Source organism: Tachysurus vachellii, chromosome 16 (assembly GCF_030014155.1).
Source record: "Tachysurus vachellii isolate PV-2020 chromosome 16, HZAU_Pvac_v1, whole genome shotgun sequence".
Classification (NCBI taxonomy): domain Eukaryota; kingdom Metazoa; phylum Chordata; class Actinopteri; order Siluriformes; family Bagridae; genus Tachysurus; species Tachysurus vachellii.
In genome coordinates, this window is record NC_083475.1 from 14,466,269 (window position 1) to 14,538,357 (window position 72,089).

Genomic DNA, 72,089 nt, shown 5'->3' on the forward strand with positions numbered 1-72,089 from the left:
GTAGAGGTAGGGCTGGGCAATATGACAAAATATCACATCATCATACTGAATCACAATTTATCCTTGATTCACAAACAGCCAGCAATCTAGTAGCATTTATTATAATTCATTTATAAAATAAATGAATAAATGTTTAACACTGAGCAGTAGTAAAAGAATAATTCAAGAGTTTAACATGTTAACATTTAAACATTGTTTAAACAAAGTACACAATTTACAGTACACCACATTAGCTGCTTCCAGTCGGGTTGTAAATAAATTTATTGAAAGTCGTATTATATCCAAGATATCTAAAAAAAAACATTTCAATGTTATAGTGTCATTTTGTCCGGCTCTAGGCAGAGGCTTATATTGTGCTTTAGGAGTATGGCAAATGCTGTTGCCTTTTCTTGAGACTTTGTTTGAAATGGAAAAATTACCCGATCACATTACCCTTGCTTACTTTCCTATGAATGTCTCATGCAACCAGATGGTAATAGTATACCAATAGGCTCCAGTTCACTTTGCACACCTGGCAGCCAGATGGTACCATAAACATGACTTCACCTACCACTGACTGATGAGTCAAACTGTAGAGGAACCTCCACAGTTCCTCCATTGTGACTTTTTTATTTGGTCCAATAACTTAACCCAGTGTCTTAGTGTTGAGTCTATGCATGTGGAGGACAAGGTGCGGATCCTGCAGCTAAATGTCAATGTCAGTATTTATTGTGCTTAAAATAAATTATTTTGTCTTACTGTATGTAATTTATTCTACATTGCCTGAAATTCAGATGATTTGTAAAATTTTGTAATGTCGACTCATAGGAGTTTGTATTCTTTACCTCTGAAATAAAAAATACCTCTGGATGCTCTAAATACATGAAATATTTTATAAAATTGTTTTGCAGATTTGCACATTTTCCTGTGTAAATAAACACTGAAAAGAACAGTCAGTCTTCTCTCTCATGTCTGAGCAGAATGCATTTTAAGATACTGTTTACCACAGTCACAGCACAGAAGTGTCAAAGTAATCAGGAATTATTCTTTTTTTTTTTCAATAAGTGATACGTTCAAACATCAAAATGCTATGAAAGTTCAAGGGCCAATTCATTCATTCATTCATTTTCTACCGCTTATCCGAACTACCTCGGGTCACGGGGAGCCTGTGCCTATCTCAGGCGTCATCGGGCATCAAGGCAGGATACACCCTGGATGGAGTGCCAACCCATCGCAGGGCACACACACACACTCATTCACTCACACAATCACACACTACGGACAATTTTCCAGAGATGCCAATCAACCTACCATGCATGTCTTTGGACTGGGGGAGGAAACCGGAGTACCCGGAGGAAACCCCCGAGGCACGGGGAGAACATGCAAACTCCACACACACAAGGTGGAGGCGGGAATCGAACCCCCAACCCTGGAGGTGTGAGGCGAACGTGCTAACCACTAAGCCACCGTGCCCCTCAAGGGCCAATTAAAAAAAAATTATATAAGAAGATGGCAAGTATTAGATGCGAAATCTAACAGGAATCTAACATAGTGCCAGTATAAAGCATAGCAGATACACACATAGTACATCTATAACATATTTTTCAAATTTAGACATGCTATAAATTATCATTCTCATTAGTTATGACAAGAGGAGCTTTAGAACTTTACTTTGGTCTGTATTTTCTCTCTTATTCTTACTATTTCTTGTTAGTACAGAATTTGTTGATAAATTATAGGCAAAGCTAAGCAATGAAATATAGGTATAATCACTGGCAGTAGGGGATAACTGATGCAGAGGCATGTGGGGGCAGAATCTGGATCAGGCTAGTTGCTATAATGACAGATCTTGTTTTAATGTTTGTGCATTAAAAATAGAGACTTTATTTTAATATTATACTTGAAGAGGCATGGGGCTGAACTGCTCATGCACTAATCTTTTAGAGTCTTCTGCTTCATGTCGGAAGTTAGTAGTTGAATTCGTTAGATGCCCACATGCTGACAGCAAAATACAAGAAAAGAAGGTTGTTGTGGTAAGAGCAAAATCAAAAGCTTCACCATCACAAACGTCAATGTTGTAACATAATTTCATTCATTCATTCATTCATTCATTCATTCACTCATAAATTCAAAGAAGTTGTAACCAAGACATGAAGCAAAAGAACAATAGAAACAGAAGCATGCATGCATTGGGACAGGGATCTTGCAGGACCCATGGGACACAACAAAAGTGCCGTAGGAGCTATTTTTAGTTTCTGAATAAAGCTTAAATGACAAAGAAAGACCATGTTCATTAACATGAGAGGGTCAATGGAGTTCATGAGGCATTGCATGACGCATTTCATTCATACTTCATCAGTATCTGCTATATCTTTGTCAGTTACAGACAATAATAACTGTGGGAGTGGTCAGAATTAAGAAAAAAAAGGAAAACCACACATTGCCAAGAAAGGGCATACAACTATAAAAAGGTACAAAACTGTACCATTTCTTGTTGCTGGGGTGGGGCACTCAAACAGCTTTTGTAGCATGTATCTTTTACCTAGAAAATAACCTACCGTGAACCTTCAAAGTTTAAAAGAAGAAGAAGCATTTATTTGTTACACATATATTAAAGCATAGCAAAATTCTTTCTTCACATATCCTAAAGGTCAGAGTACAGGGTCAGCCATGACACAACAACCCTGGAGCAGTGAGGCTGTGCAGTGACATCTAGGCAGTGCCTGAACCCTAACCTTCTGATCAACAACCAGGAGCTTTTACCCCTTGAGCCACCACTGCCTTTTATTTAAAACACATTACAGTCCAATTAGGGACCTTAAACCTTTTATTACTGTTACATTCTTACCTCAATATTGCAAACCTTTAGATGTCATTAAGTGTGCTCCAAAAAGCAGATTTAGTTATTTGTTAACATCAAGAAACCCTTAGATTAGCCTTCTAGAAAATGTGAGTCTAGATTACAGTTTCTTAGTGTAACCACTGCCTGTTTGTGACTATAAGTTGGTATGCTAAATTGGTTTCTTAATAAACAGCACCTATAAACATCTGCCTCCAGGTTATGACACCTAAAAATGTACCATCAGTGTAACTGGTTGCTCTGGCTCTGGAAAATTTAGACGTTCATTGACTGGATATTCTGTCCATACTGTCCATATGCAAATGATCTTTAGGTCAGAGCACTAAAAGGTTTGTAACACACTCACAAAGAAGAATTCCACAGAATAAAATGCCAAACGTCAAGGCATTGAATTGAACAAATGTAACCGAGTTTACACTGGTGTAAAAAGGTATTTTCCCTCATCTGAGCTTCCCCTATTTCTTAACTCAAAATATCAGACAAAGGAAATTTGAGTAAATACAAATCACATTGCCTTTTGAATGTAATACTTAGCTAGGTGTGCCGCCTTGTAACTGCAACCAAATATGTTTGGCAATCTGGGAAAATTTGTCATTGTGGCTGAGTTGTGGAGACCAGCCAAAAAAATTGAGCAAAATAGGTTTTTCTGGCCAAACTTACAGGATTCTTTTCAGCTACCTTGTCTTTGGTTTCCGCCTGCAAAGCTCGTACTGGGAAAGAAGCCAGTTTAACATACAGTACATAGTGATAAATGCAAGTAAAGCCAAAAGATGTCATTCTTCTACTTTCAGCTTTTCCCATCAGGGGTGAACACAGCGAATCATCTGTTTCCACCTAACTCTGTCCTCAGCATCCTCTACTCTCGCACCAATTAACTTCATGTCCTCTTTCAACACATCCATGTACAGTATCTCCTCTTTGGCCTTCCTCTTGACCTCTTAACTGGCAGCTCCAACATCCATCTACCAATATAACCATCTCCGTCCTCTGTACATGTCCGAACCATCTTAATCTAGCCTCTCTGACCTCGTCCCCAAAACAGCCAACCTGAGCTGTCCCTCTGATGTACTCGTTCCTAATCCTGTCCATCCTCGTCACTCCTAAAGAGAACTTCAACATCCTCATCTCTGCTACCTCCATCTCTGCCTCATGTCTTTTCCATATAGCATAGCTGGTCTCACTACTGTCTTGTAAACCTTTTCTTTGATTCTTGCTGACACTCTTCTGTCACTCAACACTCCTGACAATTTTCTCCACCCACTCCAACCCCCCTGCACTCTACTCTTCACCTCTTTTCCACACTCCCTGTCACACTGGACGGTTGACCCCAAATACTTAAATTCCTGCACCTTTTTGGCCTTAGCCCCCTGTAACTTTACTGTTCTACTTCCCTCCCTCTCTTTCTTACACATGTATTCTGTCTTACTATGACTGACCTTACTATGACTGACCTACTATGACCTTTCCAGGTGTGCCTCCACCTGCTCCCTACTGTTACTAAAGATCACAATGTCATCTGCAAACATCATTGTGGACAGAGAGTTCTGTCTGTCACCATAGCAAACAAGAAAGGACTCAAACTCGATCCTTGATGTAGCCCAACTTCCAACTTGATCTTCTCTGTCTGACCTACAGCACACCTCACGGCTGTCGTAGTCCTCTCATACATATTCTGAACAACTCTGCCGTACTTCTCTACCACTCCTAACATCCTCATTCAGTACCATAGCTCCACTCTCTGCACTCTGTCATACGCTTTCTCTAAATCAACAAAGACGCAGTACAGCTCCTTCTGACCATCTCTGTACTTCAAAAGCCAAAAGATGTCCACGCCCCTATATATAATGTGTTTATAAAATATCAACACACCCCTTGTAGGTTTTGTGATGTACAAAAATAAAAGATAAATCATGTCTGACCTTTGTCCATCTTTAATGTGCTATAGCAGCTACACAAATTCAAGTGATAATCAAATTGCATTTTAGTGGAAAAACAAAACAAAACAAAACAAAAACTTATAATAACTAGGTTGCATACAAAAGTGTGTACACTCTTTTATAATGATGGCATGCGACAGAGCTGGAGATGACCTATCAGATTCAAACTCATGTAAAAAAAAAAAAAAAAAGTAATTATCACACAGCTGTCACTATTCAATTCTGAATAACCACCAATCGAGATAAGATGTTTTTGTAATTTTTTATTTTTTATGCCACAACGCATGCAATTTTCCGAGGGCGGTGTGGACTTTGTATATTCACTGCAGTTGCATGCCACAGCAAATTAGACATCTAATTGGACAATTAGACAACCCTCTCTTACAAATGACAGCAGACACAGGCTTTAAGTGTTTATATGACTTACTGTAACAAGATTTGCCCAAAAGAACAGAACTGATTATCACCATGAAGAGACAACGATGCTCGTTTTTATATGCCACAAAAATAACGAACTAAATAGAAGTAAACAACTTTAATTCTGGCTTTTTTATGTTCACTGTGACCAAATGTAATCTGCTGTTCATGGATCGGTAACAGTTTAAAGTTTCAAGTTTGTTAAACCAACTTTCAGAAATAACCCCACTGCACATCCTGGTCTTTCCCCTTAAGAAATTGAAAGCCATAACATGCAATCAACCCACACAACACAGCAGGTGTTTATGCTTCAGTGCTGAGAGGAATTTCTCACATATTATACCCACTGACCCACTTAGTGAGATTTGAGCTTACAGACTTTTCAGATTCTTCTAGACTTTTGTTAAGGTACTGTATAGGACGAGGACGGAAGCTAAATCCTTAAAAACAATAATGTAACAGCTATAATTTGTACCAGGATGGTTATGTAGATGACCATCTGTAATATAAAACAGCTTAAATTACAGGTGCAGCAGGACAAAAATAGAGGTAATATTTGTCACGATGAAGTTTGACATTGGCTTTAATAAGTACAACTACAAGTTAGAAACTTCCTCAGCTTAAAGATAGAATGATGTTGAAAGAAAGAAAGAAAGAAAGAAAGAAAGAAAGAAAGAAAGAAAGAAAGAAAGAATTTTTGACAAATATTTGACAAATAGAGAGATACAAGTAGAAAGACAGAGTGAGAATGACACAGAAGATCGATGGCGTGAGACTGTTATACGTAGAAAGACAAATTGAGTGAGAGAGTGATACAGGTGGAGAGAGTGTGCAAGAAGAGGGGCTTCAGTCTTTGACTTGGAACAGGTGTGTTTGAGTTGTGAATCATCAACATACCAGCAATGTATGTGAACTGGAATTTATGGGATATTGAAGAATCTACTAAAGGTTGAATAATCTACTAAATATGTACATAAAATACACATAAATTATGAGACATGGGTCTCATTCATGTATTACTAAAGTGCAGGAATATTTTTACATTTATTTCAGAGGCAATCACAGCAAAAGCACTGTTTCAGAGCTCTGTAAGAATAGCAGTGCTGGAGTATCAGTGGCCCTTGCATGCTAACTAGCGTTAATATAAGCAAGGATTGACATGATTCAGTAAGAACTGGCCATTCAAACAATTTATACAAATAAGCTTTATACAGATTGTGTTTATATATCTGTCTAGGATATAATCATACTTATAATCATCTGATTTATCTCTATTACCAGGGAAAATGACTTTATATTTTAGTATGCACAAATAAAGAAAAAAAGATAAAAAAGGTAAAAAAAAAAAGGTAGCTCAACAACATTAATGTTCCGAAGACATCAAACAGTAATAGTGATCAGGTGACGATAAAAGTCTGTTACCTTTACTGCGCCTACATGCTGCTGGACATCGCAGACTGCAGAAATCAGCTCATTTCAGACATGTTTAGACAACATGCTGAGTTGTTGGCATTATCCTCTGAGTCCTGCATAAATAAAGACAGTAACCTAACTAAATTTGTTCAAACTGTTGCGCAGTTGTTGTCATATCTGTTTATGCCAAGTGTGTGTGTGTGCACATTGAAGGGCATTAAAGTGTATGTGCACATAAAAGGGCATTATGCTCTGTGTTAGGGTCTCAGAGTGCACTTCCTCTGTCCTTCTCTATTTTCTGATTTAGTTTAGTTAATAATCGTAAGTTAATAATAATCATCTCCTGTGAACTGGACCACCAACACTATTAGCCAATTTTTTAGCATGATGTTAATTATTTTTTGGCATGTTATCATTTTAACAATGCCCCTATTCCCCATCTGAATTATATTGTGCCTTTTTGGCTGATAGGCTGATAGATAGATAGATAGATAGATAGATAGATAGATAGATAGATAGATAGATAGATAGATAGATAGATAGATAGATAGATAGACACTTTAACAAAGCGGCCGATGATAAGTGATAAAATATGAGGGTGACCTTGAACATGGACATTCTAAATGAATCACTTTGGATCCAGAGTCATTCAGTGACAAGAACCTTGAGAATTTTGTCCCAAATAAAAAAAAGTGATTTAAATGATGTTTCCAGACATGGGGGAGTCACGAGAAGACTTCCAGCAGGCTGTTCTAGAGGTGAACGACCATGCTGAATGCTTCGATTCAAATATACAGTGGCCTCATGACAAAAGATGAGTCACAAGCTCAGTTCTTATTGCACATTGTTGAGCAGCATCAGCAGGCTTACACTAATTTTGTTACTTTTCTACCAGATGATACACTTGTCTCATTTCTCAACATGTTTGTCTCAATTTCTGTTGCACAAAATCACAAAATTGTGTTTCTGCATTTTTGTTAATACATCTGTTGTGTGCATGCGTTTTTTTTAGCTGAAAGTGCTTCCTTTTAGGTATTAGAATAAAAAGTTGTAGCTCTTATTTCCTTTATGAGGGGTTAATTGAGGTACTATCTCCTTATCTAATGGGCTTTTATCACAGATTCCTTACAAGAATTTCACTGTATTGTACTTTTATATGTGACAATAAAGGTTGGCTTCTACATCAAATATATTGAACCAGTTCAAATAAAAATGCCTTCTATATTGGTAGCCATCCTTGACTTGAAGAATATTATTATTTATACTTTTCTTTACTCACTACTGTATATAACAATTGTATATTTAGTCTTGGCTCCATGTTGGGACTGAAGAATTTATTTTATTCAATTAAATAAATAAATGTAGTTTGTGTTATTGAAACGTTATTGATATGTTTTGCATGTGTTTAGAATGGCAAATCATTTCCAGTTACTGATTTCTTTTTTTACAATCGACTCCATACAAATAATGCATGCACACATTTAAAACCAATAAAAGTTGTTAGCAAGTTTGCCCCACATCTCTGGAGTTTGTATGTTCTCCCCATGCTTTGGGGACTTCCTCCGGGTGTTCCGGTTGTGTGTATGTAAGTGTGTGTGTGTGTGTGGTTGTGCCCTGCATTGGATTGGCACCCTATTCCGGGCATCCCCCACCTTGTGCTTCGATTCCCCCGTAATAGACTGTAGACTTCCCATGACACTGTGTAGAATAAGCGCTAAAGAAAATGGATGGAGGAATGGATATTTTTCAAAATTATTATTTAAATATTTAATCCTTTGTTATCTTTCAATCTTTAACACTTTGATAATAATATAGCAGTTTGTCTAATAAGCCATACGTCAAAACCAACCCTTATTTTTTAACACTTTATTGATGTTTTTTAGCCATAAAACCATGAAAGCATAAGATGCAATTAAACAAATATTTAAATATTATCTCTCAGGGTAAGAGGCAGGCATACAGCAAGACTATTTTCTATTCTGTTAATGGTATCCTAAGTCTTTAACCAAGTAAACTAGTGTCAGTGTATTCACTCACTGAGACTTTAAAGCTTTTATTACATTTTCTTAAAGGTAAATGTAATGTAAGTGGTTGTTGCTATCCATAAAACTAAGGTCCACCCAGCACAATTGTCAAAAGAGATCTGTTCAGATCTGAGATCTGTCTCACTCTGGTGGAAATAATCTGAATTGAACTTTTCTGTACACAAGCGCATGCACAGACACACACACGTGCACACATGCACACTCACAGAAAATACATAGAATATGCTAGGTCTGTACACTGCAATGTATAATTTGTTTAACTGAAATGTATAATTTGACAAAATATATCATCTATAATTTAGAAAAATATAATCTGACAAAAAGACAAAACAATCGTCAAACCTTTGTTATAACATCTAACAGTTTAATTTGTACTTGTGTTCACATAAAACTTTGAATTGTTGTACCATAGTCTAGAATTCCTGAGGGAAATAAGAAAAACTCATACAATAAGAGGTCATCCTTGAATATGTGTAAAACTCAATCACTGTGCAAATGACTGATTCGTAGAAATATTCACAAGAAGATGTTCACATGAAAACAGGAAGGAGGGCTTTTAAAAAATACAAAGAAATTATACACGCTTATTAGAATTCCAACAGATTCTTCGTGAGATGGGGTTTGTGCAGGAGTTCCTGAAAGTCACTGAAGTCTGAAGTTCAACCACAAACGTCTCTATACTAAGCAACCACAAAGTCTATGAGAGTCTCAATTCTGGTGCAATTACAGGGCGCAAGCAAATGCATATGCAAACACACATGCACACACATACACAAACACACATAGCGGTGCGCAAGCACACGCACACACACTTACTCTCTCACTTTCAGGTGGGCACAGAGATGCCAACACAGATGCACACACACACACACACACACACACACACACACACACACACACACACACTAACAGACACACAAACATGCATACATAGAGACCTGCAAGCAGACACACACACAGACACACACACACTCACTCACAGGCATGCACAGGGATGCCAACACACACACACACACACACAAACACACACAGTATTTTAAAAGAATACATATCAAGTTTTGCTTTTAATACTGAGTCTTGAGACTTCATCACAACACATTGCTTCAATTTCTATTAAATTATATTACATTTTCTCAAAATGATTCTTCTATAAGACATTTTGTAAATGTTGATTAAGCTACTTTCAGAATCAACTTTCAAAGTATACTGCAACACTGCACTGAAACGTTTTGATTTGTCAAATGTCTTATCTAACACAAATTACAAGTGAGTCAGAATCCAGTAATCTCAACCCTCCTGTTTCTAGTACGGAAACTTAACCACAAAGCCATCTTTGCCCAACAACAGTATAGAGTATATGTTTCTGAAACAATTGTTTTTAGAAAACTATTTTATAAAATAAAAAATAAATAACAGCAATCATTACATTATTATTGTAAGTGACTCCTGAACCTATGCTTTATTCGTGACCTGATGTGGGTTTGGCCCCTGTAAAGGGCACGTTAACCTTGGGGAGTGAGTACACATCATTTTAACCGACTTCCAATGATGACTTAAATGCTTTCTCCTATACAGTCAAGTCCCAAATGAATCCCCCTCCAGCTCAAACTGCGCTACACATTGAGAAGCCTGACCACAGTAGAAACTTTTTGGAAACTCTCATCGGTGTTCTTACGCACACACTACAGTTAGACAGGAAACCCTTATGTCACTCAGTAGTGAGACACCTACAATGACTACAGCTGAATATTTTCCACTACAGCGGAGAGATGAGATGCGTTAAGAGAGGGAGATCATAGGAGAACTGTGCTTACAGGCTGGCTAGATGCCACGCACTGCCAATCACAGGAACAGAACCATTTAAGATTATTAATATATTGGTATAAAATAACTTTATGGGCTTACTGTAGTAGTTCATTTCTGCACATTCAATCATGGCAAAAATGTGTTAAAGCACGCATCTAAAGAACTTCCAGAAAGTGAATATGAGGAGGTCTCAACCTTCTTTGACCTTGACAATAAATCATCTTGATATTTCTTAAGCTTTACTGTGAATCTGAACTGACTGCACAAGACCTACACCTCTTTCACATTTTTTCTCTTTCACTCTATCTATCTATCTATCTATCTATCTATCTATCTATCTATCTATCTATCTATCTATCTATCTATCTATAACAACACTATTTTTAAATCAGGAGGAAATGCTATACATCATTGTGATTCCTAGGCACAAAGCATTACTCTGGAAATCCTGTAATAGTAATTCACAGTCAGAGCTGCGTCTGGAGTTTCCAGACGTATAATTCATGCACCATCTCACTTACATTTTATTCGCCAATATGAGAAAGGAGACTAAAAGTAGCCAGATAATACAACACATGATTAACACAGATTGTAGAATTAAAATAGCCATACAGGAAGTAACTGGGAGTAACAGGATTGTTCTCCATATTGTCCTTTTCCATAATGTTATATGGTACCATCAGCCTCAGACCTGCTTCCAGGACCATGGGGAGCAAGCCGAGTAATCCTAAACTGCAGTCCTGAGATAATAACTGCAAACATAGCTAGCCTTTTCTATCAGGTCTGTGCTGTGTTTAACTTCGCAGAACAAGTACAGTTATGCTGTGGCAATGGCATCTGACTCATCATTGCACAGACAGACAGCAGCAGAAACAGATGCAAAGATTACAGCCAAGAAACATCTATTTGTCTACTGCAAGCCAAATGCACCTGTTCAAAACGAGGCATTTTCTTGTACTCAGAAAGTTATTTTATTCTTACTATGCTTCTGTTACATTGGTGGGACAGATATTACAGCACCAGATAATTATTTGCTCTTGTTTACAGTTCTGGGCTGCATATCAGACCAGTAAACAGTTTGTTGGTACACAAGACATAATTACTGTTTAGACATACTTCTTAATGTGGATGCATGCTGTTTAAATGAGTATTACTCATCGCTCTTTCAATGGAATTTTCTTCCATTTCCATGACCTAGCTTCTTTTACAGAAAGAGTCATGACAGATTAACTGACATGACAGTTTACTAACCACATATTTATGACTACCTCAAAACAACTCTTTAATAACTTAAGGCTTAAAGAAAAAAATAAGTAGCAATCAGATTGCAGGATTACGATCTTCAAAACCCTGAAAGTTAGGCTGTGAGCAGAAAGACATAGAAAAGCTTCATGATCTAAACATGATCTATGTCTGATTCTTAGGATGTTGTTTATGTACTTTCATGCAAAATACAGAGATTCTTTTGAGAAACCAAGAGACCTTAACACATAAGAAACATCCAAGGCTTTGGACAACACACTGTCTGGGACTACGTTCCTCATTTCACATGTTTTTAAAATGCAAATGTGTGTATCTAGACCCACAAATATGTCCAGGCCACAATAACAAAAACCATAGTGTATTACATTGACTAGTCAACTCAAATGCTTCTCCAAAATATGATTCAATTTCTGTTCCAATATGTGCATATTCTCATTCATTATCAACACGAGACTTTTTAAATTGCTTTTCAAATAGTTAACTTTTATGTTAAATGGTATTACATATACTGTATGACTGCAAAGAAAATGTATATCTGTACCCTTTAATTCTTAACAAGTAATTATTAGTTTAAGGAAATTTTGAGGTTTAATTTGTTCCAAAGTCATGTCATATCACCACTAAGGCTACAGGCTCTGAACAGAACACACGTTTTGAACTTCGAACATAGAGAACAAACACAAACACAAATACTTCTTTTTTAAACAAGTCATGTTAAACATGTCACTTTGCTAATCAGACCAGAGAAGGTAAGTGAAATGACTGAAGTGAAAGAGGTCTATGAAGATTCTCGGTTTTCTGAGCTAACATGTGTGTTGTATGTGGTAGCCTAGTGGTTAAGGTGTTGGACTACTAATTTGAAGGTTGTGAGTTCAAACCCCAGGTACGCCATGCTGCCACTGCTGGGCCCCTGAACAAGGCCCTTAACACTCAGTTACATAAAATGAGATCAAATGTAAGTCTCTGTGGATAAAGGCATCTGCCAAATGTAGTAACGTAGCCCTGTACCAAGTAGCCAACGGATCTAATGCAGAAGCCAGTGTCAGAATTGGAAAACAAGTGTCGTTGAACGACAAGCAGGGTTTTTTTAAGGGTCGATTGTCACTTCTGCTGTATTATTTAAAGTATTTGTTCTGGATTAATGAAATACTTTGCGGGACTGTGTTGTGCTATTTGAAAACACCTAGCATAGGGTGTTTTATGCCCTTACCTTCAAACACGCACAGAGTGTGAACGCAAGCATATAGTATGTGCACAAAAACATAGAAAAATCATAGATTTGGCTTTGCAACTTTCTCACTCACTTGTTTGAGTGAGAAAGTTGCAAAGCCAAATCTATGAGATGCTTCACATTAAAAAAGATTCAAGGAACTGCTGTTTATTTTCTACCACACTGAAGGGGGAATTCTAAATTCATCTGAAAAAACATGTTTGAATACAGCTGAAACGATGTATAAGCAAAATTCAAATAAACCACAAAAATCTCAATATCTGCTCTAAAACATTTTTACTGTTTCAGTGGAAAACAAACTGCTGATTAAACCAATCTAAGGTTTATGCAAATGAGCAGGTTAAGAAAATAAACTGAATATATATGCATGTTAGAGATATTAGTTCCAAAAGATCTCAATACATTAGCATGTAATATATAACTGAACTAGTTCTGATTAGTTAAATACATGCAGTGAAGGACATGAAGACCTGAAGGATTTGCTAATACTATAAGTACAGTAATGAACCTGTGAAAGTCACATGATTATTAAAATGCAATACATTTTGTATTAGAAGGTTTAGGTACGTTTTAGTATCTCTGAAATTAGAATATGTTTATATGGAACATGCATGCAAAAGATTCTGATGGGCAAAATTTGTGGATTTATTATATATAACTATATAAATGGTTACGGAATTAACAAAAGTTTCGACTTGATTGTTTAAGAACATTCGAGGAAATTATTTCTCAAAGTTAAGGCCACATACTGGCAGACTAAGTGCGTTTTAATGCATTTTGAACATTGATGTGCATCTTTTGAACATTCATAGCTCTATCTTTGAATTCCCGGTAGGAAATTACCTGCATTTGGTGTAGCGGTTACTGCAACATCAGGCATTTAGGAGCAGAATGTGTCTTATTTAAAGGAAACTTTCATAGATGAGGAGCCCACAGAAACCCCAAAACCCCAAGTACATCCCTTAACGCCTCTCTCATGGTTGCTCTCTTTCTATATAAATCCCCTGACCCATTCTGGTGAGCATCATTCACTCAGTCGCATCATCCTGATTAGCAGTTAAAGCACAGTGTTAAGAAGAACGAGAAAAGCAACGAGAATGGATTGTTGGTCCAAGTTTTTGGTACTTTGTGGACTTGTCATGGTGGCACTGCTGAGTGGAACTACTGGACATGAGAATCACAACTTGACTGTAGCTGTACACACTCTGCAAATGCATCATGTAAGTATTTCCTATTGAATGGTTTGCTTCTTGGAGCACAAGTTCTCTAATCTATAAACCAGATCTAAAGGAGAAATATTTTAGGTCACAACTATGAATTTGCAGTTAGCATAAGTTAAGCTATTACAAGGCGACTGTACGAGACAACATACTTACTGGAGTTTAAAGCATGAACTAAAGAAGCATACTGTGCATTTATTGTGAAATACATTGAACTATAAGGGGCTTCTGCTAATAGGGGGCACTCTTTGCACAAAAAGTACACAGTAGTTTAAAAGTACATAGGTTTCTTAGAGGTACAACTTGCATCTTGTTTAAGTAATGGATGTTAAAGGTAGTGATGAAGTTCTGATTAAAGATTGCATGCACATATCTTCTGACCACTCATTATATGCTTTCTTCATTCAACAGGGGTTAACAGACACAAATTGGGTGGGAAAAGCTGTTTTCACTCCCTATTTGGGCAAAGTAGAGGTAAGCTTGACAGCTCCATTTACTGTACAGTATAGCTATTTAAAACTTAATAACTTTGCACAGAAGTGACTCTTCACTCTTCACCAACACATTCATGTCTCTTTAGGACACTTGCACTTGTGAGCGGTTGATACTTCTGCGTATGCTGTACGGTTACCTAGACATCTTTTCGGATATGCTGAAAAAGGCCAAGAATGTTGAGACTGAGTCGAGCCTGAAAGAACTCCAGGAAAGTGTGAGAGAACTGAAAAACAAATACAAAAAAGAACAAGAAGTGTGGAAACAACTTCACGACATTAACGCCATAAAGGTAAGAATTTTTTGTTTAAGTAATGGATTTAAGGCCACATGCAGTCCTTTTTACTGCACCATTGTTAGCTTTAGCTTAAAATAACATTATTCAAAAACCCCCATAAATTATTCAGAAACTAACCATACTTATAGCAAATGTATATATTTTCAAGATTTTTAAAGATTTAAAAGTTTAATATACTACACTTTATGTTCACGATCATGTCATTACTTGTCACATTTAGAAAGACGACAGCACGATCCAAGGTGGAGCGGTGAACGACTTTATCTCTGTGTTCTCAAAAGCCTTAGAAACTGGACATCATTCCAAGAAGACCCACTCGCTACTCAAGCGTTTTCTGCAACGAAACTATTAAATGGAGCATGAGGCGAATCTGCATTAACTTAGTCATATAGTCTAATTCATATATGTTATTTATCAAACTTAATTTAACCATTAATTACACTTTTAATTTATCATATTTATTTTCATCACAAACTCCAACATATCTGTAAAATGTAACTTATTTTGCTGTGCTATTCAGTTTTGCATGTTTGTTCAACCACATGTGCAACTTTTATATCACTTCAATAAACCACTAACTTTTGCACTAATCTGATTCTGCTTTGTTCGAGAAAGAATTACTCTGATAATTTAATACACAGCCAGAAGCATGAAAAGAAGCCAGAACACAAAAATACACCAGACATCACTCAGACACAAGTAGAAACACTTTTATAAACATTAATCTGACATTAAAGGTTTGTTTATTGAGTATTTGAAAAAAATGCAAACTAAACATGTCTACGCCATTATGACTGAGAAATATTCTATACATTTCTCCACAATATTAATCTACACAGAAGTATATATTGTTTAGTGTGCAGTATGGTTGCAAACGTATACCACAATATAGTGTTTATTATGTTATGCTCTGCCATCCAGCTAGAACTGAGGGTTGTCCATCTGGGCCTAATGTTCTTATAAGATCTAAGATGTTGCTATGTGCTAGGCTGTCATGACAGTTATGAAAGTCAAATGTGTTAAACATCAAGATGGCACGAAGACAAAAAGCTCTCTCCAACTTGCGCATCCATCATTAGTCTCATTAAGACAAGCTCACCTACTGGGACTGTACACTGGGGCAGCAAGAAATGGTGTCCTGGATTTAAAAAGCTTTTGGCACAGATGAGCGTCTTTGTCAGTATCAAGACAAGTAAGGGTTTGCTGCTGGGAACCGACTGATCCAATGGGTGGACATCAACACTACGGCCTATAGGCGGACTGGACACCGGGCACGTACTGTGACATGTCTACAAGGAATCACATCCAGTGATTATTATGTATGTAAGTGTCGTTCTACGAGTATTAACTACGTCAGTATTACTTTCGATTCAGAACCCAATGACAGTGGCAAAAAGGAAAGACGGCTGTATGACAATTCAGATTATTATACTGTATCACTGACTGCGTACATTGTTTACAGTTTACTACTTGCTTAGAGCACATTCATAATCTTGCACAATATTTTGTGTGATGTTTTTAAAGTTTACAGTCTTTAAGAATTCACTTACCAGATTTGCACTTGCGTCTGTGTAGCAGTCTGTAAAAAACACATAAAGCAGTCTTTATAGATATGAAAATAAACTCGAAACTGTATGTCACTTTTGTTGACCTTTTTCAGTCTCAGCATGCATGCACATATGCACAAGAAGTGCATGACAAGTTCACAGAACCACAGTTACACTTGTTCTATTTGTAACTATTCTTTGGTTCCCTGCTCTCAAGAAAATGTTTACTAAAACAAACCTCACATTTTTTTTGTGAGGTTGAACTCCAACTGCTTCATTGAATATACAGAAATTAGATGAAAAGGCAAACCTGGACATTTCTGTAACCCATAATGTGTGTAATAATATATTTATAATAATACAGATGCTTAGCTGTTTTGGACATTTGTGGATCTACAGAAGCCATCCGAAAGTTTCTTATGCCGTAACTGGGGCTGAATATTGTTAAAAGTGATCATTTATTCTAATGATCTTCCTTGCATTTGCTTTTAGTGCAGCTAATGAGACTTCAATCACTAGCTTTTTCTATCAATACACAAAAAAAAAAAAAAAACAGCATATTTTGACAGCATTTTGGTATTTTATATGCATCCACTAAATTTTTAATGCGAACAATTCTTATTAGTAGTTATTAGCCTGCACTGTAATCAAGGACATGCAACATCTTTTACAAAAGCTGTGGCTTAGTGGTTAGCACGTTCGCCTCACACCTCCAGGGTTGGGGGTTCGATGCCTGCCTCCGCCTTGTGTGTGTAGAGTTTGCATGTTCTCCCCGTGCCTCGGGGGTTTCCTCCGGGTACTCCGGTTTCCTCCCCCGGTCCAAAGACATGCATGGTAGGTGATTGGCATCTCTAGAAAATTGTCCGTAGTGTGTGATTGTGTGAGTGAATGAGAGTGTGTGTGCCCTGCGATGGGTTGGCACTCCGTCCAGGGTGTATCCTGCCTTGATGCCCTATGACGTCTGAGAAGTTCGGATAAGCGGTAGAAAATGACTGAATGAATGAATGTATACATACCACAGGGGTTGCAAGCCAGTGACTTCTGTGCCAGTCCCAAGACCAGATAAATAGAGAGGGTTGCATCAGGAAGGGCATCCAGCCTAAAATGTGCCAAATTTAAACACGATGATTCAGTAGGAATTCCATCCCTGATTGATCGAGACCCGGGTTAACAAAGACCGGCATCGACATTGTTGACCTGTTGATCGAGGAAGGAGAGGAGGAAGAAAGTTCATAGACAGAGAGAGAAGAGGAAAGGCAGGTGTAAAATTCTGAAAATAGGGACTCTAAACTTTGTTACAATGGCAGGGGAAGGTGGAGAGCTGGTGGAAATGATGGAGAGAAGGAAGGTAGATATACTCTGTGTGCAGTAGACCAGAAGGGGAGCAAAGCATGTACTATTGGAGGGGCATACAAACTGTTTTATTATGGTGTGGATAGGAAGAGAAATGGGGTAGAAGTGATCCTGAAGGATGAGTTTGTGAAGAATGTTTTAGAGGTGAAAAGAGTGTCAGACAGGGCAAGCAGTTTGAAGTTAGAAATTGAAGGGGTGATGTTGAATGTTGTCAGTGGTTATGCTCTACAAGTAGGCTGTGAGTTAGAAGATATTCTGGAGTGAGTTAGATGAGGTGATAAAGAGTATTCCCAGATGGGAGAGAGTAGTGATTGGAGCAGACTTCAACGGGCATGTTGGTAAAGGAAATGAGGAGGTGATGAGGAGGTGATATGCAGGTTTGGGAGGTCAGGAAGAGCTTCTGTGAATCTGGGAATCTACAGTGGAAGTGATCATGGAGACATAGCATTCCGAGGAAGAGGACCAACAAAAATATACAGGATTACAAGGAATTGCAGTGCAGAGTGAAGACGGATGTGGCAAAGGCCAAACAGAAAGCATACAATGAGTTGTACGCCAGGTTAGACACAAGGGAAGGCGAGAAGGACTTATACAGATTAGCGTGGAGCAGATGTCACTCCCCTCCATGTTACCTGATATGAGCGTCCTTCCAGGTAGGAAGCGAACCATTCCCAAGCTGATCCGCAAATCCCAAGACTCCTGAGGGTGGCTAAGAGAGTCTTATGGTTGACCGTACCAAACGCTGCTGAAAGGTCAAGGAGGATAAGGACAGATGAGAGATTGGCTGATCTAGCAGCATGTAGTTTCTCAGAGACATCTAAAAGGGCTGTCTCTGTGGAATGAGCTGCTTTAAAGCCAGACTGGTTGGGATCTTGGAGGTTGTTCTGTGAGAGATAGACAGACAGTTGATTAAAGACAATGCGTTCAAGAATTTTTGAAAGAAACGAGAGAAGTGATACCGGTCTGTAGTTACTGATGTCTGATGGATCCAGAGCAGGTTTCTTCAGGATGGGAATAACCCTTGCTTGCTTGAAGGTAGTTGGTACCTGACCAGATGCTATGGATCTATTGGCGATAGTGGTAATGAAGGGCAGAAGGTCTTGCGAGATGGTCTGGAGCAAAGTGGAAGGGAATGGATCCAATGGGCAGGTGGTAAGATTGCAAGACTGGATGAGTTTTAGAATCTCTTCTGCTGTTACAGTTGTGAAATGCGACAACAAAGGTGTAGGGGAGTCCATACTCTGAGATTTAAGTGCAGTCGGGGCTGAAGTGAAGGCCCGGCAGATTTCCTCAATCTTCTCCTGGTAGAAAGAAGCAAAGTCTTCTGCAGTCAGGGAGGATGAAGAAGGTGGAGCCGGGGGGTTGAGCAGAGAAGAGATGATGTTGTGGAATTTCCGAGGGTCATGTGAGGAAGCTTCAAGCTTTTCCTTGTAGAAAGAAGTCTTGGCAGAAGTCACATCTGAGGAGAACTTGGCCATGAGTGTTCAGTAAGAATCAAGATCTGCATCAAGTTGTGATTTCTTCCACTTTCTCTCTGATGATCTTAGCTCTCTTCGATTGTTGCGCAGCACATCTGAAAGCCAAGGAGCAGAACAAGAAGTTTTCTTGGGTTTAGTGGACATAGGGCAGAGGAAGTCCATAGTTGAGGAAAGAGATGAGAGGAAAGTATCTGTGGCCGAGTCCAAGGGCAGTGAGGAAAAAGACTCAGGATCAGGAAGGGAAGAAAGAGTGCCAGAAGCTACAGAAGAAGGGGAGACAGAGTAAAGGTTGCGGCGGGTAAGAGCAAGGGGGTGAGAGGTAGTTTTAGGTAGGGTAGGGAGAGTGATGGTGAAGGATACCAGGTGATGATCAGAGATGTGTAGTGGGGTAGCAGTCACGTCTGTTGCTGGAGAAGGACGGGTGAAAACCAGGTCCAGCACATTGCCTCCTTTGTGTGTGGGGATGTAGCTGTTGAGTGTGAGTGTGAATGAGTCGAGAAGAGACAGGAGGGAAGAAGAATGTAGCTTGTCAGAGGGGAGGTTGAAGTCACCAAGCACTGTCAGGGGGGAGCTATCAGAAGGGAAAGCACTAAGCAGTGTGTCCATTTCTTCCAGGAAGTCACCTAGGGGACCAGGAGGGCGGTAAACAACAATGATAACAAGGTTAATTGGAGAGGTAACTGAAATGGCATGGAATTAAAAAGAGGAGATGGTTAAATGAGACAAGAGGAGAGGTGTAAAGCACCATTTCTTTGACAGCAATAAACCTGTACCACCACCCCTGCCTGTTTCTCGTGGTGAGTGAGAGAAAGCATAGGCAGAGGATAAAGCAGCTGGTGTAGCAGTGTTCTGTGGGGATATCCAGGTCTCTGTTAGCGCAAGAAAATCAAAGGAGTAATGGGAAGTTAAAGCAGAGATAAAATCAGCTTTTTTTCACAGCAGACTGGCAATTCCAGAGCCCACCTACCACCACTGTTTGAGACTTACACAACAGAGGAGGGTAGATGAGGTTACTGGGATTGTGACCTCTGCTCTGTGGACGAGAGCGTCTGCGAGTGTAGGAATTGAGTACAGAGATGGGTTTAAGGCACATATTTGCAGTCAAACAAGAGTGAGAATTAAGTTATGGTAGAATATAGCAAAACAGTATTAGACACTAAGTTTACAATGAGAGAGAGAGAGAGAGAGAGAGAGAGAGAGAGAGAGATACTTACAAACGGAGAACCTTCAATTTAAATAGGTAAGCCCTGCCCCCAATTCACACCTTAAGGTAGACTGAAACTACTCCTGATTAATCAGCTGAGAGAACAACAAGGACCAACACTATAAAAATCAACAATGGTATAGAATAGAACAATTCAAATCACACTACTCTAGAACAAAGTGAGTTAAACAGATAGTATACAAAAGTCAGGAACCTACTTTACCAGAAGACAATATATTCAAATGAAGAGAGTTAAAGCACACTGAAGAGTAGGCTGGTTCATCTTCAATTTAAATAGGTAAGCCCTGCCCCCAATTCACACCTTAAGGTAGACTGAAACTACTCCTGATTAATCAGCTGAGAGAACAACAAGGACCATTCATTCATTCTTTCATTCATCTTCTACCGCTTATCCAAACTACCTCGGGTCACGGGGAGCCTGTGCCTATCTCAGGCGTCATCGGGCATCAAGGCAGGATACACCCTGGACGGAGTGCCAACCCATCGCAGGGCACACACACACACACTCATTCACTCACACAATCACACACTATGGACAATTTTCCAGAGATGCCAATCAACCTACCATGCATGTCTTTGGACTGGGGGAGGAAACCGGAGTACCCAGAGGAAACCCCCGAGGCACGGGGAGAACACAACAACAAGGACCAACACTATAAAAATCAACAATGGTATAGAATAGAACAATTCAAATCACACTACTCTAGAACAAAGTGAGTTAAGCAGATAGTATACAAAAGTCAGGAACCTACTTTACCAGAAGACAATATATTCAAGTGAAGAGAGTTAAAGCACACTGTTAAAGCTGATGAATGAGGAAAATGAGAGGGAAAGACAGGAGGAAGAGGTGAATATTATAGAGCAAGAAATAGCAAAGATTAGAAAGGATTATGTGAGGAAGAATCTGCAGCGAATCAAGAGTGGAAAGTCTGTTGGTCCAGATGACATACCTGTGGAGGTGTGGAAGTGTCTAGAAGAGACAGCAGTGAAGTTTCTATCTAAATAGTTCAACAGGATTTTAGAGAGTAAGATGTTTGACAAATGGAAGAGAACTGTTCTAGTGCTGATCTTAAAGAACAAGGGTGATGTGCAGAGTTGTAGCAACTACAGAGGTATAAAGTTGATGAGCCACACAATGAAGCTATGGGAAAGAATAGTGGAAGCTAGGCTAAGAAACAAAGTGGATATTTGTGAGCAGCAATATGCCTTCATTCCCTGAATAAACAATGCAATTTTTGCTCTGAGAATGTTAATGGAAAAATAAAAATGATGGCCGTCAAAGTAGTAAAAAGAGAAGTATGTCAGAGTAGTTTAGGATATGTATGAGATACATACATGACATACATTGTGACCATACATACGTGATGTATACATACATGACAGTGTCAGGAGTTTTGTGTGACAGAAGAGTGTCAGCAAGAAGGAAAGTTGTACAAGTAGTGAGACCATGATGTATGGGTTAGAGACTGTAACAGTAAGGAAAAGACAGAGAGCCTACTTTGAACCATTGTTGCTTCAGTCAGCTGTATGGTCTGGCCTTAATCAGCAATCATTTGAAAACTTTGGCATTAAGGAATTAGAATTGGGTCCATGGTGAACTTTATTAGCCCATTAGTTCCTCAGGAGCTCTTTTAGCTATTTTTGCACTATTATAAAACTGTTGTAGAAATTATATTATTTTCATTTACGTTATTTAATAACCAGTGTCACCCAAATGAGGATGAGGTTTCCTTCTGAGCCTGGTTCCTCTCAAGGTTTCTTCCTAATATCATCTCAGGGAGTTTTTCCTTGCCACTGTCGCCTCCGGCTTGCTCATTAGGGATAAATGTTAGAGATATATTATTTAAATATTTAAATGAATATTTTTAAATACATTTTATTTTCATTATTTTTTTTTCTGTTTCTATTCTTCTATAAAGCTGCTTTGAGACAATGTGGATTGTTAAAATTGCTATACAAATAAATCGAATTTAATTCAATTCAATTCAATTGAAAAATATTGAGGCAACCAATAACGGGAAAATCTGAATGTAGAAGAAGGTACAGTAGACATTATAGCACAGTGAACTTACTTTCTTCACATGTTTCTGCATGTTAGGATGATCGTATTAGAGCATAGCCATGTTATGGTGCCATATGAGCATAAAGAGTGTCAGATAGGGGGTGCTGGGGATTCTGATAACGCAGAGATTTTAAATAATAATATTTTTCCAATCATATTTTTATTGGTTTTATAACAGTAACAAGAAAAGGAAACAGAAACAAAGTAGAGAAAAAAAGGGCAGCCACGTGATATAAACGACATAAATGCCTAGTCCTTATAGTCCTTAAATGCCTTATTGTCATATCAACCATATAAAGCTGTTGCAGTACATAATGAAATGAGACAACGTTTCTCCAGGATCATGGTGCTACATAAAACATAGACAGGGATAAGGACTTGTAAGTAGTCTTACTGTAGCTACATAAAGTGCAACTGTGCAACCTGGTGCAAACAGTGCAGGACAAGACAAACAAGACAGACAAGACAGTGCAGGACAAAAGACAGTGCAGACAAAAAGTTACAAGACAATACAAAAAGTACAAAAAATACAATACACAAAAGACAATAAACAGTAAACAGAAACAGCGCCGACCGACCAGTGTAAATACTGTATGTGAATACCGAATGTTCAAACAATATTTTGTGCAGTAACATTAGAATGAACTAAATAAAGTACAAAGGAGAAAGACAGCTAGGGGAATAGAAATGAACATAACCCCCCCCCCCCTATATTATACATATATCAAAATCTTGAAAATCCACTGTCATGTAAATTCTGTTTCAACCGCTGTTTTGATCATTGGTCTAAAATCGCTGTCTAACACACAGTCCAAAATTTCCCATAGGTGTTTTTCACCAATATTTTTATCCTCTTTAAACTATTCATTGATCCCTCATACCATGTGTGGGGATGGTGAAATACCAGAAGTGACCTCAGACCTCAGGATAGAAATGTTTCATTGTAGGATAAAGATGATCAATCAGCAAACTCACTTTTGTGAAAGAAAAAGAAAAAAGAAATATATATATATATATTAATCTGTATATTTAGAAAGGCTCATTTTTATGTGTTAGCATAAAAACTTACTTTTATATACAGCAATAAGACTTAGAAATGTGACAACTGACAGATGTTTAACAGTAATAAAGAAATTAGTTTAGTTGACTTGTTAAATAGTGGAAACATCTTTTCAGAAAATACTCACATAAATACAAAACTGAAAAGTTTTGATTTTTGTAGTAAGTACTGATGCTGAGATGGTTTCACAATGAATGTCTACTCAATTCAGACATGATTTATTCCATATTTCTCTACATTCACTGTGACATTGTGAGCAATAGTTAATTCATTTATTAATGTTATATCATGAATACAGCTATATTTGTTCTAATATTTAACAATATAAATGTCTAGCTGAGATTTAACCAAACGTATCTAATGTTTTCTAATTAGAAGAACCCTAATTGGTTAGAACGCATGACTAATAATACCCAAATTTCTACGTGGTCTGTATTCGGCGTCATGGGAGTTGAGGTGACTGAGAGATTCCCTCATTACACTCATGAGTTTCATTGGCAGCCACAGCTCCGGAAAACCAACTATACAGACTGACGATGAAGCAGAAATCCGCTGCCTGTTAAATTCAAAGTGTAGTTTCAGAATAATTTTTCAAGACTCACAATTTTCCAAGCTAACTCATTACCTGCACCTATTTCGACACGATCCTGGAGAGATATGACGATGTAGGAATAACCGCCGGGGATCAAGTCTTTTCCAATTACGAATGTAAAGCAGTACATTTTAGATTCACTGAATTGAATAACAATGACATTATATAACATAATAGTAAATCTAAGATGAAAAGCCAGAAAAGTGGTCCAGGATATTATCACGTTGTGTAAACAAAGCTATTCTGCAAACAGCAGACCTGTCATGTTGATAAAGGACTTTGTTTAAAGGACAGTGTTTTATCTGCTCTCAGATTCAGCTTGTGCACAGGTAATGAGGCATTAAACCTCAGAGCTCAAGAATACAAAACACCAAAACATGTTCTTACTTCAAGCAATGTTAAAGCAACTCATACAGTCTTGTTACATACAAAATATATTATACTGTAACTACTGCAAGAGTAACAGGAAATGTATGCAGTCAGAGCATGAAGAGATAGGCAGAGATAGGTGAGAAAATGAAAAACCAACAAAATGTGTTTAACTACGGTTTTGAGCCACCACAGGTTACCAAAAGAGCTTCGGTGCTTCAGTAGTGGAGGGATAAGCAAAGTTACTCCAAATGATAGTCTGTCGAATAGTATTTTAATGATAGTAGTGTAGGGTATTGGCTAAAAAGGTGACTGTGCAAGCCAGAGCACTTAGCAGAAGCCCTTATACAAAGCAACTTTTCTTTTAAACAGCTGAGCAATTGGAGGTTAGGAGCATTGTTTAGGGTCCCAGCAGTAGCAGCTGGGAATCAAACACACAACCTTCTGATTGGTAGGCCAATGCCTTTGCCACTAGGCTACCACATCCCCATTGCATGTAAACAGTTAACATCATCATTCCATCAAAAGATAAAGGTGCTCAAGCAGAAAAATAGAAGTGCGAAAGGAAAATGCACCCTATGCTTTAAAAATAAACAAATAAATGATCATATTTATTTCAGTATTTGCCAAAGAAAATCTGGTGCCATTGTCTTTCTGGTTGAGGTTTTTAGGTACTGAATTTTGTGCGGAGTAAAAGTGCATGTAAATGAATATGAATAACATCACTATATGAATATTACATTGACATTATATTATATTAATTCTGCATTGAAAAATGCCCTGCGATGGGTTGGCACTCCGTCCAGGGTGTATCCTGCCTTGATGCCCGAAGACGCCTGAGATAGGCACAGGCTCCCCGTGACCCGAGGTAGTTTGGATAAGCGGTAGAAAATGAATGAATGAATGCATTGAAAAACACACAACAGGGCAAATGTAGACATCCAGGGAAAATGAGCTGCATGCTGATAATGAGGTGATGAGTATAAACTGCTAGTATATTTCAACATCGGAAAATTTCTGTGTGATACTCAGTGGGGTCCACGTCAATGGAAGTTCATGGGGCAATTTTGTGTTAATGGTTTATGTGACTAATGTCAGCAGGTGAAGTTGGGTGACATAAGTCATGTAAATAACAAGGAAAGCACTTCTGAATAAATGGCAGTATTGTCTCTATTCATTTCAGTTCTTTTCATTTTAACTTAACCTAAGTTAAAAATGATAGAAAACAGCCTCCTAGACAGCATCAAGTTGCAATACCTTAACTTCCTTAAACCCTGTGCATTCAAGCACATTAACCTTCATGACATTATGAGATCACCGTACTAGCCCATCCTTGAGAAAGAGCCCCTCACTGTGCTATCCCTAGATTCCACTTGGGTCGGTATACTTTTGCTAAGAATTATACATTGTGATTTATAGGAAACTCAGTGTCAGAAAAACCACAATTTTCACACCTTACCCCTCTACTCTGCCTGTGAAGCGCGCACTACATAGAAACTATAAATATCGTCTCATTCAGACTGATAGATGCATTCAGACTTCGACAGAGTTGCAGTGAGCACAGCGGTGTCTTCAGTCAAAGAGAACCGACAGGTGACCCGAAAAGACAACTTTGTAATCGGCACTTATCGGCACTTAATCGGCACAGGAATATCTGTGGGAATTTGGTGTCAGGCTGAAACTTCAATAAGAATACAAATGATGACTCTGTCCTGGAGAATATGTTTTGTCTTTTTTGGAATGATGGTGTACTCTGAGGCCTTGCTCCCAGAGAACATCAAGGAGTCTATTGAACATCTGAATAATCACTATGTAAGAAAAGTAAGTCATACTACCATGAAATGTTTTAACAGAGGAGCAGGAAGCTAATACTAATTGCTGCTGCTTATTATAAATATGTTTACTTGTCATTCAGATGTAAATGTTTTGCTTAACAGCTGTGTTCTATTATGTTTTCTAGCAACGTTAGGCAAGTAACAATGACAGAAAGAGATAAACAGCTAATTTTATGCCTAATAGTCCACCAAGTAGACACTGACACAAGTTTATGATTATAGCTGTGTGAGCTATGATTGTGGGTGGGCTCATTAGTTTCAGGATTTGTCAACTAACCACTTGTTTGTGATGTGGCTGTGGCAAACTTAGAAAACTGCAAAATATTTTTTACATTTTATTTAAAAGTTGCATTACCATTACAGAAGAAAGCAATTTACAGCTGAAAGCGATTGCTTTAAGTCATTGAAATCTTCAACATATTTAAACTGAATATTTCAAATGATTTCTACCATTGTTTCTATCTATTACAGAATCCCAACCCTGGCAAACTATATGATGGACACTCCCTCTTTCTAGACAAGATGAAGGACAAAACATTTGAGGTAAACTGCACAATACATGGCTTCAATATCGTGTACCTATTGGTACCTTGTTATACTGTATTATTCCACTTTATTTGATGATGTATGCTACTCTTACTCCACCATGTATATGGACCTCATGAAGCCTGTAATAAACCCACTGCTTGTCTTTTTGTGCACAGGAGGGTGAACAGAAGATCCTGATGATTATAATTCTCGATGTATACACCAGAATTTTCAACCAGATGGAGAATGAGACTCAGGATGAAAACTTGAAGCATGACTTGCAAGAAGTTAAAGAACAAATGAACAGACTGAAGGAACACTACTTCTCTGGGAAACATGCTGTCATCAAGAGTTATGTAACTGAGCTGCTAGCTCTTAAGGTAAGCGGATGGATGTTGGATTGATGGATGGATTCATGATTCTTAACTCAAAACATATGCTTGAAAAACCAATCAGGCCAATAGGAAATACCTGTTTATTCATGGGGAAGTAAGTGAGGCTTTCTATGAAGTCTTCACTGCTTTAACTGGCAGGGGTCTTTAATGGGAGACTTCATGCACTATGCGGCAAAAGAAAGATGGGATAAAACAACAAAGTGCATGTATATGCAATGACTGCCTAATTTCACAACTATCCAGGAATGTACAATTAACCTACTATCTCATCTTAGGAAAATGACCCACGGATCCAGAGCAAAGCGATATTTGAGCTGAAGACTGTCTACCACAAGGCAGCAGTCTTGGGGACCTCGTCAGTGGATAACCACCGGAGACGACGTCATGCTAAACACTCAAAAAAGCAACGTTCGTAGCCGGAAAATTTATTTCATGGAATGTTACCTACGAGGTGCTTTACGGTGTAGATTTATTTATTCAAAATGAGTAACTCATTTTATATTTTTGTGATACTGACATAATTTATTAACACTGTAAAATTTGAAATAATGTATTTTGAGTTTTTTTGTTATTTATTTTGTGAAAGAATGAAAATTTTCACTTATTTGCTCTTATCAATTGGTTATGCCTTGTTAAGGCATATGTTGTAAGGTCTATGACTAAATAAACTGAAAGTATTTATTATAAAAATGGTTCAAATTTATTTCCAAAAAAATGCAGCACAAATCTCATTGTGAGATGATACCCTACGAGGTCCTCATTATGGGAAGTCCATGGGGCAATTTTGTATTAAAGGTTTATGTTATGATGTGAGCTTCGGGTGTAAAATTAGAGAGTATTTCCAGCCCATGCAATCATCAGACCTCCGTAGTTGCCCATCTTTGAAAAAGAGCCCCTCACTGCAAAAAGCACCAACTCTACCCTGTGCTATCACTAGATTCCACTTAGGTTGCTATACGTTGAACTATGTGCAAAGAGTTATATACGTTGTGATTTTTAGGAAACTCAGTGTCAGAAAAAACACAGATTTATTCTAAAAAGTGGTTTGAATTCATTTCTGAAATAATGCAGCACAAACATCATTGTAAGATGACTATGGTGAGACTAACAGGGAAGCTTAGTTACATAATGTTGTAGGGGATAGGGTTCTCATAAAGATTAGTAGTGTCATGTTTCTGCTAAACGTAGCACTTTGTGCCAAACCAGAGAAGGGTAACCTTTCACAGATACCATGCATGGCCTTTTTGTTGCTTCATTGACTAGTTTCCTGGTCCTGATGTTTTTTTAGGCAGCGTTGTGGTTGTCATATTCTTTCCATGTTTTAATAGTGGATTTGTACAGACCTTTAACTTGTAACGTATAACTTGGCGTAAATTGGCTAGCTCCTTGGTCTCCGATGCAGGTAAAGCGTGTTCTCTAACAACAAACTTAAACAGATTTATTTATATTAAAAAAGTGACACTTCAATTGCAATTTAATAAGTTATAATAATAAATTATATAAGCTCTGATAACAACTGAGCATTTTTAATGTAATTTTCTTCATTTTTTTTCTAGATTGATTTTTTTACCCTTATTGTGTTATTTTTGTAGGTTTATGGCATATAATCCCATTTCAGATCCTGGTTAGGAAACTACAAAACATGGAAAAGGGGAGTGAGCAATTATGCAGTTCATTGTATAAAAGTGAAGGAACTTAGTTTGGAAGTTCCAGTTGGTTCAGGATTCAGAAATTCATGGTTTTCAAATAATTCTCAGAATTCTCAGAACATTTAAAGACAATATTTTATATTACAATATTATACCACACATTTTTTTGTCAAGTATTGTCCTGGTTGGATCTTCACCCTTTTACCTTATGTAAATTCAGATGGGCATGGATGGAAAATATTGTTATAGTTTCTGTTGAAAAAGTCTAGACCTGACTTGCTGAGCTGTCACTAAACTTTGATGACGTAACTGAACAGTGACTGAGAAAAGATAATTATTACACCCCTGCTCTGGTCAGGGTGCTAGGAATCTGCAAGCAAACATAAGATATGCTGATAAAAATATCTGCACTCAGCGATTCCACACCAGATTATTAAAGAATTGTTCTTGTGGTCTTGATTTACAAGTGACTGCACTGAATATGGAAAACATGAGCTTTGATTAAAATAAATAAAATGCTGTCATTGTCATTTAGCAAATGGTCAGGATTTAATGCATTTAATGAATAAACTTCAAATTAAATTTCCACTACTCAACAGCAAATCTGCAATATTTCTATCTCTAATAAAGTAAAGGAATTGAACAGAACCTGAGTAGTCTCACAGTTGCTAAATGCAAGACCCTCATTTCTAGGAAAGAGGTTAAAGGTAGAGAAAAAAAGAAAGCAAAGAAAGTAAGACAGAAAAGATGAATGTGTGGAAACCCCCTCCTCTACTGCCTCTATAGAAGTGAAGAGATGCATGATGAGGAAACCAATAAGCTGATACACAAAATGGAAATCCCTAGACCATGCGGGATTCTACCAGCCAGGTGCATACTATGCCATATACAATGTGAAATTAAAGGAAAACAACAAACTCTAGGTAAGAACTGAAATATGCTGAACAAACATAACCAGTTTGGTTTGTGCAAAGGCAGAGAGCATGTATAAAGCAACAGGGAGGTGGTACTGAGGCATTGTGTTTCCAGGCCTTGTTAAGTCATGCAAATGAACCTCCTACATGGCTACATGGCATCTTTTTTAAAGGGCACTAAAGAAGTGTGGGTGAATCAGACCATTCTAAACTTATTGTAATATACTACACCCATAGGTCTATACCAAAATTTTGCAGAGAGGCTTATGAAATCTTCAGTTAAGCCACAATAATGCTTCCAAATGTTGTTTCAGATCTCACATAGTCTAACATATACCCTTGACCAATTGGTGTACACATTATAGTACACGAAGATAACATAAGAATGATCACATTAATATAAACCTATATCTGTTATCTGTCTAACAAACAGAACTGACCAATCAGAATTGACAACACGATTTAACACAGATGTCAAAAAAATAATCGCAAATTAACAATGACAAATAATAATAGTCATTCAATATTCTATTCAATAATAGAAATAATGTCTGTTAGGGAAACTGTGTCTTGTCTGAGCTGAGAGAAAAGGTTCTATCTTAAATGGACTAATAAACCAGACATACTGTATGCTTGATTTCTCATGACATCCAGAAAATACAGGTGATGTCTCGGAGTGTAAGATTTATTAGAGAATCCCAACTTCAAATTCTGTCCTAATGTGACCTCATGTTGTTTACAGTGTAATTTTTTTTTCTGCGTAGTGTCTATTCACCTAGACAGTGTTTGTTCTATAATTAGAATCTAGGACATCCTGCCAGGACATGACAGAGATATATACGCCCACTCTGTGGTGACTTTTATCTTTTTTCAAATAAAATATTTTATACTATTATGTACTGCGCATTTGTTTTCTTGATTAAAACAAAAAAAGGAACTACTCTTTATCAAGGATCATGTTACAACCTGCATCCTGGTAGCAGGCATTTCGTCTTAAAGTTACATGACTATTATGGAAACCTCAACAGGAAGAGAAAGCACGGAAAAGGTCAAGAAAGGAGAAAAAAGTAAGAAGACCCAATGTCATCAGGAGGAACTGTGGAGGCATAAAAAGGAAGGTCAAGAAAGGAGAAAGTATTCTTCTGGTTCATCCACACAAAGTAACTATCTTTTCATCAATCGTTAAGCAGTACTGGCAGTCAGGTTGTGGGCATGGCCAGAGTACAGTATGCAGTTCTGCTCCTGACTATAGCTATAGCATTGCTGGAGAGTTATGGGAAAGCAAAGGAAATCAAGTGCATTTCACAACCACCGTGTTTTGACCTACTAATTGTGGAGAGAATGACCCAGCGTCTCAGCAAGGATGTGGTGAGTAATCAATCAGATATTAGAATGACAGTGTCTGGGAAGCTTTGTTTCCATTTGTCGTTTTTTTTTTGTTTGTTTTTTTTTAAAAGATTCATTGTGATATAAGCTGTTCGGAACACGTCATTTATATGTCGTTATTCTCCAGCTTGGCGCAGACAATGACAACATTTTATTAAAGAGCAAAACCTTTGGTAAAATTCGTCACAAGGTAAGACAACTTACCTCACAACCTGTTAGCTCCAGGCACCAGGTAGTAACGATAAAAACTGAACATCTCATTATCCCTTCAACAGAAGTACCTCCACAGTTGTGTCCTACAAAAAATCATTGAGTTCTTTGAGAAAGTCTTATCCAGTGACCAGTATATACAAAACAACCACCTTGATCTGCTATCCACCTTGGACAGAGTGAGAAATTGCACTCATAAAGTAAGAACTAATATCAATACCACCATATTGTACTGGATTATTAACTTTTAGCTTGTTGAAGCTTTCGAAGCTTATGAATCATGAAAGTAACTGTACTGTTTGGATGCGTAAATTCTTTGCGTAAAGACTTTTAAACACTAGTGTTGTTATTATTATTGCTTTTAGGTGAAGAGATGTGACAGGTTGTATCAGGAGGCTAACCAGCAAGTAGAATTTGAGGTAATCTCAGAAGATGAAATCTCAATAAATGAATAAAATTTGTTGTTTTGAAGAGACAAGGTGCAAATATGATATAAACAAAGAAACGCATTTTTGAATCATATTGAATCTAGATTGCAGAAGCAGAAATGAGTGCACAGGAGGTGGCCGTCTTTCAGCTGCAAAAACTTAACCATGCCAATCAAAATGTAAGTATGCTAAAAGTCATAGGTGGTTTGTAAACTGGCATGTTGACATAGATGCTGTGCCCTTTACAGTCATTTCTATATTGATCCTACTATAGATAATTCACTTATGTTGTTTCTCTCTCTCTCTCTCTCTCTCTCTCTCTCTCTCTCTCTATCTATATACGTAATCAATCACAAACTCTGCCACCCTACCACCACCTCCCCACACACATACGCACACACACAAACCTTCTCTCTCAGTTAAATGACACAACCATTCGAGCGACAGCCATGGATGAACTGAAAGCTCTTCATCACTACATCCCTGGAAGTGCCTTCCGAAAAACTAATAGCTGAGTAACATCCCAGTAGGCTCCAGTATACCCACAGCTTGTGTTTGATGCAGTACTTAGCCAGGCCTGAAAATCTGTAATGACCTAGTTCAATGCAAATATATATTTTATACATTTTTATTTTTAAAATGATATTTTTTCTTTGTGTGATGCAAATTTCTGCAACATTCTAGTTAAGAATAGATTATCATCTATTCCTGCTTTTCAGCAACTTTTTTTTATTTTAATAAAATATTTTATAAAATTGTTTTACATGTGATTTTTTTTTTTGCAAATGATAATAATACTTATAAAGCCTGGAGATGGAACTTGGAGATGGAGATAGCAACAACGCCACCTATGTCTTTAAGGCTTATTCTAAAAGCAGCTCATGTTGACATAAAAGTAAAAGTGTGAGAACCAGCTATGTGATAATGTAACGCTTGACTGACCTAAGTGAACAACAACATTTCATGTGTCATGATGTCATAATGGTGGTACATGGTGATGGTAAGATTAGATATTATTGAAGTGACTCATGAGTGAACACCAAGCCCACATTCTGAATTATTTCTTGAGAATCAGAATGTGAAAAACAGTCCATTCATGTGTGCATAGGTTTATGCACAGGTGAAAGTTTACATTCTGATCTATTTCAGTATTTTCTGACTGCCAGAAGGTGCATGTCATCTCTATAGCAAATGCGGCACTCATAATGAGGTCAAACATTCAGCACACATCATTTGCCTCTTTCTTGTCCCATAGGGGGCGCTACATGCCGGTCACATACTGTAGACAGCAATTTGCAAGTGTTTTAGGTCAATCAGATCAAAGTAACATGAGGTGAATGTTGAGGAAATTTTTATTCAGTAACTATTTTACAAGCTACTACCTTTGTGGGCAGAAAAAACTGCTAGGCCTCATGCAATCTAGCTCAAATAAAAACATCCAAGCTTAAAATGTTTCGGTAGCAGTCATTAAAATAGCATCAGCTACATCAGATGCCCTTTGTACAAATGAAGGCTGATGAAGGACGTCCATTCAACAGGAAATCCTTTTTCTCTAGAAATTTTGAGAGCTACTCAGAAACACTGTTGACTTCTACATTAATTAAGGAGTGTACTGCAGTTACCTTTTAAATATGCATTCGTTTACATAGTACGTCATTCTTTTCTAACTGGTAAGTATAGGTAAGTGAAATTTCCACTGTTAAGTCCGCATGTGGCTTTTTTTTTTTTTTTTTTTTTTAGTTTGTCTGCTGTAAGATAAGTGAGAAACCCCCACCTCCTGTCACTTCTGGTAAGCATACAGCTGATGAGGCTTACGATAAGCAGTGCACGGTGCAGACCACAGACCCAACCCTCTCGACAGCAACTGCACAGAGAAAGAAAGAGACAAAAAGTGACCATGAGTGCAAAGTCTCTGCATTCTAATAATTGCTTGAGACTTAATTACAGTGCAAATTAAAAAACATACAAAAAATAAATAAATAAACAGCTCTTGAAAGGGAATAATGCATATATTCAAACAAATCAAATCTAAAACAATGGCAAAATATTTTATTTAATTTTACAATTACACACAGATTTGATGCATTTTATTAAAAGGATGACAATGGGACAATCAGGTCATCCTTCTCTCAGGAAAAACACTTAGTTTCATTTTGTGCTCATAACTAAAATAAGCTCTATTACAACTGCAAGCATGCATGTGTGTATGGACTCAGCAGTTTCGTTTTCACTCAGATCATCTCTTGCACAAAAAGCAGTCATGAGCAGTTGGCTTTCATGGCCCAACAAATGTTCTAGTTTACCATCCAGAGCTCCAATGATAAGCAAGAATATATTGGGAATATGTGGAAGGCAGATTTAACATTAGAAAACCTTGCTGAGTTTAATCTAACCATGAAATACTTGCCTACATTCTTACCACAAACGACCTTTAAAACAAGTTAAATTGCTCATAATAAACATTTCATAACCAGACAGAGTTTCGGGACAGATTCTAAAAGAGGAACAAAAGACGCAATAACGTGTGGGTTAAACCTTGAATGCTGTTGGCCTCATAACCTGGTTTCGCATCTAAATACTGTGCCACTTTCTGTATGTTTTACTTGCCAAGATTCAGCATCAGCACATTTTAGCAATGTGGATGGACTATTATATTCAATACTATTATATTCAGTACTCTTTTTCCCTAGCTTTATTCTCTTAGTATTTGTGCCTTCTTACAATGTGCTGCTGAATTCTGAATTCTGCAAGCTTAATCACATGTTTATACTAATGCACAATCTTCTTGTTGAGGGGCAGAATCACACGTTCAAGCCGCCATGGCCAGGGTTCTGAGCCTGTGCTAGGAACCTACCTAGCCACTGAGGGTTAACACCCATTGGTATAAAAATATAGTAGGGTTGTATCAGGAAGTGTATCTGGCATAAAACACTGTGCCAAAAATCAAATATACGTATCAAATGAAACACCTGAAAGAAAATAACATGTAATTATCTCCACAATAACAGTTTTATTTCTGACATTGCAAACACCTCAGGGCCTTCTAGTTTCATAGTAACACACGAAGCTGTAATAACTGTCTTAACAGAAAAATGAGAAAACAATGTTTTTTATGTTTATAACATAAGAGGAACTTAACTTCGTCTGGAGACACGTTACAGTCTAAAACATAACATTAATTGATAAAAAAAAAAATACTAAACATTGTTAGCATTGTTACATAAGGCATAACAGCCCTCGGCATCATACCACTGCTATGTTACCTCACACTACTATTGTTTTCCTATAACAGCATGCAATGTGGTGCTTTATTCCTTACATATTGCATGCATGTTTCAAATATCAGATTTAAAACATCTTTGTTTCTTACCTTTATGATGTAAACGTCACTGTTTTTGTATTTGAATTCATGATCAGCTTCTACAAAACAAGAAATCTACAAAGCTCAAAGAAAGTAGCACAGATGTAATATAAGGGACAATATACTGTAGGGAAAAACTCTGGATTGACTTGTGCATATGGCTCAACAAAGTAAAAACCTTGTCTTGGGCTCAGAAACGTGCATAAAATGTGTGTGGGAGTTCAAAAGGTTCATATTGTGGAAGAACGATGAAGCACACGCCAAATTGCTGATAGTGAAACATGAAGATAAGGATCAGAAACCAATATTCTACATATTATAGCTGGCTTTCTATAATACAAATGAGTATGACAACCTGAAGTGACAATGCTTTCCATTTTTCATAGAAAGCAGAACCATTTTGAGCAGATTTTTGATCAAAATTGCATTATTGTATTTCCATAATGGTATATAAAAATAATTCAGTTATCACTACAGAGGTTACCTTTTTAAAATATTGTGCCTGTATGTGTCCGGCCCTTGAAAGTCCCTCCGCGACTTTCACTTGAAGCTCCTTAAACCCTCCTTTATATGAATCCTCACACATTTAGCAAGTCCTAATTGTTACACATGCCAAGAAACACTTTTGGGCTCTATTTGAGCTCTACTGTATGTCGAGTTGCACTTGTCTGGGTTTTCTTGTTGTTTAGTTTACCTACATCACCGAAAAACTCGCAATAATTACTCCAAATTACCCCAGGTGTAAATGAATGTAAGAATGATGCCCTGAGATGGACTGGTGGCCCATAAAGGGTGTATTCACTCTTTGCACCCAGTGTTCCTGGGACAGGTTTGGATACCAAAAAGTGAATGCGTGAACACTTGACTGAGTAAATGGCTTGAATGGCTGACATTAACACTACATCATACATGCCTTTTCTTGTAGATTATTTCCGTAACCGTCACAAATTCATATCTAAAAAAAATCTACATTTGTTGTCTAAGAACAGGCAATTAGATAAAGATACAAATATCAGGAAGAACCATTACACTGGCAGATTGTAACTCTATGTCAACGCACACGTTCTTTACCACCTATAACAAGAAAGAAAACGGCTTGCTCCGAAACAAATTATTGACGCATTGACATATAATGGAAATTATACCTAAGAAAGCCTTAAACGTGTCAGTGGGCTTCACGCTGGAGTTTTTGGGTCAGTGTCTGTTCTTTCCCAGAGGTGAGCTGTGAAACCACTCAAACTGTTGCTTCAGGGTTGATTCAGCTCAGTTTCCTTTCTTCCCTTCTATTCCCCTAAACATCACAGCTTTGCTGAAAGTAAAAGCTATGATAAATAAAAGCAGATTTTTCTTTAATGGTTTAAGATGATCTGTCCAGAAATTAGAATTTGCAATTAGGATACGTTATAACAACGTCCCTGCAGCTTCCCTAAATGCACCTGTGGCTAACTATATCTTAAGATTATAAGCACAAACTCCAGCCCTGCATTTGCATATGGAAAAGAGCAGAGGCTACAGGGTTTCCACATGCTGACATCTCATAACGACTCACTTCCTGTGCATTCTTAGTTGCAGTGCATGTGTGGTTGCAAGATTGTGTAGGCATGCCAAAACAATAATCATACTAAACAGTTATAACAAAGGGGTTCTCTCATCATCCTCCGGCTTTGTGACAACTAATCCAGAGTCAGAAGTTTTACAAAGAAAAAAAATCAATCAAATAAATAACTAAATGATTCATTTTAACACTCTTTTAGTTGAGGTTTGCCATGTACACTAATAAAATGCTGTATACTTATATCATTATATCCCTCATATGCTGGATTAGGACTGACCTTTCAACGTGTCTGTGTTACTAATGTTGTTTGGCTCTTGATGACTCAGGTGCTCCATACACCACCCACTGTTGAACAAAGTAACTCTCTCTCTCTCTCTCTCTCTCTCTCTCACTCACTCTCACTGTCTCTCTCTCTCTCTCACTCACTCTCACTGTCTCTCTAACACCCATTCCATTACGTATATTTGTATTTACCTAATCATTAAATATTAATTATTTATATTAATATTGTTCTTTTTTTTTTATTATTATTATATTATAAAATTCTTTTATTTAGATAATTTCATGCACATGACCCTAAAACAGCTTTCCCTGGCAGTTGCAACTATTCTCTCCATCATCAAAGCATTTCTGCAGAGGATTGAGCGTGTCACAGTGCACAAAGAATGGCCTGCATGCTGGCTCTGTTTCTCTCTGACACCAGTAAGTACCATATCCTAAAATGTGACATCCTGATACACCATGGACGCTCATCTGTGAATGCAGCGGTGGAGTACCACTGCTGGGCTTACAAAGCCGAACATAGCCCTAGGGCTCAAATGGACATCCTCCTCTTCACAGCCTGACAGTGGCTGCAGCCATCCCACCACCCCAGAGAGATGTTAGAGGCCCTCAAAGGTGCCCTGGCTACCCTGAAAATAGGTGAGCAGCGTGAAAGCCTCCCAACAGTGAAACCTTATCCTCCTATCCGACGCTCTGACCTCATGGGAGAGAGAAGGACCCAGGAGTGGCACCACACTGGGGACCCTGTTGTCGACCTGCCCATGCCCACTGAGCTGTAACTGCCCAAGGCCCCAAAGCCCTGGCTTACGGGTTGCATCCTACATGCCTTGCCTACAGTTCAAGTGGAGATAAACGGCCAACCCCTCTCAGCACTCTTGGACTCTGGCAGCATGAACACCCTGGCTCAGCCTTCTGTCCTGGTGCCCATGGTAAAGTTGGTGGGCACCAAATTGGTCTCATGTGTGCAAGTGCAGATCCAGAGCCCGAAGTATAAATGGCCATTATTGATAGGTTTGATTGCTGATCTGCCTGTTCCCCTGCTTTAGGTCAGGGTGGGGTTCCCAGCCAAACCCATTCCTTGCCCCCAGAAAGGATATATGGCTCGGAAACTACAGGACGCCCCTATGTCATCCAAAGGTGAGGCGCCGTGCAAAAATAATAACACTGTCTTTGCTGTGTGTCACCAGGTTTCCAGGAGGGAGTTTTGGCCGGAAGCAGAAGGAGGATGACTGTTAGTTGCTCTTCGGACGGCGACCTCGGGGGCTGCTAGATGTGGCCTGGGAGGCTTGGGAAGAGCAGCCCTCACTGTTCAGGTCAGTGATAAACTATGTACAAGAAATGCAATCACGTATTGACCAAGTTACTTCAATTTTGAAGGAACACATGAAAGCAGCGCACAAGAGTTTGCTGCAGGGGATCGAATACTGCTGCTGGTCCCTAACGCCACCCGTACGTTCCTAGTCCAGGCCCATACACAGTTTTCGAGAGGGTGGGGACTGTCAACTACTGCAACCCTGCAACAGCCCGGTAAGCACTATCAAGGGAACAGGTACGTGCCTTTTTACGGTTGGCCGGATATTACAATAGGTTAACTCATGGAGCTTTTCTGGTTTCTGGTTTCTGCCTCTGGTTTGTGTATTAGGAATAAATATAAATGAAAATCTTTTTGTGTGTGTTTTTATATTTCTGTTACACTGCTTTGTGACAATGGCCATTATTAAAAGTAAATTTTAATTAAAATATATAATACTCCATAACTATACCAATTTATTAACTTTTTTTTTCTTTTTTTTAAACACACTCATGGAAATGTACCGGTTATGATAATGAGGGTTGTGACAGACATAGCTGTCCAAGATTTTTGGAAACTATTACATTCAAATAGAAACTCAGAGAATAGCATTGATTGTCTTTTTGCAAATGTGTCACTATGTACATATATTACAGGAGGTGTTGTGTATTGAGGTTTTTCATGAGGTGTTTGTTTTAGCACATCTGAAACTTGGGCAGGTGAGAAGGATCCACCAGCAAGCACTGTTTCTTCAGCATTTGAAGGTAAATTCTGCCACCCAGTGGTGTATTGAAGTCCTCTGTCTTCTCAGTTCTGACTTGGGTGTGTATTATGAGTACAGTAGATGTGGTATATAGGAAGATAAAATATACAAGCAAGTGCTTATGATTGAAATATACTGAAGCTTATATAGATTAACTCATAGACTAGATTATTTTGTCAGAACAATGCTTCTATGATGTTTTTTTTTAAAAAAAGCTGTGATTAGATGACTTACCTGTGCCTGTTGACTGTCATTTTCTTCCTTGTGTTATGTATTCATTCATTTACTTTTTGGACAAAAAAGTCAGGGTTTTCTCTATAGCTTAGTTTGCCAGTATGTATTATTGTGTAAATCAATCTGTGTTTATTGTGTAAAATAATGAGTAATGCACACAGAGAGTTGGTCTCTCCTTCTTGTACCATATCACAATTATTTTTAGTTGATATTTTCTATGTGACAATTTCCAAGACATTTAATGAAGGACCGCACTGTAAATAATAAGTTGCATCCAAAATTCTACATGGTAGTGTGCTATAATATCAAGGACTCCCTCTAGTGGGCATAGAGTATCATTACGCTAAACCACACACACACACACACACACACACACACACACACACACACACACACACACACACACACACACACACACACAGATATTTAGAAAATATTTTCATGTGTTCTGATAAATGACCTACAAGCCATCAAATAGAAATAATAAAATAATGTACTAAATCTGCATTTTTAATTAATTAGTTTTTATTTAAAAAAATTATAAATAATAATAATAACAAGGCAACTGCTTATATAGGTACATCTTAGATGTGATCAGAGGAAGTGTATCAAAACTTCCAAAATATATCAATACTATGTTTAAAGCATGCTCACACCATCAGACTGGAGATCTTCTTCTTTGCATCATAAAAAAAACTGACTTGACAATGCACTTAGTTTTACATTGACACCTAGTGGCTCAAGTGTGGAAAAGTGTGATTATATTCAGTAAAGTTCTAGTTTATTTCTATGACCAGGGAGGTCACAAAGCAGCTTTATAGAAGTACAAATATAGTGCTATACAAGGAAAAAGTCCCTGAGAGGACATTAGGAGAAAACCTTAAGTGGAACCAAACCTTCTTGTGGAAACCACAACATCATTATCTTAATCTGACCACATGGATTTCCAAAACCACCACCAATAGATACTGTACTGTACTTTACTCGAATGTGATCCGAGGTGTGAATGAGTGTGATGTTTTCGGAAGGCATGGCATTCTGTCATGGTTTAATAAATGAAAGATGATAAATGAAGACAGAATCTGTGCTTCAGTTCAGTGTAGTCAGCAACAGGATGGAAGAAGCAGAAAGGATCCAAAAACACTAAAAAAAAGTGTCCCAAATATTTGCTTTTGAGGTCTGGATTGCTTCATTAACAAAGTTTATAGCTCAGCAGACATTATTTGAGACATGATAAAGAAAAAGGAGCAGTTGATGAAAATATAGGTTTTCTTCTTCACCCCTGTGCTCACATCATCTAAGCGTAGTGGTGAGACCTCTGATATGTATAATAAGCAAGCTGATTTAAAGCCTCCAAAAAACTTTTATTCTACATCACGTGTGTTGGTAACATTTTTTATATGTTCAGTTTGATTTTTGCTCATGAATGGAGTAGACTTTTAAAAAACAGCAATAAATTCTCACCCTTATCTGAGAAAAAAAAACCTTATCAGCTACTACAGTCACCTCAGATTTCTCATTAGGGATAAATACAAACATTTAAATATAAGTCTATTATTAATCTTGAACCTTTTGTACTATATGTCTTATGTTCTGTAAAGCTGCTTTGAGACAATGTGCATTTTTAAAAGTGCTATAGAAATAAAATTGAATTGAATTGAATACAGTTAAATTATGTTTAAATGCTGCATAAAGCACAGCACAGGGAACACAGTCAGCAGCAATCATCATACATTATGAAAGCAATCTCTATAGCTCTGCACTCCAGAGTATAAAAATGCATCAATAATAGGCTGGATGTCAGACAGCAATTGAAAAAATAAGTCCTCGTTTCCCCCACGTCTGCTCTGTAGGAACACTTATCATCAGGACTGGTCTGTTTTGTACAGCCAACGTGAAACTGTCAAGCATCATTGTAGTACTACTCATTGATAACACCATCATGTTGACCTTGGCATCAGTTAATGCAGTTGCTCTACAATAATAGCAAGAGCAACAATCGAGAGATGTCGGAAAATGCCGGGAAGTGCATGTATATAGACTGCAAAGCTGAGGATTTATTTAGCAAAGTGCTGAGAAGAGTGAAAATACCACAGCTCAGCAAAGATCAGAAGCATATCAATAAGAGAAAAATAGCCTGTGATGTTTAGTAGCAGGAAGATTCTCACCACTTAAAAAGCTGGTTCAATAGCATAGATATTTTAGTCATGTTATATATATGCAGTAAATCCAAATGCAGTATCAGCAACAAATGCAACGACTCCAAATGAAATAATAACTGAATTAAATACACTTCTGCATCTAGCTATTATACTACATGACAACACACACAAATACATACTAACTACAATATCATTCCAGAAAGATTCAGCAGACTGTATAAAAGACATAGCAATTGAGGAAAAAGGCACATCATAACTGAAATAACGGAATAAAGCCTCATTTGACAGACGTCAATAATATCAGCTGCTCAAGCAAATCCAGTCATCCACATTCCAGACAGGTCATTACTTGTATGTATATAAAGCTTGTTATGGCTTAACTACAAGGGTAAAGAAGCTCAAATGCCGACACGATGTGTTGCACAGACATAATAGAAGGGCAGAGGACACAAAAGATATGACAGAGGTTTTTGTAAATTATATACTGTAAAGTAAAATGACAAAATAATTTGTATTCATTCATTTATAATCAGGCTTTATCCTGGTCAGGGTTGTGGAGGATCTGGAGCCCATCCCAGAAACACTGGGTTAAGTGTGAATACACACTGTATGGGCCACCAGTCCATCTCAGGGCATCATTCACACACTCATCCACACCCAGAAGCAATTTATGAATAGACAATCCACTCATCTGCATGTTTCTAGGAGGTGGACATCCAGATCACAGGACATCCAGAACACACAGTCACACACTGAGTCACACTGAGGGGGAATTTACAGTCACATTGGTGCAAGTTTTTGATAAGTTGGAGGAAATAAGAAAACCCAGAGAAAACCCATGTGGACACCTGATAAGAAAAATATCCCTACTGCAAGGTCAGGATTGGACCTGGGACCCTGGAGCTAAATACAGAATCCATAAGGTTGCTGAATGGAACATGTTTAATAAATAGTTTTTGTTGTTAAATGTGTTTCTTTTGGGGGAATTAGATTAGGTGGGTTTCCTCCCAAAGTAGAACTCATTTAAGGCTAAGAGCCCTTAACTACTCAAAGAAGCCTTGAGGAATCCTTTTTATAGCTATGTTAATAAGAGCACAGATAATCACATACAGTATCCTGTCTATTCATTTAAAAAATAATTATAATTAAATATGATTATAATTATATATTTAAAAAAAATAATTCTATTTTTAACAATAACAAACACATTGGTTACTCAGTATCTGGTTGACCCATAAAAAAACAAAGAACACAGTTTCACCCAAACCCTGAAGAAAACACTTCAGTCTGCGCACGAACACAAAGGAACGAGCTTTCAAAGCTGTGTGAACCTCTGTTCATACCTCGAGTGTGAAAGTGTAAACCTCAAAAGCATGGTGTGCCTTGTTCATTACAGCCTGTTAGGCAGAAAGAAAAGTGACAAAACGCTATATTTAGAAGTATATTTAGTTTCTAGAAAGGGGCTCTTGAGTAAAACCTATAATGTAATTTTTAATGAAGTTACCCAGAGACACAATACCATGGGAGAATCACTATGGCAACAAAATGCAGATGAGCAACCAGGGCTTAGCACATGCAAAACACGGCCAACGTTCGTTATTCAATGGGCCTGTCATTTCACAGAGGTCTCAGAACACAGTTTAACCCAGCGCTACAAGAAAGCTTTTGTCTACATGGATTCAACATACATTCAGTGACCTCTTGTGTATTTTACAAAAATGTTACAAGTAGTATAAGAGAGTGGTATAATCACGTTACACTGGTATGTCCTTATAAAGCCTAGAAAAAATAGACTAGGAATTTAGGTTAATGTTATTAATTAAAAATACACTGGGAAATAATTTGCTTGATTTTTTTTGTCACAATGAATATAAGCTGACCCATTGCTCCAACTTGTGGTCAAGTTACACTAACTCACAATTTTATACATATTTAAGAATTATGAGCATGACATGTGACTGTGCAGCTGGTGGGTGTAGAGCGATGGGTGATTTGCTACATAAACAAAGATAAATAACTTATTAATGGCTGTCAGTTGTGGCTCATAAACATCCGTCACTTCATAATATACTGCATATAAAGACAAGGAGAGCCAGCATTGCTAAAGTGTATCTAACAGGCTAGAGACACTAATGACACAAAGACGAGAAAGTTATTTTTTTTGGTGTTGAGTATTTTGTTATAACACTATAAAACTGCAAAATTGATATTACTGCACTCATTCTTATATGTTAAACCTTTCTATAGTAACTTACATGGGGACTTGTACAGCAAACCCTTTAAGGTTCAGAACTTTACAGGTTTTTTTTGTCTTATTAGCTTCATGAGATAGAAAAAAGTGGCTGGTGAGAGAACAACTGTCTATAGCTATTGTAACAAATAACAACATTAACATACTGTAACTAAGTTTTGTGGGACATCACAAAATATTAAACACAACGATAACTAATTCAAAAGTATTTATATAAGATGAAGAAGACATTGTTGGGGAAATCCTGTTTTTGGAAAGCAACCACCTTTGAGGTGGTAACATCATTCTCATTGGTTATTTTACCATTTTATCATTGTTATTTTATCATAACAGCATTGTCATTGGTTATCTTTAACAGCATGGCTCATGCTATTTTTATTTATTTCTTTGTTTACAACACTCACGTATGACCAAATTCACCAAAGGCAAGGTAAAGAGCTAAAGAAGTGTCGTTCCCAGACATAGATTAGGGGACACATTATCACTTATACTTATAATTTTCTCAAAGATGTTGCATATCTATGAAGCCAGTTCTTAAACAGCTTTCGTTACTAATCTCAGATAACAGGATTCAGAGCCTGGTCAGTTTTTTATCTCAGTGTTGTCAGTGTTCTACTCTACAACCATTTTAGAGTGAAAAAAAAGTAGGCTGCTTTGTAGGATGTGTTAATAAAAAGCACTGGGGTAAATATTTAAACTCTTTCTGTCACTGGCTACAAGCCTAAGAACATAAAATACATTTTCTACAATTAATGCTGTACATCACAGTTTCCTGAACCCTGTTCTGCACAGTTTGATGCTTTCCCAGCTCTCATCAAAATTCATTTACGTAATCAGCTAATTCAAAGATAATTCAGGAAAAGCCTTATATACAAGACAGGGGATAATTCAGGACCAGGGTTGGTGTCTATAACATACAGTAAATGGACCTGAATCTGAGGTATATCTGTTTAGTAAGTCCATTGGAAAACACTATATACAGTTTTAATAACTTAAAAGCAATGTGTGGATATTGTGGATGTTTTTTGCGACTTATATAATAACAATACAGACACTGTACCCTGCAATGTGCCTGGGTCAAACAGAATAAATCCAAACAGAATAAATCCAAAAGCACAGAAAGTTGTTTGGCTCAAGCTAAGATACAAAACACTGACGTCCTTCAGCTTACGCTAATCTATATTTATGATGGCACTTTGCCCGAATCCTGTCCGAGAGAATGTAGCTTTACTCCAGATTCAGAAAAAAGGGACCTGGATTTACTCAGCCTAACTTTAAATGGAAATAGGTTCAAGCTAAAACTACACAGAATATAAAAGCTTTTCCCAAGTGGAATAAGGTTTGATTATTCAATCCTATGTGGTGTAATGGATAGCAGTAATAAGAACAATTTACACTGTGCAAGTTTGTTAATTTGCCAAATCAAACTCACTAGTCACTAATTCCTCCCTATCACACAACAGCTACCGGCCAGGGAGGGTAAAGGCTAGCATGTGCTTCTTTCTATACACATGAAGCTAACCACAACATTTTTCTAACCAGGGTGCTTGTTACATCACAGGGCAGCATAAAACACTTGTAGAAAAGTTAAAAAATGCTCTCTGCTGCGCACAGGAGCTCGCAGACACCTACAATTGGTTATAGTTGAAGTATTTGACATGAGAGAGAGTCTTACTATCTGTCCAATCTTGAGAATATGTTCAATTTTGCTGTGATATCTTTTGGAGTATGGGGGACACGGTGGTTTAGTGGTTAGCACGTTCGCCTCACACCTCCAGGGTTGGGGGTTCAATTCCCACCTCCGCCTTGTGTGTGTGTGTGTGGAGTTTGCATGTTCTCCCCGTGCCTCGGGGGTTTCCTCCGGGTACTCCGGTTTCCTCCCCCGGTCCAAAGACGTGCATGGTAGGTTGATTAGCATCTCTGGAAAATTGTCCGTAGTGCGTGAGTGAATGAGAGTGTGTGTATCCTACCTTGATGCCCAATGACATCTGAGATAGGCACAGGCTCCCCGTGACCCGAGGTAGTTCGGATAAGCGGTAGAAAATGAATGAATGATTGGATGAATGAATCATTTTGGAGTCTCCTGATCTCCTGAACATACCGTGAACATCTTTTTAATACATCACTATGGATGCTTTTTATGTAAAGAAATGTAAAGAAAATCTGATTTATTTTACACATTTTTGCTAATCTAAGGGTTAGAATGGTCTCTAGTATGATTACACAATACTAGATTACGCAATGCTAGATTTCAATAAAACATATATAAGATTATTAAACCTTTTCTACATATCTTTTTAAGCTTTAAATAATATCATTCTATTGACAGAATGATTTCAGCATTTATTTCTAGATAGAAGCAAAATAATCTGCCAATACTATAAGATCAAAAGCTTCGAATGAGTAAACAAATATCTAGAAACAGGATTAATAAGCTTATATTTGGTTTGAACTTGACATTTTGTTAGCAAGTCTAAGATTTACAGTTTGAAGAATATGCAAAATTTCAGAAATTACTGTTCCAGGTACCAAAAATGTAACTACACTAGCTATTAAGGTCTGCTAAAGATAAGTGCTGACAGTGTAACATCTCTCACTTTTCTCTACTTTCCTTTATAGTTATTTCATAAAATGATGTACAAGACACATTTTAACATCTGATAGCATAACTCAAGGCTGGAACTTTAAAAGCTTAATAATGGAAGGTATGACTTTAAGGGTTACGTACTGTAGCTTCTCTCATATGGTATGACTTTTACTGGTCTGATGCCAAGTGTTACTCTAAGGTGTACTCCGGTTCTGCCTGTCTCTGTGCACTTGGCCTTAATTTAAAAAACTTCCATTAAATATGCAAGCATCTTTCTGAGTCAGTGCATAGTGTTTGGCCTGCACCTGACTAACAGCCTGACTGAGTAATATGATCTAGTCATTAAATCCATAATGAAAGGCAGGTTTGCTTTTCCTCAAATGAGCAAGGTAGGATGACACTCAACATTGTATTATATATGGCTGTATAGATTAAGAGCTGTTTTATATTGTGTAAGATTGTAAACAATACACAAGTCATCGTGTCACATTCTCTATACTTACAGTTACACGACTGCTACTGACACGACTGATCGACCATTAGAAAGGAATTAATTGAGTAATTGAAGAAGCGACTATGGAGATTCTCATTTTGCGCCAACTAAAGATTAATGAGCTCAATCTGCCACAATATTAACATCTACAACTGATGAAGAAAATGAGAAATATCATGATTCATTTCATAGAGCATAAAACAAAGGGTTCGAACCATACTGTAATAGGGTGCTAGGTTTGCCTCCAATTTGTCATGCTGGGTATTGTAAGTCTGAGGATCCTTTATATCCCTGGCAGAAAAGCTAAATATGAACACACTGTATTACATACATTAAACATATGCTTGAGAGAATAATTATATGTTTGCTGGTTAGAACAAAATAATAAACAGTGTATTAATATGCAAATTATTTGGTCATGTCATGATTTACATACATACATACATACATACATACATACATACATACATACATGCATACAGTACATACATGAATACATACATACATACATACATAAATACATAAATACATACATACATACATACATACATACATACATACATACATACATACATAATGTATATATATAGATGTGCACTTTAGATGCCATGTGTGTAATGTTCAAGACTTTCTCATGAAAACAATATCTTCATAAATGTTCAACTATTTGCAATCGAACAGATTGTCTATCTTAAATGTGACGGAATAAATAAAATAATCTTGCAGGATGAAAGCCACATACTACAAAAAGGTCTTTGATATGAGAATTACTGTAACATCTGCATGTGATCAAGGATTGAGGGCTTGTAAGTTGTTGTGTATTAAAAGAGTTTCTGTTTGAGTTTGTTTTTTTAAAGGGAACATTGATCCACAGTAGGCCTTTCATGCAAAGTATGAATTATTCAGAACCACCTTGTGTTTCTTCTGCTCTATAGAGTCTACAAGTGTGTGTGTGTGTGTGTGTGTGTGTGTGTGTGTGTGTGTGTGTGTGTGTGTGTGTGTGTGTTTGTGTGTGTGTGTGTGTGTGTGTGTGTGTGTGTGTGTGTGTGTGTGTGTGTAAATTCTTCAGTTGTCTTGTTTAGAACTCTAAAGAAATAGATTAAAATTAGACAAACATCAATGCAGTTAAATGTTTTTACCTGATGGAAGAAAGTAGCACACTCCCCAGTTTATTTTTCAGCAAAGAGTAACCTTAGTGCTTGAGCTACACTAATTAAAAATGGTGTAAATATAATATTTGATGTTGTTCATTACAGAACTGAAAAAATAGAAATATGTCAAATAAAATATTAGGACATTAAGACTGCATTACAAAACTAATTCATACTGGAAACACAAATTATAACATTAAATATACAAATCTCCCTTAATACAAAATAGTTTAAAATTGTATGATTTTTTGGACTCCTAGAAAGGAACACCAATAATTTTTTTCCTTGGCAGAATCAGTGGGTGTTTTTTCACTCCAAGGTCCTTGTAGCTGCCAAACCATGTAAATTGCTGCAGGAGAGATAATATGATTGAAGAATCCTGTCTGGATCCAAGAACTGAGCCTCGACAACCAAAACCATCTGAAAACTATGGCTGAGAATGCCTTGCTAAAGAGTCTACTGAAATAACATCCCAGGGAAAGGCACTCGAAATCCATGTCCGTGTTTACAGGCTGTCAGCCACAGAGCCTGTGGTTTCCCAGCTGGAGCTTTTGCTATGAGCAAGTTAGAGCTCAAATTGTCTCTGGAGCAGCATTTATACCAAAAAGCAGTTGGAAATACATTGGAACTACATCTTGTTGCAGGTGCTTGAGGATGGCATGCTGAAACGATATGTGTGGTGGTCTTAGAAATCGCATCTGCAATTGCAATGGAAGAAATATTTTGACAGAGCGGGCTTTGACCAAAATCAGGTTTTTCTGCCAACAATTTCTGGCATCTCTACTTTAAGAAAACATTAATATATTTTACAAAAATTATGTGGAACTGTGTTTTTAATGAGACTCCATTTTAGCTTTGCCTTGGCATTCTGTTAGAAACATAACAGCGGGAAAACACAACAGGAAATGCAGTCAGATGTCTAAAATCTCACTAGCTACAGTATGTGTGATTTCCTAATGATTGATCAAGTACTCAGATAGTTACATAAGAAAATAAGCCAAATTAATTACATTATTTAAAAATATACAGTATGAAATGTCACATGACCATGTGAAGTATTTGTCCGGGCCACAATAAACAAAGCATATGTGAAATCCTCCCTGATGAAATATGTGTCATCTCTCTAGGATGCCTGTCAACATGAGCAGCCTAGATGCTGACTGTGCCTTTCTTCTTGACAGCATAATAACCGCCAATCTTCAGCGTTGTTGTTTGGATTTGTCCATTCAGCTGCAAGAGGATTAGTGGGGTCAGGTGATCTAATTCATCCCAAAGAAGCTCAGTGGAGTTGAGATAAGGACTCTGTACAGGCCACTCAATTTCATCCACTACAAAATTGGCTAATTATGTCTTAATGGAGCTCGATTTGTGCACAGGGACATTGTCATGCTGGAACAGGTTTAAGCTTATTAGTTCCAGTGAAGGGAAAGTGTAATTCCACATAGACATTCTAGACAATGATTTGCTTCCAACAGTGTAGGGAGGACTGTTGGTAGCAAGACGTTTGATGGTCAGGTGTTCACAACCTCTGGTCATATACTGTAGCTTATACAAAACATTCCGGCAGCCATTAGGTATGTGAAAGAATGAAAAGAAATGTCCTATGATATCAAGGTAGAAGCAATTTTTCTGAAAATACCATAATCTCTTTGATATATAGAATGGTTTTCAATGTCGTCTAAATAAAGCCCTCACATAGCTTGCACTTGACCATACAGTCCAGGTCAAGCAGGGTATGTTCATGTGTATTGATTTCAGTGCACCAGTGCTCTAGACAGAAACTCACAGAACAGTCCTACAATCTGTTGTACAACCTGTCACTCATCTCTTCTGATGACAGCTCACATTTCACTTTTCCACCACTCAACACGGTCTCATTCTGTTTGTCTCCAAAATCCACACTCCACATGATCCCCTCCCCAACATACATCTCACACATCACATAGACGATCGGTTGAAAGGTTGGCTGAAAGATTTATTTTAAACAAAACCAGGCATCACTGCATACATAAATCCATGTCCAGATTTTGTTTAAGAACTTCTCTCTCACTCACTCATTTTCTACCGCTTATCCGAACTACCTCGGGTCACGGGGAGCCTGTGCCTATCTCAGGCGACATTGGGCATCAAGGCAGGATACACCCTGGACGGAGTGCCAACCCATCACAGGGCACACACACACTCTCATTCACTCACACAATCACACACTACGGACAATTTTCCAGAGATTCAATCAACCTACCATGCATGTTTTTGGACCGGGGGAGGAAACCGGAGTACCCGGAGGAAACCCCCCAAGGCATGGGGAGAACATGCAAACTCCACACACACAAGGCGGAGGTGGGAATCGAACCCCCAACCCTGGAGGTGTGAGGCGAACGTGCTAACCACTAAGCCACCGAGCCCCTGTTTAAGAACTTATTAAGGGAAATATTCAAATATGTACAATGATATATTACATTTATTCAAGCTTTTTATTTTGAACTTCCCTGAGAGAAGTTTATGTTTACACTATGTATACAGGTAAGGCTTTTTTTTTCATGAACCTCTATATCAGTGTTAATCCATAGATAAAGCCTGACCTCAACCCCACTGAACACATTTGAGATGAACTGGAACACTGACTATGACCCAGATTCCTTAATAATTAAGTTTTAAATTGTTTTAAACATAAAGTGTGGCTTTACTAACTGTGCAGTTTACTAACTGTGCACAACAAAGCAATGGGTTGTCACGTCAAATACTGATTTTGTTAACTTTTTAATGTTTTCTGTCCTTTATAGTATTATTTTTGTGTCAATTTTCAATTTCGTTATTATTAAGAAACATTTGCTTAGCTTTCCTAACCATTACTGGTCAAAAACACAACCCAGATACCTCTGCTTCTCGATTTTCTGGACACGTTTAAAGTGTTTTCATGAAACTCTTTCCAGTATGAACTGACAGAAAAAAATATTAAAAGACTTTCAATAAAAGAATGAAACTAACAGGTAAAAGCCAGCTGAATAACTGTAATCTACTTGAAATCTAATTTTCAACTATCAACAAAAGTAATTTGATTACAGCAGTGAGCTCACTGCCCTAAAGCTTCACTGCTGTAGCTGTTCTGATTCCTGACTCAGTTTCAGTTATGCTTGGCCCTCCTCCAGAGCTACCCTCAGACATACACGGCTGGCAGTGTGGATCCATAAAATAAATAAAAAATAAATAAATAAGAAGCCAGGAAGCAAAGCACTGAAACCCATCTGTGTGGGAGGAACATGGCTAATTATTATTTCATAACTAGCATCCTGCCAGTGTATTCCCTGATTATAAGGACCAATCTGCACTGTACTGCACTGTTACATTTACAAACCAACAGTCACAGGAATCTCATGTGTGAATAATCACCTAATTCACATGAGAAATGTAAACATGTTGTCATGATTCATGACTATTTGTAATATACTGTATGTGAACGCATGTAATCAAATGATGCACTTATTTTCATTTCTGATTTTTAGGCAATTTGTTTTCATTTTTTTTATTTTCATATGAATTAATTCATATTTTTTATGTTTTATTTTTGTTATTATTATTCATTTTTTTGCTTTTACTGTAAGAAAAAAATAAAATGCACAAGATTTCTCATCAATTATTATAATAGGATGATGAGACCAATGCTCTGAGGTACAGCTCTGTATGACACTTTTATTATTAGTGGAAATAAAGAGGCCATAAGGTCACTTATTACCTGGTGAGTCATTAAGTGAAGACACACTTAAATAAATACATTACTTATCTGACTCAGTGTGACTAGGCTACCATGTCCCAAGATTTACAAATTAAAATTCCAAGTAAGGTAGTTTGATAACAATAGAGTTACAGCATTAGGTGCTAGTTAAATTAGCCAAAAATGGCAAAGATTCGGAAGTCTTAGTATGAACTAGATCTAATTTTCTGGCTGTTTATTAAAGTGATAACTTTAGTAGTGCAAATTGTTAAGTCCATGAAGTATAGCCTGGGGTCCAGTAGAGGTAGTAATCCCAACTCAACATTATCAAAATGATTATATTTATTATTCAGTTCTTCCAGTTATTAGCATATTTGAGTGGTCAAATGAATTGAATCGGTTTTAATCCAAACACAATGAAATATAATGTGATATAATGAAATTATACAATAAAAAGAAACTAACATGCACCGAAAGGTTCCATGTAATTTATTCTACAGATAAAGGGGTACCTGATACAAAACAATTTTAGAAACCTTTTATGTTTTCCATTATGTCTAATGTGCAACTAGTTCAGCTTTTAACCAGTGAAATAAGAGTTCCTTCACTTGTTCCTTGTACAGAGTTCCAATCACAAGTTCACTTGTTGATTGCAACAAACTGATAATGTAAAAAAAACAGAAGCAGTCAGAATTCATCACATGGGCAGTTGGTGATTACAGAGATACCAGCTTCCAGGTAATAGAATTGCATCATTGCCAAGTACAAGGAGACAAATTCTGTAAGAAACAAACCTGGGCGTGGTCGTAAGCGCAAGATTTCAAGAACCCTGGAGAGGAAAATAGTCAGAGATATCAGCAAGATGCCCCAGACATCTGCCAAGATGATTGTTGCTGACCTGGCCTCTTCTGGAGTTGATGTTTCAAGGAACACAGTTGTGAGGGCTCTTCATCGTGGTGGGCTTCAGGGCCATCGTCCCAGAAGAACCCCTTTACTCAAACAGCGGCACATCACAGCTAGACTGAGGTTTGCCCGTGAACATTTGAAAGGTAAAGATGAGTTTTGGGAGTCTGTGCTTTGGTCTGATGAGACTAAACTGGAACTGTTTGGGCACATGGATGTTGCTTATGTTTGGCGAAGAAAGGGTGAGGCCTTCAACCCTAAGAACACAGTTCCCACAGTTAAACATGGTGGTGGGAGCATCATACTGTGGGGCTGTTTTGCAGCTTCAGGCACAGGGAGCCTTGATACAGTATAAGCAATACAGATCATTTGGGGCAATGAAATATGAAAAACTACGTAATGTTTAACGTAATGTTTAGTGTCCAAAATTGTAATGAGATTGAGTAGAATATATAAGAAAAGTGTAGACAAAGGAAATGAGTTTATAATGTTATCAGAACTTTAATATTTTGTTTTGTGCAGGGTTTTTTGATCGTCTCTAAACTAATAATAATCAAAAACAGTGAAACAGTGAATGTTCTCTATTGAATGTAGACAAGGATCAAACAGTAGAGTTCTGAGAAAACCTTCTTAGAAAATCCTAGGATACCACACGGGTATTGCTTTCATTTGGCTATGTGTTCAAATAAGGTTAAAGGTACAAAAACTCTGACTGACTCTGATGACTCAGTGATGAAGCTGAACGTTTATGGAAGTAACAGTGATTCAGAAAGCAACGGAAATCTGCAGCTCTTATAGCAATACAATAAAAAAAAACGTATTCCTCTATAATTAGAGGTCCGGGTTATATTTAGAGGTTGATTTTCAGATACGAGTTTCATAAGTATGCAACAAGAATAACACACATTAGATGAGAGGTTCACAGGTCACTTTTTGCTGACTTGAAACTGGACACAAAACTCAACCAGATGACAGCTCATAAAAGTATCTAATATAAATAAACACACAGCCGTGAAACACGCTTATGGCCTGACATTAAAATCTATTACCAGCATCAGCAGGTGACAGTATGTCCATATAGCCAAATTATGTTAACCTACTCAAACCTACACTGATTTTTCCCAGGGTCAATGCATAAGAAAATGTGCTGAATAAATGCAAGCAGTGATGAGGGATGAGTTATTTACATCTGCCATAACTAGAAACGTGAGCCTGAACCTAATGACAATGCATCAACAGCTGAATAGAGTTTTCGCTCTACACCTGGAGTGGAGGTTCAAATTCTAGCTATGTGACACCTCTGGCTGGGGGTCTTTACTGCATGGACGGGATGGCATCAAGTAACCACCTATAAGTGTAGAGTAATGGATCTTAGGAAACCTGGCAGTGTTGTGTGGCCTTGCTCACTCACAATTTTTCCACAGGATACTCCTCTGATTGTGGTTTTCCATTCGGGTTATATGTTTAAAAGGATGCAAAAACTAATCCATGACACTGATAACACTTCTTTACTTAAATTACTAAACACACACAAACAAACAAAATTGAGAAAGATGGAAGAAGCTGCATGTAAAACGTGATGCATGATGGAAGTATTTATAAAAAATCTAAGCTTGACATTGTTTTGTGATGATTCCATTTAAAAAGATTGTTGGATTTTACTTTACTATGTATATATTTGCAGTATCAAGTTGTCTAATTCACAGAACACCCAAATGGACAAGAGATGTAAATGTAGATGTCCTCACAACCTATTAGTCTAGGTTTGGTAATTAACAAAATCCCATAGAATGCATTAGTTTTAGCTTCATATACAGTATGTGAACTTTGGCATGAATTACGAGCAGTCACAGAGTACAGTATAGGCTTTTGTCCTCTGAATGACACCAGAGGGAGAAGAAAGCAACAATGCACCAGGGCAAACAGTACAGTCAGAAATAGTGCTGTCCTGATATATACTTATTGGGTTCTACAAGCATAATGAAGAACTTGCAGAGCACTGCTACATGGATATCCAACAAATCTCTTCTCCTCTGATGGTGGCTGAGGCATGGGGACAGGCACAGTTGTGTGATCTTTACGAACCAGGATTTGTTTTGTTGGGATTCAGATTTAGGCTCTAATCCTTTTGACTGCTCAGTGGTATCATATTACTGTTCCAGTAAATGGGTGAGCATCCTCCTCCTGGTCAGTTGGCCAACCCTGCTGAACTCTTATTACAGACAAAGATTTAGAGCCAGCCCCAAGCCAAATAAAGCTAGTGGACACAATGACCCCAGTCTGGCAGGCTAAGCAAAGTTAGACATTTTGCAAAGGACGCTGCAGAAGTATGATCATGTATCAGTTTCTTTTTTATTTTCCACAATTACAGCACCAAGATATGATGCACACAATTCTTGCATATATATAGTTCCTTCTCAGCTGTTCTCTTCTTTAATAACTTTTCTTCAGCATTTAGCAGTGTGTTGCTCTTTAGCAGTGTGTTGCTTTAAACTTTGCACAAATGTTTGTTATATATCTCCATCCCAGATTCTGGAATTTGTTTCATGCACTGTTTCATAAGAACTGAAATGTGAAAGTTCCTATGATCTTCCCTGATACAGTATTAGACTATGTACAGTATAAGGGGAAACATAGGAGGATTGAAACCTCCCATTATAATCCAATCTACTTAATGTAATCTACAAAGGAGGAAAATTCTGATAAAATTTCCTACAATCACTCCCACAATAGATCTGCCATTAAATAAATCCTGAAACCTGGAGGTGTCTGTCTGCAGAATGCTGATGGTCCACATGTGACTGGATCATGATGTGGGCACTAGAGAGTCCACATACACACAATAGCCAACAAATTCTTCCATTTGCCCCAGCAGCTGTGTATAAAGGGTAGGTGAAAATCTTTTCCACTGCTGTGCATTCAATTAGTATGCAGATAAGTTATTTTAAAGATAAATATATTTTTATCTGCACAAATAGTGATGCACAAATATATAATAAAACAGAGTACATACAGAAACAGATCATTTCATAATGATGAAGAACACTGCTGTATATCATGATATATTTCAAAATGAAATATATTGTAATTAAGATAACATCTTGAAATTGGTACTAAAACAATAAAATATGAAAGATTAAAGCTCCTAAATGCTTTCTAGTTTTGACCTGGGTCAGTGCAATCATGAGCCTCTCACTGGGAGTATCACAGGGGCATGAGAAGGATGATAGCTGGCGGACACGGTAATATTTTGGCTATGCGTCAAGACAGCTAAATATACTCTTTCTGTACTATCCTGGGACGACAGATCTTTGTGGAGTAATCCCTGTGTTGCAACCTAATGCCACGTTAAGGACTGACAGTAAAGGTCTTAGTGTGCAAGATAGGCCTGGAGTGGGATGAGGTTGTTTTAGAGATTGCCATCAATGGCCATTTTGCTTGCGTTGCAAAGTGCCAATTCTATAATCAGGAAAACTAATCAGGTAAATACAGCAGGATGGAGTCAGAGAGTACTCGATTATTTAATATAGGGTCTCAGTAATCGATTCCTTTAACATCAGTTAAAAAATAAATAGAAAAGCTGACAGCATGAGAATTTAAAAGACCATAAGAGGACCTAACATTTGTGCATGCAGTGGTATGGCTATACATGTTTCTCAATGACATGCATCTCTTAACACAACAACTTTACACCTTTCAGGCCTCATGACAAACTGACAGAAAAGTGACAGTCGAGACAGTGTCATGAGGCCCTGTGGGGCTAAAATAGACCACCATTTATATACAAGTGGGTGAGGTCTGACATGCCGTATATAATGATACATTCAGCAGAATGAATTAGGCTTAGCTAACAATTGCAGATCTTCGTAGATTCTTTTCAAGGTGCTGGTAGTGCATTTTGCCAGAAACATTACATTAACAGTCACTTTAATAAAAACACCTGTTCATCTACATGTTAATGCAGATATCTAATCATTCGAACATACAACACATTTTACTTATCAACTGATATAACTTTCCTGAGATACGCTATAACAAAAACATGTTGTTTTTTCATAGATTTTTTAATTAACAGTTAGCCTTTTAATTAAGAGTATTAAATACAATCATTTAATACAGCATATGTTGGTTTAAAATAATGTTAAACAACATTGCACATTAATATTTATATTTTTATAACAAAACTGTCTCAAGTCAATTAGTTCACTAAGTTGGTTACAAATAAAAACTCCAAAATCAATATTCCTGGGGACTGAGTGCTAGATTAGCTTGTTCCTCTTGTCTAGCTAGAATTACAGACACACCTGTGTGAAGTCACAAGCAAACGAGATTTCCTTGTTGTGCTGAATCATATTGTGACTAATTAAAACAACTTGGTCACATGAAATTCTGTCACAGAATTATGTCCTCTTGTTAACTCATATTCTTGTTTTTGTTTAGTTTTTCAGTTTTGTTTTGCATTTCTTTTTTTGGCAAAATTCTGTAAAATTACAAAAGAGTTCAAATTTGGTTCTTCCAACAAAATGATATTTTATTAATTGGTTAATGTATTGTCCATTTTCCAAAAAAATGTTTTACCAAACATTGTCCATTTTACAAAAAAACTACTAATAGTTAGCTATGTGCATTTTTCACATCCTATATATACTTTTTGTTTTGTTTTGCAGGAATTTATAATAGTTTCAATAATTTCTTATTTAATTGTAGGTGTCACCTATTTTAATGATGCAGAAAATCCCCAGCCATCAGTTCCGATATGTCAGGACACTGAATTAGGCATGGCCTCGATTCATGCTTAAAGGTTAGCTAATCAGATTAGCTATGTATTGCATTGCTCCTGGGGCAGGCCCTTGATATACAGCGCAGCAAATCTTCCTTACAATAAGTGGACTGAGCAGCCACCTCGTCATGTACAGTATGTCTTCCTTATTTGTGATGACATTAGCTAGTTACAGTCATATGTAAGATAAATGCTTGTTTGGAAACCAGGGCCAGTTTGGCACTGCTCTCATGATGACACATGACAAGCCTTTACAAGGCAAAGGGGAAAAAGATAACAACACAGAATCTGGTAGGCAAACAAAAAGGTGCTGATGCGGTCGACCAGAGAATGCTTGCTAGTGTTAGAGAAGTATCGTGATTGACAAAGTGTAATGAACTCCTACTGGGTGTTGAATCTGTGTTAGGTGGAATCTAAGGTGGCTGTAATCTTACATGCACCTGACATCACAGACTCGGTTTAGTCAGCTGTTCCACTCAACTACTACGAAACCTTCTTACGTGCCTGAACTGGTAAATATTTTGTATAATTGGCAATACTTCCTTGTCACGGAAATGAAAACTAAGATCTTAATTTTGTGAAACAAATGTATCAACATTTAACCCTAAAGATAATCAGGCAATGTATATACTACATTCAACTATTTATTACTCTGAAAACTACACCTTGACCTATCTACACCAAGGCTCTGTCCTTTCTCTAATGGTGTAAACATCTTGATTTTCCTCCATTTATCTATATTATTTATTTCATTATGAGTATACACAAATTACTGACCTGATTCTATTTGTGTCAAAGTGTCACATTTCTCTAGTGAATGGGCGGGTCATGAAACCAAGCCATTAATATCTATACTTGTTGAAAGACAGGCAGCACTGAGACACATACATTTATTGTATGACTGAAAAGTATGCGTGTCACTCAGGTTATACTGGGCCTACAGAATTCCTGTCTAAGGAGCATCAATGTATCTTGATGCATCAATAACTTCGCTGCTTAAGATGTAAATGAAATAGAATTAAGATCTAAGAATAACCACTCACACAAAAATTTTCCTGTTGTTATGAAATTTCTTTAAAAAGACACTGCTGTGACAAGGAGGTGGCAAAATTTATGAATACAGCCCTCACAGAACAGCACAGCCAACTGAAAAAAAATGAGGTGTTGGACATACAAATGCATTTCAGCTAAAAATGGGATGCAATCAAAAGCAAATATCCAAATAGATTATGCAAAACAACAATCTGAAGGGAACAATAGCAGGTTTTATCCTTGAGAAGCTAAAAGATTTTGGAATCCTTGTGAATCAGGTTTTAGATCATTGATCTCCTATGTATTTGTGTTGTTCACAGTACAAGACTGGTTCTTGGCAAGGTAGGAAAGGCTTTCATCTCCATTTAACAGTTTGTGAGGCCTGAGCTGTGTCCTGGTGCTTGGGGCCAAGACCAAAGACAAATAGTAATGAACGGGCCAGCAGCACAAATAACCTGTCCCTGCTTGACCGGGATCGAAGATTTATGTGGGCCTGAAATTCAAAATTTCAAATACTGCCAGTGGCCTAAATAGAGTCCAGAGGGTAGAGGCAACTTGAAGCCCAGTCTCCATGGCCAATACCATGTGCAAATAAAATTCACTTCCGTATATAGACCACACTAGCCAGGCTTGGGCACGACAGGCTATTTCAAACTTTGTTAATTAGTGCTGACACCTGGGCCTACGAACATCTATCCAGGATCAGCCATGTGAGCAGATCATCCTCCATCTTTGGCACGTCAATAGCAAAAGATAAGAGTGTGAAGATGCAGTGCTTAATCAGGGTGCATACATTGCCTAGGGTGTGGTGACAGTAATGACATTCTATAATGTCCTCTGACTATAAATAAAGTGTTTTAAAGACAGCACCTTGACATTTCATGACAAGAGGCAGGCATTAACTAACTAACATCATGACATAACATGATAAGGCATATACAGTCAGGAAAGTCCTAAATTGTTTGTTATTAGCTATAATTATAGCCTTTTAGCTATACAGTATGAGATGGCTCAGAGATTTGACAGTAGAGGAAAAGTTATCATCTTCATAATCACTCAGAATAACAATTTACAGGTTACTAGAAATACTAGAAATAGGAAAAAGCCCTGTCTCTGTGCTATCCCTGACTATGGAGAAAATTGTGATTATGTGGACCACTTATATCCAAGCAATTAGTATAAGGGGACATCTTTACATGTTTATTTACATATTGGTTTGGTTGTCAATTCAGAAAGCTTGTCCTTATGCACTCCAGGTGTACCCTTTGCAGCACGTGTGCATGAGACTTGAGGGGGTGGATTTCAAAGGAGAGCTAAAGGAAGGTGCTGCATTTCCATAAAATTTGAATTTCAAAACAGCCAGCTAACGTCCACCAAAATCTAGGCACATTTCATTATACTTTATTATAGTTATTTTTAAGCTTGGTCAAAGACTCATGATAACACGTTAAATAACTCATCCAGACTCACAGATTGACTAAATTTGCACAGTCTGCCAATATGTGTACCTGATAAAAGCACTAAAATAGACAACAGACAGACTGCTGTTGGATGCAATGCAATGCTGGACTGAGTAACTATAAATGGGACTCACTAAACCCACTGACTCAAGTGAAAGAATGAATTAGAGAAAGAGAGAGAGAGAGAGAGAGAGAGAGAGAGAGAGAGAGAGAGAGAGTGAGAGAGAGAGAGAGATCACAAGTCACGTATCTTGGTTGGGACTGAAAGGATTCACTGAGTCACAGAGTGAGGGAGAAGGTTTGGCATACACACAATTGCAAATACAAAACAATTCAGTGACATTGAAAGACACTGCCATCTAATTCAATTCAATTCACGTTTATTTATATGAAGATTTTGACAAAGCCACTTTTCAAAAATATAAAAATTCAGGATAGAAATTTTACATTTATAAATGTGTAAGTAATGAGCAAGCCATAGGTAACAGGAGTAAGGGAAAAACTCCATGAGACAAGATGAAGAAAAAACAAAAACCTACTTAAAATATATCTTTGATATCATAAAGTTGTCCAGGCTAAGTAGGGAAATGTAGTTTTTTGTTTTGTAAAATTAAAAGAGAAAGGCAGTTTGTGGTGAAACCCCACAGCATCAACAGCACTAAATGAATAACTTGGCAGTGACTGATGCACCTTTAGTGCTTGTTTAAAAGAAGTCAGAATCGTTTGTGTCTATTACAGCAACAGAGACTGGTAAACATGCTGAAAATTGCAGAATTGTACAGAAATATACTGCTCTATTTTTAAATAAGAGCTTTATCTTTAGACAAGTGCACCGATTTTCCAAAAATCTGCAAAACATTCATTAATCCAACGACTCCCAATAGAAAAATCCAAAAACTTAAATTTAGAAATCATGTGACATACATAGCGGTTTACTGCCTATATAATACTGTTAGATATCGATTTACGGTGAATAATGGACATATTTTCATGTAAGGCTTTTAAAAATGGACAAAATTTGTAATCAACGATCCGATCTAACTCAGTGATCCACTTGTGAATTGAATCAGTTCAATTTCTGAACAAAGAAATCAGTGTCATTTATGGTGGTTTTTATAGTCTGATAAATGGAAGAATTAGAGAATTACCTTCAGTGAATTAGCAAAAAAAAAAACACACACACAAAGTGAGACAGACTAACAGATGGTGTATCAGACATATAGTAGGATTGCGAGTTAGACAGATGGGACTGGAAGGCTTTAAAAAAAAGTGGGGTGAGACTGAACCAAAAGTAGGCGTCAGAGCTACAGTACTGCTGACCTACTGCTTGCGGCATTGTAATACCAGGATTCTTCAAACTGCAACAATGCAGTTTACGCTGTATGATTGTGAAGGAAAAAATCACACGTCTTAAATGACATCTAAGGTTGTGATTGAAAAACTGAGCTCTATCATGACAGACCAAGATTTTATTGCGATAATCTTGTACAGTATGGCAAGTTATAATCTTATAACAACACTGAATACTGTACAAGATTATCGCAATAAAATCTTGGTCTGTCATGATAGAGTGTTGTTATAATCTTATAACAACACTGAATACTGTTCACCTTCTAAAACAGACATTAAATGTGCTGTATATGCTAAAGACAAAGCACATTTAGAGTATATAGTAGCCTATACAGCATGTCGCATGCCTTTAGGCAAATACAGTCCTGATTATAAGAGTGCCTAGGAAAAGAGATGGGGGAAGGGATCACAGGTGCTACAGGCAGCCATTATAGGCACTAATGGATTTGCTAGCTGTTTACTCCCACCATGCCTATGAATCCCTGTAAAATGTCACGATGAGACCACAGCCCTCCTAGGCATTTGGGCTGTGTTTGCTGATTCATGTGCTATCTCCAGTTTCATAATCTACTGTTATGAAAAAAAAAAAAAAAATAAAGTCTTCCTAAACACACACACACACTCTCTGCATCGAGAGTGAATTTATAACGACCCAGTAAATGACAGAGAGCCTCTTCACTAGGTCATTAATAGTTGTCTGCAGACTAAGACTCTGTAAAATGTGTTGTGGAGGGCTGTGAATGTATAATGAAGACATTTCTGATCAGAATGCAGTCTTGCTCCTATTAGTGCTGCATATGTATGTTTTATGTATGAGCAGAACATGACTGCCAAGATGTTTAAGATGCCAAGCTTAAAAAAAATTATAATAATAATAATACACAGAAAATCATCAGCTAATGTTACTTTATAATGTTTTTAAATAAATGAATGAATGAATGAATAAATAAATAAATAAATAAATAAATAAAAGACAGTATGGAAATAAAGTGAGGCATTAACAAAGTCTTTAAAATCTTCTGAAACACCGCAGAACATTTCGCTTTTGATATCAACTTACAACACCTATAAAAGCGTGACCTTATGTACCGTAATGATTTCACGACATTTTAAATTGATTTATTGCTCGATGTTCCACGGTTGTGCAGAACATCTAAGCTTGCACTGGACCAGGTGAACTGCAACAAAACATCATCAAGTAAATGAGCTCTAAAGCTAAAAATACAAGTGTCATTCAGTGCAGGCCTTTGTACAGAGACAGCTGCATGCTGTTTGTTCTGGAAGGTAAACGCTACTTTGATTTCAAAACACCATCTCCAAGGTGACTGAGAATTGATGAAGTACTGCTGTTGTGTAGTGTTGTGAGACACATTTGTAGCAAATGTCCTTTTAAAGGACCTCTTAAATACCTATAGGCGAGCAGTCTAGTGCTATGTTTAGATTTTTTTCTGGCAAGAACCGCCCCGTCCGCATGCTTGCACACTTCAGCATTCACGTGGCTAATCAATGTCGAAAATACACTATACCACTAAATAAATAAATAAATAAATAAATAAATAAATAAGAACATTTTGGTTCCTCTTAATACATTATGGTGCTTCCCTACTCACACAGAATTTCCTGTACAGCATTCAGACACTTTAACAATCTAGACAAATATGTAAAAGTTTCATCTATCAGCATGTCGTTTAGCATTTCATTAGATAGGTCCAGCAGGAGACATCTGATGACAGATCGCAGAATGTTCACAAAGAGAACGGTACTAAAATAATAATGTGTAAAACTGACTGACTACAGTTCCTGAAAGGAAAATCTGGGTTGCCATTAAATTCATAATATTCCCTTTATTAATTCTTTGTTATTAGCTCCTGGAGCAGGCACCGGGACAATACTTCAAATACTTTTAAATTATGAAAGCTCTTAAAGTTAATCATGCATCTCGATTAAGCAGTACAAGTATGTACACAAGCGTCAGCATTCAAACACAAAGCTCTCAGAAAAACATGAATACAGGTTACATAATTGCATGAATACAGGGTGCATGTATAACATGAATAGTAGTGGTGTCAAGAGCATATGTCACCTAATCCTACTAACACCCTCTTAACCTTACTAACGCCCTACTTTCTCCATGTCTCAGAGCTCATTACACCACAGCTACAGCAGGCAAGGGTTGCACAGAGTGACACTGACCTCTGTTAAAAACATAGATTTTGCTATGCAGCTTGTCAGTGTGACCTTTGAAAGTCTAACTGGAGACTGCTGAATGCAGTAGGGAGGTATTAAACCTTTGGTATATGTATATGCAACCTTAGCATCTTGTTTCTTGACATCTTATTCTTACCAGAGGTATAAATTCCAGCTCTGTCAGCATGGATTGCCTGACAGATGCTCAACCTTAGCTACATCACTTGAGTTCCCATACAGTACAATAGCATAACCAGCCCTCCATTATCCCGAGAAGTTATACTCAATTAAATAGTTACACAGCTCTGGAGAAAGCAACATTTTTGAAAAACAAAATGTATATTTTTTTAAATGTTATAAAGTGGTAAAGACATACCATCAGGTTAGCACTGGATTTAAACATATTTGGCTGTTTGGAGAGACCATGCAGTGAAACTCTTTGCACGTTGTGTGATGGCCCATGAGGTCTTTACTTGTATGCCGACCCTCTGTTCCTCTGCCTTCTCACGGGTGCAGGGAGGCTAAAAATAACTTGCCATTCGTCTGACTTAGCAGTTCCTACGAATCACAGCAGCCCCCTAATCTTGGCCTCACACATTCCTAATATGGTGAGCAGTCTGGCCCAAGCCACAAACCTCTCGATTTCTGTAGATGCTTAATTGTCCTGTCATCACTCATCCCTAATTATTTGGATTGACATCATTTATCAGATCCGGAAAAACGCAAATAACACATTTCCAGACACCAGTTTGGTGCAGCAACTACATGAGCCAGTATGACTGAACCAAATGTCAGTAGCAAAATCATTACTTTCCATGAATTATATTAGTAATAGAACAAACCTGCATGATAATCCAGTGTTAAAATGTAACAGTTATTAAAAAAGGCAGTGCTTACTGGGTTAATTGTTAAAACAGGTTATGCTTGCTGACACAAAAAGCTTAAAATGCTTAACACAGTGTGGCATCAGTCTTTTAACTGGTATGAGACAAGGTTACAGAAATTTTCCCAATAACAGAATTCCCAGTTTAGCAAGTATACAAACTATGGAAATCACTAATTATTCATGATTCATTTATTCATTATCAGTATCCTCAAAATCCTCAAATCCAGTATCCTCAAAATCCAGAAAATATCATGGGAACAATGGGAGTGAGGCAGGCACTGTACACACACACATACATACACAAACATACACACATTCACTCACTCGTTCATACCAGATAAAATAACATCACAGACAATATGCAGAAGAAGCAGCCTTTATTTTGTCACATATACTACATTATGCACGTCACAGTTTTTAAGGAAGCTGGGGTCAGACATAATACAGCATCCCAGAGCCGAAAGAGCCAACAGTGGCAATGTGGCCATGTTGGGGCTGGAACATTCAAACTTCTTATCAGTAAGCCAGCTCCGTAACCATTGGAGCACAACTGCTTTAATAACACATTGAATACCAGAATGTTTTTATTAGGTGGAAGGAAACTGGAGAACCCAGAAGAATACCCCAGCAGACACTAGTAGAACCCAAGTTCAGAGTCAAGCCAGAGCCATGAGGTAGGAACACTCCCTGCCACTCCACTGACCCATCCACTAATTACTCTTACTTTGTGCATAGTGTATAATATGGACACAAGTTCATCAGTATGTTTTTGGTTAGGTTTTAAATTTGTTGAGTTCATGACCTCCATCCAACTAGACTTTGTAAACCAATATCCTTTTATAAAAAAAACAAAAACACACCTTTGTTTCTATCAAATTTCAAGCACAAAAATGTTCAGCTATGTATCGCAAATTTATACATAATCCAAAACATTTATGAACAGCAATAAAACTGAGTGCTACTGACTCAAAGCTACTCCAGAGCAGGTGACTGACCACTGCTGCTGATGACGCATGTTACAGACGATGATCTACCGCTGCTGTCCCTGTGCCAGATGCCAAGTAGGGCAAGTCTGGCAACCCTTATGTAAAAGCTTCAGGTACGCATTTAAAAACAGAACATGAATGTCCTTTCCTCTACAGCCCAGTACAGCTGTGAGCTTCATTCAACATGGCTTTGTAGATCATTGCCACAGATTTTATCATGCACATAACCACTACAGCTGACTGCAGCTACAATAGGTCAGTATTCATTACAGTCCTGTACTTTGTGGCATTCGCTCTCAGAATCTTCACACAGCTGACTTCTTAGAAAGCCTGTGATGGTATAATAAAGCAAAACTGGGGCAACTGCTAGCTTAGCCTGATAAGGAACTGCATACTGGTACTTCATATCAGGTCAGGTGTCTGCTTCATATCAGGTCAGGTGAATTCAGGACAAACTGGGGAAGCTAATAAGAAGTTTAAAATTAAATTTGGCAAAGTACTATTAAAATATAGCCTGGAGATACAGGTAGCATCACTGCATCAAAGATCCAATGACCCTGGTTCAATCCTAAGTTTGGTGTACTCTCTAAGTAGATGTCTTTCAGAAAGTTGATTTTTATCTCCAAATACTTGTCATTAGGTGTACCAGCTACTGCAAATTACCCCAAAGTGTGATTGAGTGTGTGAGTGTTTGTGTGCAATGGCCCCTTTATGGACGATTACATTCCCACCTTATGCCCTGTGTTCCCACGATAGGTTCTGTATCCAGCACCCGGACCAGGATAAAACCGTTTACTGAAGATAGATGACAACTAAAATGTTTCAGCAATTTAAGGAAACATGAGAGATGAGATATTCAAAACATAAGTAAGATGTACAGCTAACACTCCATGTCCTTCTAGTAATGCTTGGCTTGCATACACTGATCACTGCCAAATCCTCCTCACTGGAGGTGAATCCTGGGACAGTATCAGATGCTATCGGACCAGTGCGATGCTTAGTAATATTTTATTAAATAGGACTTATAAGAGACCCCACATATAATGGTAGATTTTTTTTAGAACTTTTTGTCCTACCATCAAATGTCTGATTATGTTTGAAAGTTCTGGTGTGATTGATCCCAAAACTTGTAACTGTCAGGAATATTTACCATTCCAAACAAAGATACGGACCATATTCTGATGCTATTATCGATGTCTTCCACACATGGTGTCAAGACTTGTCTTTTTCACATTAAAGCCGGTGTTAACCCCATGTTTCATATTTGTGACTCACCATCCTGTAGGGTTGTGGGGAGAATTGAATTTTCCACATCTGTTACCACAGAATAAACTAAAAAGCTTGCAACCGTCATCAAAAACATTCTCTAGCATGGCTGAGATGTTACTCATCTAGGTTCAAGACCACACCCTGAATGCATATGAAAAGCATAGAAGCTACAGAAGTGGTATAAAAAATGCCTTTCAAGGGAGATGGTCATCAAATCAACTACCAAAAAAGGCCACGGGTCTATAAATGTGTGTGTTCACTTAAAGAAATCCAGTGGATTAGGTCACACAACAATGGGATTGCATTTGCTCATATTTAATGCAATGTAGAGCTGAATATACCATGTATAATTAAATAATAACCATAGGTATTATGTCTCTGAGATCCACCAAATCCTATTCTAATACTAATCCTACCCTGTTGTTGAGTTTGTTAAATATGGGTCAGTACATACAGACCAAAATTTTTAAACAATATTGTAAGCAGTTTTTTCCCTATATATATTTCACTCTTCCTTTTCATTAGTCATGAAAAAAAACAAAGGGCAAATTAAGATTTTTTTTTTATTTCAGACAGTGTCCTGTGAGATCTATGAATCTTTCCATATCTAGCAGAAACAGTGGAAAGACCCTTCAGACCCATTCATGCACTACTTTTACTTTCATTCATGCATTTATCGTGCACTGGGTTTGTTGCTTGGATGTGTCAACTACATGCCCCTGGAGGTCTACATCCCTACAGCTTTGTTCCATTTCTAATCTAACACATGTGATCCACTTAATTAAAATGTTTAATAGCGTCAGAATATTACATTCATGTGTATCGAAAGATAATTGGTTCTCCAGCAGTGAGGCTGGGCATAACTGGTCCATTATGGTATAATTACAACAATCTGGCATTGCTTTCATTGTTGTCTGGATTTTCAAACAACTATATAATGCCAAACCACAGTGTACAACGTATTTGGTACTGTGAGCGATCATTTCTAATGCACCATGTCACTGTCAGTTTATTCTTTCAATGAGCTATCCAGCACAAAATACATACAATGGCATGCAAAATTTTGGGAACCCTTGTGTCAAAATTTCTGTTTATGCGAATAGCATTTGGAAGGTGAATCGATCTCCAAAAGGCATAAAGCTAAACATGAAACACTTTTTGCAATACTTTAAGCAATATCAGTATATTGTTGATGTTTTCTACAATTTTAGAGTGAAAAAGGGAAAGCAGCACCCTGCAAAAGAATGGGAACCCCAGGAAACTTGAGCTCTCAGATAACTTTTACCAAGTTATCTGACCTTAATTAGCCTGTTAGGGTCATGGCTTGTATACAATCATCATTAGGAAAGCCCAGGTGATGCAAATTTTAAAGCTTTATAAATACCCAGTCTCCTCTAACCTTGTCCCAACAATCAGCAACTATGGGTTTCCCTAAACAGTTGCCTAGCTCTCGGAAAATTATAGCTCTCTGCATCATCACCACAAAACTCAGCATCTGAATTTTGCAAAAGAACATTTAAACAAGCCTGATGTATTTTGGAAAAAAGTCCTGTGGACCGATAAGGTTAAAATAGACCTCTACGTCTGCAATGAGCAAAGGTATGTTTGGAGAACAAAGGGCACAGAATTTCTTGAAAAGAACACCAGTCCAACTGTTAAGCATGGGGGTGGATCAATCATGCTTTGGGGTTGTATAGCAGCCAATGGCAATGGGTAGAGGGAAGAATGGATTTAATTAAATTCCAACAAATTCTGGAAGCAAACATAACACCACCACCTGTAAAAAAGCTGGAGTTGAAAAGAGGATGGCTTCTACAAATGGATGATGATGGACTACCTCAAGAGGCATGAGCTGAAGGTTTTGCAATGGCTCTAAACGTCATTGAATATCTGTGTATAGACCTCAAAAGAGCAGCGCATTCAAGACGGCCCAGGAATCTCTCAGAACTGGAATACTTTTGAAGAAAGAATGGGCGAAAATCCCTCAAACGTGAACTGATAGACTTTTGGCTAGCTACAAAAAGCGTTTACAAGCTGTGATACTTGACAAACTGGTTGCTACTAGGTACTAACTATGCAGGGTGCCCAAACTTTTGCTCTGGGCCCTTTTCATTTTCTGTTGTTCTAATAAAATCTAAAGGCAATGTGTCATCTGTATATTTATGCCTTTTGGAGATCATTTCATCTTCCACTTGCTCGACTGTTCACATAAACAGAAATAACATGTACACTATAGTACAGCATGTGGCATGGAAACACAGTATTATTTTTATATGCACCAAAATCAGATCTGCTTAAGTTAATGGTTTGTCCAATTCATTTAACTTATTACAGATTTAATTACACTGTATGGTGCTGTTTTAAATTTTAAAACCTGATGAAAACTGTATATGATCACTGTCCTAATGTTAATTAATCTCAGGTTTTATTAAATGAACTAATATTAACTGTTGTTGACAGATGTTTCCAGACATCACTCGCTAATTAAAAAATACACAACCCTAACGGATTCCTTTTTCTCGTCATGACCTAGGCATTTTAATTTTAATGAAGGGCTAATGGCCTAGACGACGTTCCCCCTAGACCTCATTAGGAAAGTCACACACACTGACCTTTTCTTGTAATTAAAAGTTACAATATCTCACAACATAAGCTCAGTAGCAGGTCATATGCCTTCAAGCTCACTTCCTGCAAGATATATAACCTGTCACCTTTCTAATGCCATGTAGTGACAAAATTACGCAGAAATTCTGTTTCTGTGTTGTAATACCCACCACAAGAACGATTTTGTCACTACAAAAAAAAAAAAAAACAAGAAAGATTTTTATAAACATTCAGTTCCAGAGTTGTTCAATTCAATTCAATTCAAGTTTATTTGTATTGCGCTTTTTACAATTGACATGGCAGCTTTACAGAACATAAACATAGAACAAAAGGTTAATATAAAGAATAATATAAAGATTAATAGAATACAAAATTCAAGATTAATATTAGATATATTTAGTTCATAATGTGATAAATTACCAATAAACCAATAAATTATTACAAAGTTGTAATAATAATTTGACAGTTTTAGCCAATGACATTTCTTTGTTCGGGGAAATACCTCTGTTCCTTGTTTACATGGTGGCCTTGCACTGTAATGTTCTTCTGCATTCTTGCGCAATGACATCAGTGGCTCATCTCCAGCACAATCTGGTCACACAGACCTGTCACATGAGCATTCTTCCCACCCTAAAAACACTGACAAAATAATGCAAAGCCTCTTTAATACTGACATACCACTGGATTAGTGGCTATATCCACAGTGCAGTGAACCGATGGCCACTGAATTCAGATTAACAAAATTGAATTGGCGAGCTCATTATTTATCATAAACTTTTATACCTAAAGTCTTTTGTAACCCTGCAGCAACTGTATACTAGGGGTATAACACAATTTCACTATGTATGGCCTAAACTAGATGTTTTTTTTTTTTTCTTGTTGACTTATTTAGCCAAAAGGGTGCTGTAGGTGTTCAGTGGGGTTGAAGTCAGGGGCTCTGTTCAGAGCACTCCAGTTCATCCACTGTGACCTTCGCAACCCATGTTTTCATGGAGTTCGGTTTGAGCACAGAAGCATTGTCATGCTGGAAAAAGTCTGGGCCTCTTAGTTTCTAACAGAGGAAAATTGTTACTTGTTAATTGTTAATTGTTTCTTGGCCATACATATTTATTATTATTATTACAATATTATAATTTATTATTTAACATGTTAAAATTGATTTTTTCTAGATTTATTTCAGTGTAGTAGCATTTAGACTGCTACAGTTTAGTAGCCGGTTTATAATTCAAAACAGACATTAAAGCTATTTAAAAATAAATTAATAAAATCTAACCACTCACTCACTTATTTTCTACCGCTTAACCAAACTACCTCGGGTCACGGGGAGCCTGTGCCTATCTCAGGTGTCATCGGGCATCAAGGTAGGATACACCCTGGACGGAGTGCCAACCCATCGCAGAGCACACACACACTCTCATTCACTCACGCAATCACACACTATGGACAATTTTCCAGAGATGCCAATCAACCTACCATGCATGTCTTTGGACCGGGGGAGGAAACCGGAGTACCCGGAGGAAACCCCCGAGGCACAGGGAGAACATGCAAACTCCACACACACAAGGTGGAGGCGGGAATCGAACCCCCAACCCTGGAGGTGTGAGGCGAACGTGCTAACCACTAAGCCACCGTGCCCCCAAAATCTAACCAGCAACAAGGAAAGTTATTTTATGCACTCATTTTTCTAACAGATTATCTTAAAAAATTGTTAAACGGCAACTTTTTTAAAAAAAATTAAAAAAAGATGAGCCATCTAACGTAAATATTGACATAATGAATACCGTTGTTAGCAAACAGAATCTAGAACAACCCTGTACTATTACATTTCTAAAACGTTTACAGAAAGACTACAGTTAAAATGACATCATCTGTTTCCAAAAGTTTAATACGTGTCAGCTGCCAAGTACTGAGTAAGAATGAAGAGTCTGTAAACGGCACAGAATTTAGGTAAGCTTAGGACTGGATAACTAACAAAATATTGTATATTTATTTTATTTTTTTTAGCAACTGTGGCTATAATAAAATATTCGAGGCTAGATGCAGAGTAAAAAACGGTTGTGGTAAAAGAGCATCTTGCAAGTGAGAATAATATTTAAAGTCACTAAGATAACCCAAACACCATGGGACTGAGATAAGAACACAAATTAAACTAAAGGTTGAGGGAAATACATGAGTTCATTATAAACATGCTACTGTATGTTACTGAATTAACTCATTATTATTCACTGTCTAGTTAGAAAGAAAACTAGTCAATGAAAATGCAGTCTGAAATATATTAACATGTATAAACTATAAACATTTGATTTTCTGTGAACCTGTAAACACTGAATGTTTCATAGGTGTAGACGGGATTCTGTTTTTAGTCATGTACTTCAGGGAGAAATGCTTCACCTTCTTTTCTCACTCACAGAGAATCACTAGATTTGTTTTGATTATGCTCATTGCTCTGGAGCAATGTTTGTTTCTTATAAGCTAATAAAATAAACAAGGTCCAATGTTTAAGTAGTGCTTGTACTGTACAGTAAATTTAATTAGGTTTGTTAAAAGTCCTTTAGTTTAAACTATCAGTCCCTCAACCTTAAAACTGGTGCTTTAATATCCGACAAATCCTTCCTACGTACAAACAGAAGAAAACATTAGCAAATTAGTAATTTGTTAAAAACTTAGTTACTGAGTTAAAAACTAGAACAGTAGTTGTAGTGTTCAAAGTTCCTCTGGTTTCTTATCCAACCAAACACTGACAACCTTCTGAGCAAGGTTTATGGCTGCTGACATTGTCAGAACCTCCCTTTCCCAAT

The 72,089-nt window shown here is 37.4% G+C and overlaps 4 protein-coding genes across 5 annotated transcripts in view; all 4 read left to right on the forward strand.

Annotated features, from left to right (window-relative positions):
• The window catches only part of il26 (interleukin 26), a 2,891-nt gene extending 2,154 nt beyond the window's left edge, over positions 1–737 (forward strand). Inside the window, exon 5 of the mRNA XM_060889663.1 lies at positions 1–737. This exon is cut by the window's left edge and continues 148 nt beyond it. The gene's annotated coding sequence lies outside the window, so the exon portion shown is untranslated.
• A 13,258-nt stretch (positions 738–13,995) lies between these two features.
• On the forward strand, positions 13,996–15,528 carry ifng1r (interferon gamma related). The gene is made up of 4 exons (XM_060889746.1): positions 13,996–14,171; positions 14,583–14,645; positions 14,752–14,955; positions 15,182–15,528. Exons 1-4 carry the CDS (start codon positions 14,049–14,051, stop codon positions 15,311–15,313), a joined length of 522 nt encoding a protein of 173 aa, XP_060745729.1. The 5' UTR covers positions 13,996–14,048; the 3' UTR covers positions 15,314–15,528.
• Positions 15,529–26,196: 10,668 nt separating this feature from the next.
• ifng1 (interferon gamma 1) lies at positions 26,197–27,943 on the forward strand. 2 transcript variants are annotated; one of them, XM_060889651.1, is made up of 4 exons: positions 26,197–26,468; positions 26,954–27,025; positions 27,187–27,390; positions 27,681–27,943. In XM_060889651.1, exons 1-4 carry the CDS (start codon positions 26,346–26,348, stop codon positions 27,819–27,821), a joined length of 540 nt encoding a protein of 179 aa, XP_060745634.1. In that variant the 5' UTR covers positions 26,197–26,345; the 3' UTR covers positions 27,822–27,943. The 2 variants fall into 2 exon arrangements, with proteins under 2 accessions (XP_060745634.1, XP_060745635.1); XM_060889652.1 differs by having other exon boundaries at positions 26,197–26,459.
• A 2,838-nt stretch (positions 27,944–30,781) lies between these two features.
• On the forward strand, positions 30,782–32,732 carry si:ch211-266a5.12 (uncharacterized protein LOC557488 homolog). The gene is made up of 6 exons (XM_060889747.1): positions 30,782–31,336; positions 31,482–31,544; positions 31,630–31,764; positions 31,930–31,983; positions 32,097–32,171; positions 32,412–32,732. The coding sequence occupies exons 1-6, from the start codon at positions 31,181–31,183 to the stop codon at positions 32,505–32,507; spliced, it is 579 nt and encodes a 192-aa protein (XP_060745730.1). The 5' UTR covers positions 30,782–31,180; the 3' UTR covers positions 32,508–32,732.
• The last annotated feature ends 39,357 nt before the right edge of the window (positions 32,733–72,089 follow it).

Coding starts and splice junctions, on each gene's coding strand:
- si:ch211-266a5.12 (XM_060889747.1), top strand. CDS start 31,181: ATGGCCAGAGTACAGTATGCAGTTCTGCTCCTGACTATAGCTATAGCA. Junction 31,765..31,929: donor TGAGAAATTGCACTCATAAA/GTAAGAACTAAT, acceptor TATTGCTTTTAG/GTGAAGAGATGTGACAGGTT. Junction 32,172..32,411: donor TTAACCATGCCAATCAAAAT/GTAAGTATGCTA, acceptor CTTCTCTCTCAG/TTAAATGACACAACCATTCG.
- ifng1 (XM_060889651.1), top strand. CDS start 26,346: ATGATGACTCTGTCCTGGAGAATATGTTTTGTCTTTTTTGGAATGATG. Junction 26,469..26,953: donor ATAATCACTATGTAAGAAAA/GTAAGTCATACT, acceptor TATCTATTACAG/AATCCCAACCCTGGCAAACT. Junction 27,391..27,680: donor CTGAGCTGCTAGCTCTTAAG/GTAAGCGGATGG, acceptor ATCTCATCTTAG/GAAAATGACCCACGGATCCA.
- ifng1r (XM_060889746.1), top strand. CDS start 14,049: ATGGATTGTTGGTCCAAGTTTTTGGTACTTTGTGGACTTGTCATGGTG. Junction 14,646..14,751: donor CCTATTTGGGCAAAGTAGAG/GTAAGCTTGACA, acceptor ATGTCTCTTTAG/GACACTTGCACTTGTGAGCG. Junction 14,956..15,181: donor ACGACATTAACGCCATAAAG/GTAAGAATTTTT, acceptor TGTCACATTTAG/AAAGACGACAGCACGATCCA.